The sequence below is a fragment of the Quercus lobata genome, chromosome 1, assembly GCF_001633185.2.
Source record: "Quercus lobata isolate SW786 chromosome 1, ValleyOak3.0 Primary Assembly, whole genome shotgun sequence".
NCBI classification, from domain to species: Eukaryota; Viridiplantae; Streptophyta; class Magnoliopsida; order Fagales; family Fagaceae; genus Quercus; species Quercus lobata.
Genome location: NC_044904.1, coordinates 48,593,622 through 48,665,710, shown reverse-complemented (window position 1 = coordinate 48,665,710; position 72,089 = coordinate 48,593,622). Strand labels below are relative to the sequence as shown.

Sequence of the window (72,089 nt, the reverse complement as noted above, 5' to 3'; positions counted from 1 at the left end):
ATGTGCCTTTAAATCCTATTGTAAGATGCTATGTATGACATTATATATGATATTATTTTGTGATTAACAAAATTGTTTTATTATTATCTAAAATAATAGTAACATGAATATTTGGACATTATCATATAGTCCAATGAGATGCATATTATGTGATTTAGTCACAGAAGATATAAATCACAAGTTCTTTGTAAACTCTGAATTTTAGTTCATAATCAATAATGAAATTGGGCATTTCATCTGTGAAGACTATAGCATATCAACTAAGATGACTTGTCTTGATCATGGAAGTAGAGATTTCTAGTTAATATGTTTTAAGTGTTAAGACATATTGAACTGGACCACTGTGATATTTATTATTTTACTAATGACTGTCAAATGAATAATAAATCTAACAATTTCTATTTACATGAACTCTTAATCCTAATAGAACAATGAACCTGGTCATGAAGTGTAGGTTGCTTTGATATATTAGGAGTGAGATTTAAAGTCATGGTTAAAACCTCAATATGTTGGGTAACCACATTTAATGTTGAAGGAACATATATTCTCAAAATGGAATTCATAATCTCTTAATGGAGATATAAAACATTCCCTTAAGAAAAGTTTAATGAGTTTGGTTATTTAGAGTGTTAAGCCTAATCACTTTAGTAAGAAGTTACTTAAGTATATATTTATGAAATTGGATTTCATAAATATATGATGAATAACTTAAAGGATTAAACCAGATACTCAAGGATTAAGATGTAGTAATCTTCAAAGTGGCAATCAACATTCATGACTTTGTATTACTACGAATATTTTAATGAAGGGGTTGAATGTAAAATAAAGTCTAGGGAAATAATTTATTAATAAGGCCTAGAGTGCAATTATACATATATTGTGGTATTAAATATAATTGATGGTAATTTTGGGCTTGTCAACAGATGATAGAAAGGTCGAAAACCCATTAGAGCCAGTGTCTTATTTGTCACTTTTGGTCCCACTCCAAGCCACATACTAAGGTCCAATTGGAATGGCCCAAAAAGCTAACCTAATTAGATAATCAGTTATATATAAGGAGAGAAACATACAAAATTTAGTAATGGTATGAGAATGGTGTGTATGTGAATGTAAGCCACTTTCTTATTCTCCCTTGAATACATACGTATAAACTAATTGAGAGACCACACTTCTTGGGCATAAATGGAATTGGAGTGAAGATTAAAAGTGTTCCCAAATATTTCTAATCTTTAGTTTTGAATTTTACAACACCAAGGTATGTTCTCTTTTTCTTAAATTCTGAAATTTACATAGTACATGTTATTAATTACAAATGAAGTAGATCCGTTAATTTTTCGTTACGTATGTTTTGTATGCAATACAAACTATGTTTTTCCCATAAATTGAAGTTATTTTGATAGTTTAGACATAATCAAAACTCAAAAGTGCTCAAATTACTTTGAAAACGATAATGAAAAATGACCTTTGCTCACTGTTTTGATCATAAATTTTGAACTGCAAAGAATATTTGAGTGAAGTTAGTTCATTGGAAATTACACTTCCTGTGGTTCAATTTGAACATAAATTTTGCCAAATTTGGATTTCTATTAAGTGAGTTATGGCCATTTGAAGTTAGGGCATCTGATTAGTCAAAACTCGAGTATGCATGCACATACTTCGAGTATGCGCACACATGCTTCGTGTATGCATGTGCACAATACATTCCAAAACCTCAAAAATTCATTTTTTTAGGGCCCAAAGCTTTCCTCTTTGATAGGACCCGGCCCCTAGACCCTTAGGAATGCCCGAAACCCTTTAAATGAGTCTGAAGACCCTAGTTTAAACATATAAATACAACCTTATACCTCCCAACTCAAATCCTAGCTAGAGAGAGTGGATTTTTGACCTAAACTCTTCCAAAGACTCTTTCTTTTTTCTGCATCTTCTGCACTCATAGATTATGAACATTTATGGTTCTTAAAAACCTCTCTCTATTACTCATTAGGGCAGAAACTATTGATCCTATTCCAAGAAATGTTTTTCAAACATTCTTTCTAAAGCTTTTTCTAGAAAATCTTTTTATTTTGAGTTGTGATTACCAATAAACTATTGAATCCTTTGAATCTTGTTGTGTAGGCACTGAGGGGCTGGTTAAATATCAACCAAGTTGTGTTCCATACATAAGGGAGTCTCTCTTCATGGCTCTTCCTTAATTTGGATTTTTTAGAACTTGTGTTCTTATTTGATTTATTTGTAATTTATGTTTAGAAATATGATTTGATTTTTTTTTTTTTTTGGTTTGTTGTGCCTCACCATGTTTTGAATGAAGAGTTGGATTAATTTATTAGAAGCATGGCAAGTTTTGTTTGATTGTTGTTTGTTGCTTGTTGCTTGCTTTAAAACTGTGTTTCTGGGTGTGTATGTGTGCACATGCTTTATGCATGCTTATGCATACTTCACGTATGCACATGCATACTCATGCCTAGAAACGCAAATTTAGGTTTCTTGCTATTTTGTCTGTTTAGATTAGTTTTAATCATATGTTTAGGTCTTGTTGAGTCTAGGTTTCACATGTTTAGTATTAAGGTGAGTAGAATAACTTATTTTACATGCTTGGATTAATGATTAGAGTTTAGGCTTTAATGAACCACATGAACATTCATGAGAACTTGACCGTGCATTGATGTATAGGTGCTGAGGTGTTATGGTACAGTGAGGTAAGTAAAGGTAAGTCATGCATATGAATATGAACATGCATCTTTGAATATGATGATTGGTCTCCTTTTTTGATAAATACGATGATGCTATGTTTAAATGATTGAATATGCTTGATTAAATGCCTTGTTGATGCTACTACCTTGGATATGCTTGCTGCCCTTGGATACATTTATCTAGATGAATGGTAGGGTTTTAATACTATGGATGAGTGTGGAACATTTGTCATTTTTGAATGTTAGATGCATGTTAGTGTGTATGATTTTAGAATAACATATTAGAGGACCATTTGATGGACTAGGATTTGGAACACAATGATTGTAGGCCGACCTATTGGTTGGGTAGGATTGGGTGCCTAACACCTTCCCATCCCCATACCTAAACTCTTGACATATGCTCTGGTAAAGATCAGTTCTTCCACAAGGGTACTACACCATCTGCCATGGTCCACCCTAGACCAACGCGTACTTCCCACGGACTTGGGGAAATCCAAACTCGTCGTGAGCGCTTGCGCCCACACCCATATAGTCCTTTTGTGCATAAAATGATAAGAAATGGAGATAAGGGATTGCCTTATCTGATGCCTCTGTGTAAATTAACCCCTTTGGTTTGCCATTAACTATAATTGATTAGGTAATAGTTTTAACACATATCATGATGAGGTCGATCCACCTCTCATCAAACCCCATCTTTCTTATCAAAACTTTCGGAAAAGACCACTCCACCCTGTCAAATGCCTTGATCATATTCAATTTGAGTGCCATAAATCTTGAGTTCCCTGATTTGTGATATTTCATGCAGTGCAAAGTCTCGAAAGTGACAAAAATATCATCTAAAATCAAACAATCCTTAACAAAAGCTTATTGATGTTTAGTAATAATACCTGGAAGCAATTTTTTTAATCTGTTTGCAAGAACTTTTGAAAAATAGTTTATACAATACATTACATAAACTGATTGGATGATAATCGTGAACATGCTCAAGATTTGATGTTTTGGGAATAAGAGTTAGGAAGGTATGGCTAATCGGTTCAAGGAGAGTACATGTATTTAACCACAAGAGGACAACCTAGGTAACATCAGAATCAACAATATTCCAAAAATGCTGATAGAATAGCAATGGCATCCAACTTGGTCCGGGAGTTTTAAGGGGGGCATGTCCTTAAGTGCAACTTCCACTTCCTACTCGTGAAATTCAACACATAATTCTTGATTCATCTCATCTATAATACTCAGAGGGACATGGGATAAGACCCCAATAGCAAGGTTTGGATTAGAGGTGGAAAACAAACCTTGATAATAGCTAGTCAGAACTGAAGCTATATCATCTGGATCATCACACCATTGGTTGTCTCATCTTGAATTCCCCTAATTGTATTTTTCTGGTGTCTTTTGGTGGCTCGGCTGTGAAAATATTTTGTATTGCTATCACCTTTGCTAGCCCATATAACCAGAGACCTTTGGCTCCATATTCGTGCCTCTCTCTCTAAAAGAATATTTATTTCAGCTTTCAACTCTCTAACATGATGATTACACCCACTCCTTTGTGCCTAGACCTCAGCTTGGGAAAGAAGATTTGTTTTTTCTTTTCCAGTTCTCTTCGTACGTTCCTAAAGCAATTTTGTTTCCACCAATCCAAATATTTTCCACATTTTTCAACTTTTGAAAGGAGTGTGTTACCCAAGATGCCTCCATTGTTTCCCCACATCTATAATCTGACAGCCACATTTACTCAAAGCAAAATATTTTTTTTCCCTTTGTAGGAGTGTCCAACCCTGAGAAATTAATAAGAAGGGGAGAGTGATCTGATGCATCACAGTGGGGATGATGAACTCGGGTATCGGGGAATTTCAAGAAGAACAAATTTGTTGCCAAACCTCTGTCTAATCTTTCCTAAATAAACTGTCCATCCTAAAAGTGTTTACTCCAGGTGAAGAAAGAACCAATGAACCCCAAATCCATAAATCCACATTTGTCAATTACTTCCCTAATTAGTTGCATCTAATTATGATTTCGTAGAGCTCCACCTAACTTTTCTCCTTGTTTTGTAATTTTGTTAAAATCCCCTACATAAATCCAGGGAATATTTGAATGATGGATGAGACCTCGAAGATCATTCCAGGCTTCACAACGCTTCGCTGTTTCTGGTTCACCATAAAACCTCGTAAAAAACCAAGCATTATTAGAATTTTTGTTGATGTAGAAATCAATGAAATACTTCAAAGAGCCCTCCACAGAAAGGTTGACTGATGATTTCTAGAAAAGTACTAGACAACCTCCTCTTCCATTACCCATCTATTCTCAAAATCTATATCTCGTTGTACTCGATCAAGCCTTACTTCATCTGTCCATGTTTCGGCTATAAACACAATAGAGTGATCTTTTGCCTATATGATTTCTACAAGCTCCTTTCCTGTACATAAGTTCCCAAGCCCACGACAATTCCAAACTAAGCAATTCATCACGATTGGCAGGGTTGAACCTTAGCCTTCACCAAATCCAAAGGTATAACTTCATCATTCTTCAAAACTTATTGATGTTTACAGGGTAAATTAGAATGAGTTTCAATCTGTCCTAGACTAATCAAATCAATGTTAATTTGATACATTAAATACATAATTTGATGAATAATACAAACTAAACCAATGTTAATTTCATATAGAGAATTGAATATCATAGTTGAACCATAAATATTAATAAAAAGAAATAAAAATATATTACACTTCAAAAATATACCTTATTATGGATATATGACGATGCACATCTAAGTAAGGTTGTAATCTAATTTTTAATTTTATATCTTGTTTTAAGAGAGAGAGAGAGAGAGAGAGAGAGAGAGAGAGATTATTTGGTTTATGGCTTTGTAGGATATTAGTTTACAAATATTAAAGTCTCAAACTATCAGGGGAGATTAATCTATAATTGATGATTTAACACATTTGTAACATTTTTTGAAACATTTTAGGGTTTTAATTGAGTTAGGATTCTATTGATCTTGTACTTTGAGAGTCTAAATAAAAATGAAAAGAAAAAATACGCTAAAAGCACTATAAAATATTCACAATATGATGTGACATTAACTCATTGATAAACTTCATCAATTTAACTAATGAATGTTTAAATAACATTTTTGTGATTGGAAACATGCTAATTTGTAAGCCACTATTAAAATTTACGATATCCTTAACATCATTAATAAACCAAAAAAAAAAAAAAAGCACAAACTTTAAAAAAAAATAAATATAATTTTATAAAAATTTGGGCCTTTACAATTTGGGAGGGGGGGGGGGTTTTGAGGGATTTTTTTTTTTTTTGGGGTGGTGAGGCCTTAGGCCTAGGCCTTGGGCCAACCTTGAGAAAAAGTAGCTCTTGTTAAAATTTGACCCAATTTTATTTTTTTATTTTTTATTTTTTACAATTGTTGACAAATCTTTACCGAATCTCATCTACATCAATCACTTGTATAAACGGACATTTTCTTTAGAACCCAAATTGGGCTCAAATCCCAAAAGGAAAACAAATCCATAGCCATAGGCACCCCATTTCAACCAAATGAAACCCGACCCAGTTCGTTTCCTAATCACCTGGAAAGGATTGGATAAGGGATAAGGTTTTGTGCCACATCTCATCCAATGAAATGATACGGGCTTTAGCAACCACAGCCTCTTGAACACTTCAGACAATAATACATGGTCCCTCGAAAATCTCACTACTTCAAACTTTCTCATAGAACTAACTCTCTGCTACTCTTCAGTCTTTACACTTGTTTCTCTTCTGAAAGCAAAGCCATGGCCACTGCTTCCCCAATGGCCAGCCAGCTTAAGTCCAGTTTCACCTCACCAATCACAAGAGCTTTGGTCTCGCCCAAAGGCCTCTCTGGCTCTCCCCTCAAAGTCTTGCCTTCTAGGAGACTCCATTCCCTCACCATCAAAGCCGTCCAATCTGAAAAGGTATATAATCTTACTTATCTCTCTAGAATTATAGATCATATGTATATGCATGTACATAAACACATACACATAGAAATAAAGCTCATGTGTCAATTATGATTGTGTGATGGTATTAACTAGTTCAGTTAGTAAAGTCTCGAACCATCTTTTCAAATCTTGCATCCATCCTAAAATAGAGATCATGAGTAAGGAAGGGCTATATCTTATGTAGTCCATGTACTAGAACAAAAACGAAGACAAATATGAAACTATTGTTGTTGTTGTGGTCTTATTATTATTGTTGTTGTTGTTATCGTCGTTGTCGTCGATTGTTTGGATGAGAAATACCATATAATCCCAATCACCTCCTAAATGACTTGAAAGGAGTTAATTTTTGAGTTCGAGAATATATCTTATGTATCGGATATTTATAACAGCATGAGTTCAATTTTAATTGGAAGAAAGCTTTGTGGTGGTTTGGTATTTTTCCACTATGTCAAACGCGTTTTGCTTACGAATCCACTCACTTCCCAAATTATAATCTCAATTGTAGGTGATAATATTATCACCTAGATATAATAAGATTTAAAATTAAGAGATACAAGCTACAACACATTTGGATTTTTTGTTTTTGTTTTTGTTTGTGTTTGAGGTAAGTAGATAGTGGAGGAGTGGAAGTTGGGTTTTTAAGCATAGACATGAGACATTACCACTGGCTATCGCTTATTTAGATGTAAAACCTTTACAGACATAATAATTAGGGCCTAGGACTAGCTACTGATATGCAACTAGGAGAACTGGTCTTCTATTTTTCGTAAGTAGTTTGCTTTTTTTTTTTTTCTTTTCCGGATTCCACTCTTGGACAAGTACTCGAGTCTTTTAGGTCCAACTTAATTATTACTTTCGTACTCTCTTGAAAAAAAGAAAAAAGAAAAAAACCCTAATAGAACTTAGATATAACCTGATTCTGTATAGATATAAGTTATAACCTAATGTTTCCTTTATAAGTCCTACTTAATCCTACTTAGATATAACTTCTTTTTTTTTTTTTTTTTTGGCAGCCAACTTTCCAAGTTATTCAGCCCATCAATGTTTCCTTTATAAGTCCTACTTAATCCTACTTAGATATAACTTCTTCTTTTTTTTTTTTTGGCAGCCAACTTTCCAAGTTATTCAGCCCATCAATGGTGACCCATTCATTGGAAGCCTAGAGACTCCAGTAACATCAAGCCCATTGATTGCATGGTACCTCTCCAACCTTCCGGCCTATCGGACTGCAGTCAGCCCACTTCTAAGGGGAATTGAAGTTGGCCTTGCCCATGGGTTTCTCCTTGTTGGACCCTTTGTCAAAACTGGGCCTCTGAGAAACACCCCCTATGCTGGGGGAGCCGGGTCTCTGGCTGCTGCTGGACTTGTTGTTATACTTAGCCTTTGCTTGACAATGTATGGCATTGCATCCTTTAATGAAGGAGAGCCATCCACTGCCCCCTCATTAACCCTAACTGGCCGGAAGAAGGAGCCCGACCAGTTGCAAACTGCAGACGGATGGGCCAAGTTCACTGGCGGATTCTTCTTCGGTGGCATTTCTGGTGTCACTTGGGCCTACTTCCTCCTCTATGTCCTGAACCTTCCTTACTACTTCAAGTGATTTTTTGTTAATCTATGTTTTCTCTTAATGTATGGTCCTATTGGGAAGCAAATGTAGAATTGTATATTGGATGATCAACTTTTGTCACATTTGTTGTATGTAAAATTTGGACTTCCTAATTGTGGACTTGTACATTTTATTTTTCAAAATTTTGCAATTATGTGTCTGAAGTTTCAACTTAGCCTCACAATTAATATATAGTTTCAAGAAGCTAACCAATTTTCAGCACAATTAATTAATGAACAAAACTTATGTACAGTATCTTAAGTATTGTTTCTTAAGTTCCTTTCTTAAGATTCTGTTATGTTGCTACTTAACAAAAAAATACACTTTTATTCTTTGGGAAAAAAGTCACATGACAAAATTTTAAAAGATAAACCTAAGGAATAACACCTAAGTACTATACTTAAGTCTTTCCCTTAATTAATTTTAATAGAAGTGATTTGTTAGTTGATATTTATATTCAGTTATTCTACTATCACAATTTTTAACTTAAGAATTTGGTTAGATTAAGTTTCGCTCCCTAAATAAAATCATTGGCTTCGCCACTGACTGTTAGGAGATGGTGGTCAAAAAAATATCTCTCTCCTTGCCTCCATGAAGTTTTGGAAAGTAAAGCTAGCAACTCGCTTTTTGTGAGATCTTAACCTATTTGATCTGAATCTCTCAAATTTTGGTAAGGGGTTGTTCTTTCTTCATCCCTTACCTTAATATCCTTTCTTTTCTTTATTCCTACAATTTTCTTTCATACCACCATTCATCCATTCCTAAGTTGCATGAACACTAACACGAGTATGGGTACAATATGGGTATAGGTACGTGGGTATAGGTACATGGGTACTGTAGACACCTTATTTTGTACCTAGTTAATAAACTTTAGTCCTCAGTCCCAATAATGAGTTTGACATGTTTACAAAAGGTAATTGAAGTTATTTTGATAGTTTGGAAGTAATCACAATTTAAAAGTGCTCAAATCGCTTTGAAAATGATGTTGAAAAATGATTTTTGCTCATTGTTTTAACCATAACTTTTGATCCATAAAGAATTTGTGAGTTTTATTTATTTCATTGGAAAGTAGACATCCTAAGCTTTAATTTAAACATAAATATTTCCTATTTGGATTTATATTGAGTGGGTTATGGCCATTTGAAGTCGAGACATTAGAGTTGTTAAAATTAGGGTTTTTGGGGAAGCATGCGTATGCATGCCCTGATAATGCGTATGTAGGGTCATTTCTAGAGCCTTGAACTTCATTTTCTAGGGCCCAAAGCCTCCCTCTTTGATGGGTCTTGGCCCCTAGACCCTTGGGAACATCTAAAACCCTCTATATGAGTCTAAAAACCCTAGTTTTAACATATAAATAAAACCTTATGCCCCAAACAAAAACCCTAGCTAGAGAGTGTTGATTTTTGACCTAAACTCATCCAAGAACACTCTCATCTCTGAATTTTCTGCACTCACAGCCACCAAGCATGTTTTTAATTCTTCGAAACCTCTCTTTATTACTTATTAGGGCAGAACCTATTGATCTCATTCCAAAAAACATTTTTCAATCTTTCTTTCTAAAGATTTTTAAAGGACATCTTTTTTATTTTGAGTTGTAATTGCCTATAAACTATTGAATCATTTGATTTCCTTGATATCTCATTGAATCTTGTTGTGTAGGCATTGAATGGCTAGTTAAATTTCAACCAAGATATGTTCCATAAGAAAGGCGAGTCTCTCTTCATGGCTCTTCCTTAATTTGGATCTTTTATAACTTGTGTTCTTGCTATTCTTGATTAATTCATATGTTGTGTTTCACCATGTTTTGAATGAAGAGTTGGATTAGTATATTAAAAGCACGCTAGGTTTCATTTGATTGTTGTTTGGTTGTGCTTTAAAACTGTGTTTCTTGGTGTGTATGCGTGCGCATGCTTTATGTATGCATACGCATTGTCAGCGCATGCGTTCGCATACTTCATGTATGCGCACACACACTCATGCCCAGAAACCCAAGTTTTGGGTTCTTACTTTTTATTTTATTTTATTTTTTTAAATTTTTTATTAGTGTTAATCACATGTTTAGGTCCTGTTGGGTCTATTTTTTACGTGTCCAGGTCTAGGGTTAGTAGAATAATATTTTTTACTTGTTTAATTGATATATTGATAATTAGGATTTATATCTTGGATGAACAATATGAACATGGACATGAACATGCATTGATGCATAGGTACGGTGATGCAATGAGCTAAGTGAGGTAGGTCACGCATGATTACATGAACATGCATTTGATTTGGATGATGAGCATGATATGGTTGATGAACATGATGAATATGCTTGGTTGATATCATGACGTTTATGTTTGAATGATTGAATATGCTTGATTAAATGCCTTATTGATTCTCCTGCCTTGGATATGTTTACTGTCCTTGGATATATTTTGCTAGATGAATGGTAGGGTTTTTATGCTATGGATGAGTGTGGGACATTTGTCATGTTTGGATGTTAGATGCATGTTGGTGTGTGTGAGTATAGAATAATAGATTAGAAGATCCTTTGATGGGATTAGGATTTGGAACACAATGAGTGGAAGTCGAACTACGAGTCGAGTGGGGTTGGGTGCCTCTCACCTCCCCATCTCCTACCTAAACTCCGGACACATGCTCTAGTATAGATCAATCCTTACATATGGGTGCTACATTTATGGTCCTAGACCTAATCTAGGTGGCAACTCCATTTACACGCTTTGCCATGATCCACCCTAGGCCAAGGCGTACTTCCCACAGATTTGGCGAAACACAAAACCCGTTGCGGGTGCTTGCACCCACAGGTACGACATTTCTTGAAAAACTAGGTCATGATACATTTGGAGTATGACAATTAATTAATTAAATTTTATATTTAGGTATATTTTAAATATTTTTATACATAATTTATGTTTATTTTAAGTTTTAAAATTAAGTAACAACAAAAAATGCTTGAAAACATATATAAAATTAAAGGTAAATTACAAAGTTAGTCCCTATCTGTTGCACTATATTTCAATTTGGTCCATAAACTTTCAATTTTGTCCCTTACCTTTTCATTGTTATGTTGATTTAATTTCTGCTGTTATCTCATGGATGAAAAAAGTTGATATGTCAAATAGAACAATAAAAAATTGTTTTTCATGCCACATCATTTGTCAACTCAAATTATTAAAAAGAAAAACCAAATAAAAATATGCACGATTGATCAGAGTACCTAAGGCCAAGACAAAGAACTCAAAATATATGAAGAAAATCCACAATTTTCGAACATACAGTTTGCTCAAATTTGCAAAATTTTCAAATATCTGAAACCCAAAAAAAAAAAAAAAGGATTTTGGGAAAAACAATAAAATTTTAATGGTGGTTGCTAATCTGCTCGTCTTTTCAATAGATCTGATGTGGTTAAGGTGAAGATAACACAAAAGAGACTAAGCTACAAAGGTTGTCGTGAGATGAACGCTGATATGCTCTTTGGGATAATCATCGTCGATGGTGGTTAACAGTGGCTCGGTTTGGAAAATGGGGTTTTGGGTTGGTTGTAGATTCGTGGGTTTGGTCAATGGTGTGTTGATTTGAGTTTTAGATGTGTAGTTTCATAAGTAGATTGTGGTTGCTAGCAATTTTTAGATGTGTTTGGCAGCCCATAAACTGAAAGGAAAAAAAAAATATTACAACCTGATTTTTTTTTGGGTAAGAAGATGGAGATTAAACATTAATAATTTAATAGACCATAAAAATTCATAGGGTATAGAATGAGAGCCCATCATTTATGGGACTTATGACTGCTAGCTTCAAAAACATCGAACTCAAACAAGGCCAAATCGATGGTCTTGAAGAAGCTATTGGTGAGCTTAACTTTATATTCCTTATTTGAATCCCTTCAAGCTTCGGTGAAACCAATTACCTCTTGCAAAGGCCTCAATATCTTCATTGTAGATACAATCCTAGAACCAAGCTTTACCTCAAATAGGAAGGTGATGGCAGGAAAAGTGAGGAAACCTTTGTATTTGGAAGCTTTTCAAAAATAAAAGAAGAAGAAGAAGAAGAAGAAAAGGTACATGTTCCCACTCATGAATGAGGCATACTCATCTTCCCACTTATCACCAACTGGGGTGAAAGATACAAAAGAACCAAGTGAATTGTATGCAAACAAATATTGAACAAGCCTTTATCAAGATTAAGAAATAAGACACACTAGAATCAAACTCTCTATCCTTAGTGAAGTCGACATTGTGGGCGCAATGGAAGAGAGAGTACGCCTCAGGTGAGTGAACCAGGGTGGAGAAAAGATGGAGTCATCACCTAGATTAGGTCTAGGAACCATAAATATAGCACCCTTTGTGGAAGGACTAATCTTCTACTAGAGCACGTGTTCGGAGTTTAGGTATGGGGATGAGAAGGTGTTAGGCACCCAACCCCACCCGACTTGTAGGTTGGCTTCTACTCATTGTATCTTATGTCTTAGTCTCATTAAAGGCACATTCAATATTGTCATTCTAGACTCGCACACACACACACACACACACAGTAGCATACATCTAGCAATCAACATGGCATTTTCATCCCAAAACCCTAATATAAATCTATCATGGCATATCACATCACAAACTTAGCATACATCTATCACGCATTTCATATCAAACCATGTCCAAGGCAACAGACAAAAGAGCATATATCATCAAGATAGGAACATAAGCATGGTATTAAACAAACATGTGATAGGTATCCAAGCATTCAACCAAGCATGTTCATACTTATTATTAAGGTACACCTGAATGCATGTCCATGTGAATGCATGTCTTACCTCACTTATCTTACTGCACCACGGCGCCTATGTATCAATGTATGGTCATATCATATGCATGTTCATGGCATATCAACCAAAGAGGAGAGAAGAAACCCTAATCTAACATGTGATGGCAAATAATAAGAAAACATGGAAGGTAGAGACTTATAGGCATGAAGAAAAGGCAAAACAAAAGCATATTGTGTAAATAGAATAAAGAAACAAAAGCAAAAAGGGTTGGATTAGGGTTTTTGGGCACGAGCATTCGTACGCATACTCACCCTAACCTTAAACCAGAAAGCAAGAGCAAAACAAAGCAAAAACTAAAAACTAACAACCTAACATGCTTAAAACAATAAAATAAAGAAAACCTAAACTTAAAAAACATGTTATAACATAACTAAACAAGGAAAACAGAAAGATGAAAGAAATAAAAGAAAGGAAAAAGACTTAGAACATATACCTCAAAACACAAACTTCCTTAGCTTGATTTTGACTGTTCCCCTCAGTTAAATCTATTCACAATCATACAAGGAAGTGATTAGTAATCTTAAAACTCCAAGATCAAGGCTAGAAATGGCCTCAGTCAAAAAAATATTAACATGAGGGTGTTTTGTGAAAAACTCCCTCTTTGATTCACTATTTCTAATGAATATTATGTTTTCCCTTAGAATTTTTAGTGTGTTTTGAAAAGCTACTATGTATGGCCTTTTATAGTTCGAAAATGGGGGTTTGGAATGGCTCCCAGATGATGTGAGATTCGTTCCAAAACCCAAACTTTAATGCAGAAAAATTGCATTTCATAGTTTCTGGAGCCCTAACATGCGTACACATGCCTGTGTATGCGTATCCATGCATGAAGCATGCATATGTAGAGCTTGAACATGCATGCATATACACGTGAATGCATATGTATGCCCTAAGGTTTTTATAGTCCTTACTTTCCAAAAATAGCTTATCTAATTTATAAAAAGAGTTATATTTTCCAAAAATACTTTCCTCAATTCAATTTCAATCTGATTAGGTCTTAAACCAACCTTAGACTTTGGGATTTTAATATCATTAGGGAACGGGAGCCCAAGTTGTAAAGGGTACAAAATGTGGTGTCTACACTAGTGACTAACAAGAGAGGGGAATTTTAGTGAGACGATACTAATGCCGACATGTTAGCTTTTTCCATTTAAAATATAATGGCAAGGACTAAATTAACACATCACTAAAAATGTTAGGGACCAAATTGGTACAATTAAAAGGTTAAGGAACAAATTGAAATATAGTGTAAAGGATAGGGACTAATTTAGAAATTTACCCTATATTAATTATTTAAGGAGTTTTGGGGTATTTTTCTAAATATTTATGTGCTCCTAATCTCTTTTTTTTCTTAGTTAAGAAATTTTTATTTTGGGCTTGGGCATTTTTATTTAGTAGATTTCATTTTGGGTTTAAAGTTTAGCTACCAACCCAACCTATTCACACTAAAGCCAAGATTGAAATTTGACCAAACTTAAGCCAAGACCATTACAAAAATATACCCCTACACCATCTTAATGTTTAAACCCAAAAATTAATCTAGATCTCTCTCAACTCTCTCTCTCTCTCTCATGTAGACACCATATTTTATCCGCCTCGATTTGCGTGCTGGACCTTGAAAATTCCAGAAATGTTATTTTCTCTCCATGGGGCCGCGGAAACATCTAAATCAACATGGCACAATCCATTTGGGCATTGGAGCACTCAAAGTGCCTTTTTCGGCCAAAATGCCCCTAGTCAACCCTAGGTTGACCAAAAGTCAAAAGAGGTCAAAATCCTCCCAAAACAATATTTTTTCGCGGTTTCACATCAAACTCGAGCTACTTAGAGACTTTTGTCAACTTTCACCAAGTTTGACCCGAAGTTGATCCTTGGTGGGCCCCAAAAACCCTAATTTTGATTTGACCATCAAAACGAGGTTATACCACCGCCATTGTGGAGATTATCAAAATCCCTTTCCGAAGACTATTCATGAGTCGAAATCGGAGTTAAAACAATTGAGATATATAGAAAACTATGCAAAGCATGTCAATACGCTTCTCGAGGCCATAACTTTTGATTCGATTGTTGGATTTTTAATTTCTTTAGTGATAGGAAAATTAAACATCCAGAGATTTCTAGAGACATAAAGATTAGCTTAATCTGATTTCGAAAAGATCTTCAAATACGCGACCAAAGTCAAGACTGAAAAGCTGGAAAAAGATGAAACTACTGACTTCAACCGAACCCGACCCGGTGCAAATACAATGGCTGCCAACTTGACCCGGCACACATACAGTGGCTGCCAGCCTGACCTAGAACACATACAGTGTCTGCCGAAAACTGAAGGGTTAGTTTTGGCCTATAAATACACCTAGACCCCTAATTTTGCACAAAAATAAAAATAAAAATAAAAATACATCAAACACATCCAAACACCTCCAAGAACACTACCTTGGGTAGCTAGATCATTTTCTAGGGATTTTTCTTTCTCTTTTCTCTATATTTCTCTTCCAAAAACACCTCCAAACACATCAAAACACCTTTGATTCTTCTCTTTTCACTAAAATTACAAGGTAGTGTTCTTTCACCCAATCTTTCTCTCCTTGGTTTCATACCTTGGATTTAAGGTTTAGGAGTGTGGATGTAGCTTTTTAACTACAATCCACACCCCTTTCTTTACAAAGCTTCATCAAGATTTTTTTTTCTAGATTTTCTTGCTTAAATAACATATTTTATTGCTTTCCTAGATTGGCTATTAGCTTTTTACCATGAATTATTTCTTTGATGTTGTCGGCCTGGCTTCTTAGGCTAAAATATGTCTAAATACCATACTTATGTTTAGATCTACTTGTTTCTACGCTTGCTTCCATGCCTATGTTTAGACCTACATGTTTCCATGCTTGTTTCCATGTTTATGGCTAGATCTATGCTTTTATGTGCCTTTGTCATGCCTATGCTTAGATCTATGCTTTTATGTGCTCTGTGTCATGTCTATGCTTGGATTTGTCTTTTTAGGTCTTGTATCTTGCCTATGTTTGGGTCTACATATTTGGTTGTTATGCCATGTGCTATTGTAGCCCTTTTGTCCTTAATATCTCTCTTTCTTGAGTTTTGGCCCATATTGGTGGCTTGTAGATCTAGATCCCATGGTCTAGGCCTACATCTACACACTTAGGCCTACATTAAAGGGTTTGGATCATTCCCCTATATGCATGTGTATGCTTATTTGCTTTTATGCTCTGTGTCCATGTTTGCCTCTCTAGTTCTAGGCTTTGCCATGCTTAGTGCCCTCCGTGGGTTTGATCTTGTATGGTTACATCCAACGCTAGTGTGGTTTTGTTCAGGTGTAACCACTTGTGAGCATCTTTGTGATGCCGGTTTACTCTATGCATATCCTTTCTCCGCTCCATGTGATGATATGCTTGCCTTGCTTGCTTGAGCCCCTATTGGCTTTCTTTATTTCTATGCATCTTTGCACGCTTGCTTACATGTTCATGCATGATTCTTGCTTGCTTGTGTCATTAAGCCTAGTTCCTACTATCTCATGTAGGTTCACTCCCGTCTTTGATACACAAGACCCTAAGTCCCTTCAGGAACTTTGCTTGATGGCATGCTTGTGTCGTCCATACTTCAACACAATGGAATTATGGACACTCGATCCAAAATTACATTTGTCCTCCTAGGACACCACCTTTTGTTTGATAACATGTTTGCTTGCCCCTCCGTGTGCTTAGCATGTTTGTTTGCCCCCGTTTGACCCTTTTGTTAGTATGTTTTTTGCATGCTTTCTATCTTCTTTGCTTCTTTCTTGGCTTGTTTGTTGGCTTGTTTCCGTGTTTCTTGCATGTACACGCATGGAGCAAAGGATGCTTGGAGCGAGGGCACGACCTCCTAAGTGCAAGCAAAAAGGGCAAAGACGCAAGCATGAAGGCACAAGCCCAAAAAGGGCAATCTTCAGTAGATTAGAGGCCTAGCCTCCCCGAGCGGTTATAAATTTCTACCCCCCACTCTTAGCCTCTTCTCTAGAGCATTGTATAGGCTTGTCCTCCATTTACCATTCTTAGGCCGCATTCCTAGGGTATGGTGATATCTGATTTATCTTTCCAGCACCTTGTTGGGCCATACCCTAGGGATGTAGGCATGTATCTCTTATCTTTCCCACACCTTGCTTTGGGCCGTGTTCCTTGGGTGTGGCAATGTATGATTTACTTTTCCTATACCTTACTGGGCCACACCTAGGGGACATCAGCATATGCTTGCTTTACTTTTCTGCTCTACATGATAGCATTGTGCATGATGTATGTATGTGTGTGTATGTGTGTGTGCGCGCTTGCGCATGTGTGGGTGATTGTGCGCTTTGTATGATGGACTCTTATAGTTACACGAGCGACCCTTACTGACCACGAGCACTCCTGACCTTGTAGTGTGGGTATGTGCTTAAGGTATTTGCTGTAGGTGCATATTTATGCTATATTGTGTGCACGGTCATCGTAGTGTGATTGTCCCAATCCATGTCACTTGAGTGACATTGGTTTCCCTGTGTATGTGACATGCATTAACATGCTTGATGCTTTGAAGGGCTTCGGTTCGTTTGGGTATGAGCATGTCAATACACGTGGTATACACAAACATGAAACCTTGCAATGCACCATAGCGCACCAAATGCGAAACTCTACCAGATTTTCGCTGTGAAAATGGGGCACCTCCGTTGCCATATTCTCACAGCAAAAACTTGGTGAGAATAGTGTTTTATGTTCTATGATATGTTAGGATATATGTGATTCATGTTAGGAACATATGTCAACACTTTATGTAATTGGCTAATCCTTTGATAAAACGCACTTTACTTGTATTTGGGTAGATCTAGGATGTGTTTAATACTTCAAGAAACATGTTGTTCAAGTCTAGTATTAAAGCCATGAAGATTGGACCAAGAAACAAGTGAAGAAAAGCTGTTCACTAAAACTGGACAGATAGCTTAACAACTACGGACAGATAGCTCGACAGTTGCTCAATAGATAGCTATCTATCGAGGTTTAATGAGGCTCGACAGATACTATCTATCAAGAATTAAGAAATTCGGATTTCTAGATCTGATTTTCGACCCATGCTTATGTATTTGAGTAGGGTTTCTTTTCTCACAACCCTAGACATATATAAGGCTTATTTTAGAGGCTGTCACATAAGAGAATACAAGGAAAACATATGCAAAAGGTGACCGATGCCTTATTCTCTCTGAAAGAAGCTATTACGTCTTTGCGCCTTAAGGTTTTGTAACTAAGTGTTTCTTGATCTTCATTATTGATGAAGAGAAGAACTTTGCAGCCAACATCTTCTTCAAGTTACTGTGTTAGTCACGTGTTGAGAGCCGTGCATCATTGGTTAGTCACGTACTAGGATCCGTGCAAAAATGGTGGCATTTATATATTGAAGAGTTCAGAGGTTTTGAAGCGGTAGAAGGTTTCTGCAGTAAGTTCAACTACGAGGATTGTAGAGTCTAGGGACAAAGGTTTTGTACTAGATCTGAAACTTCTCTTTACTATAGTGGATTGCTTTTCGAGAAGGTTTCCCCCCAGGTTTTTTACTGTGAAACTAGTTTGTTTCATTGGTTTTCCTAAGTCATCATATCTTGTCTTATTTATTTTTCTGCTGCATGATTTTGACATGATATTGATGTTAGTGTGTTTTAACAAGGTTTATTCATAATAAATCTAATTAACAATTGGGTTTAACACTTGTTAATTCTATTAATCAGGGTCTAAATTTCCCAACATGATGCACCTAAGGCGAAGTGCCGCCAAATTTTCGCCATGAAAACAAGGCAAAATGCTACCGAATTTTCACCATGGAAATTTAGCACCAAATCTTGAATACACTAGGAAAACATTGATTGGGACTATAACTATTCCTAAACCAAACCTCAAAGCCCAACACATTCAAAGCCCTGAAAGCTATTGTCAATGTCCTATTTTCAATTGCCAATCTCCAAAAATTAAGGTTTTACCAAAACAAAGGACTGTCCTTGGACAGGCATTATGGGGTGCCTAACACCTTCCCCACACGTAGCCAGACTTCCAAACTCAAGAGTCAAGATTTTTTGCCCATCCATATTAGATTAGGAAAAACGACCTTTTTCTTAGCCTAGGATCAGTAATAAAATCAAATAGAGTCAAGTGACTAATCACACCTTAGAAAAACCCAATGATTGGTGGCGAATTTACTTACCTTTGGTAATCCCTTAAAATTTACCTAGATTCCAGTCAAGTACCAGGGGTATAACAACCCTCTTTCACACAAAAAAGAAAGCACCCAAGCTCCCCAAGCCTACCGACAGGCTCGTATGAGCGATGCTAAGATGGGTGGTCGAAAGGCGTGCCACGAGGCGAGGCATGGCATCGGCATCTCTCTCTCTTTCTCTACAAAGACCATACCAAAAAGGCAAAGAGTTGTGTGCTTTGCTGCTCATCCATATTCACCACCACCACCACAGGCAGTGGTTCTTTATTGCTTTTCCTTTCTCTCTCTCTCTCTCTCTCTCTCTCTCTTTCTCTTTACCACGACCAAAACTCAAAATCAATTCAAATATTAAAGCTTATTGGCAGCGCTTTGGCGATGGTCAAATGGCTTTGTTGGTCATTGATCTGCAAAAATTTACGGAGGAATGGCTTTGTGAGAGGGAAAACTCATATAAGAACAAGAAGGAGGCTAAATATCTGGTTCCCCCCCCCCCCCACCTTTGTTGTGTCTAGGATGTACCCAGTGTGGCCTAACTATGTCCGGACCCTACCTGAAATAATTTTTTTTCTCTTCTCTTTGATACATGTTTGGTACTATTCTGGGCATGTCTTACTAGTACTTAAGCTTGACACGTATCCGACAAGGGGACTTGGCCAAATTTCATGTGTCCGTGCAACCCTAATCCATTCCTTCCCATTATCATTCCTACCTTTAACCTTTTATTTTTAAATGGATTCATCCATGGAAGAAATTTGGAATTGTTTTTGCCTTTCAAAGGAAGAAAAAGGTGTGATCGAAATCAAATCTCATGAAGTGGCTCTTTCTAAAAAGCATGCCTAGGTCAGCATTCTCTTCAAATTGCAAACCAACAAAGAATTTAACAAAGAAGCTTTCAAATCCACCATTTATCAACTTTGGCACCATTCTCATAGTTTGACTATCAAAGAAGTTATTGCCAATTTATTTTTGGCTATCTTTGTTACCAAAAAAAAAAAAATGAAAGGAAATACTTAATAGAAGCCCCTAGACTTTTGACAAAAGACTAATCCTAATGAAGCATTTTCATAGAGATCTTAGCCCATGTAAAATCACCTTTCAATACTCTCTGTTTTGGATTTAGATTTTCAATGTCCCTATTAAAAGTATGAATAAGGAAGTTGGAGCTCGCATAGCCAATGAGATTAATTCTCTTATTACAATTGATGCTTCAGAAAGTGTTCTTCCTTGGGGTCATTTTCTTTGCCTTAAGATGAATATTGACATCAAAAAGCCTTTTATGAGAGGTAAAATGATACATCTTGAAGATTTTGATGAATTTTGGGTATTTTTTAAATATGAGAAGCTGCCTATCTTTTGTTATCAATGTGGGATACTTAGTCATCATGATTGAGAATTGTGGGCACAAGTGCCCATGACGTGGGTCATCCTTTCCTTGTGGGAAGTACATCTTAGCCTAGGGTGGACGATGGCGAAGGGTGTAAAATGGAGTCCCCACCTAGTTTAGGTCTAGGAACCATAAATATAGCACCCTTTCGTGGAATGACTGATCTTTACCAAAGCACGTGTTTAGAGTTTAGGTATGGGGATGGGAAGGTGTTAGGCACCCAACCCCACCTGACCTGTGGGTCGGCTTCCACACATTGTGTTCCAATTCTTGATCTTATTAAAGGCAAATTTAACATGTTATTCTAACTCACACACACACATTCTAGCATGCATCTAAAGCAATCAACAATGCATAATCATTTCCAAACCTAGCATTCATCTATCACGGCATATAAGCATATATCTCCTAAGGCAAAACATCACAAGGAAAATTAGGATAAGCATGTTATAGCATCTAAACATCAAAACATGGGATTCAACTAAGCATAACATGTTCATCACCCATATCATATTCATCAACCAACTGCATTTTTATGTGACAATGCATGGCTTACCTCAGTTACCTCACTACATCACAACACCTATACATCAATGCATGATCATATTCATATGCATGTTCATGACACTAAAACAACCTAAAACCCGAATGAGCACAAAAGGAATAAAATAAAGCAAACAAAACAAAACAAAGAGACAGAGACTTAAGGATAGAAAAAATAGGTTAAACAAATAGAAAGTGAATTTGAGTTTCTGGGCAAGAGTATGCATGTGCATACATAGGGCATGCGTACAAAACCCATATGTATGCGTATGCATGCAAGCAGCATATGCATGCATCGACACCCAAGAACGCTAATCCAGAAACTGTAGAACAAAAACACAGAAAGAAGGAATCTAGCAACCTAACATGCTTTAAATACAAACATAAAGTAAACCTAGACTAAACAAACATATTATGAACACATAAAATCAAATAAAAACACAAAGAGACAAAGAAAACCAAAGAAAAGTGAAAAGCCAAAGTTAGAAACTTTATCTCAACACTAGAACTCTTCAAAGCTTAATTTTGACCTTTTCCCTCAATCAATCTATTCACAACCAAATCAAAGATGAGTTAGTAAACTTCAAACGCAAAGATCAAGGCCAAAAAAGGTCCCAATAAAATAAAATTGACTTGAGGATGTTTTGTGAAAAACTCCCTCTTTGATTGATTATTTTCTAGTGAATCTTAGGTGTTTTACCACAGGAATCTATCCTCTTTGAAAAAGAACCTTTTATGGCTTTATATAGTTGAAAAATGGGGGTTAAGGGCAACTCTCAGACCATGTAGGCTTCGTTCCAAACCAAGTTTTAAATGCAAAAAAGTTGTCTTACATGTGTATTCATGCATGTGAACATGTACACATGCATGAAGCATACGTACATGGAGCTTGTGCATGTGTACACATATGTGTGTATGTGTGCACACGCCCTAGGGTTTCCATGGCCTTTGTTTTCCAAAAATAGTTTATTTGTTCCAAAAATAAGTTATATTTTCCATAAATACTTCTGTTAAGTCAAATTTCATTTGATTGGGCTCTAAACCAACCTTGAGCTTTAGAATTATAACATCATTGGAGAATGGGGGCTCGAATCGTAAAGGGTAAAAAATGCGGTGTCTACAGATGCCCCTTTTTTTATTCGTGAGCTCCATTGTTAAAATCAAAAGAATAAGAAACAAAACATTTTGTTTCGATGTACAGCTCGAGCCCAACCCATGCACATGGCAAATAACACGCATATATAGGGTGGGGTGCAACTCCGTAGAGTTGCATTGGATTCGTATGCCTGAAGTCCTATAGGTGTTACCTAGAAATGAGTAATGTTAGGTTTACTATCCAAGATCTTGGTTTACCAATTGCAAGCAAAAGGCAAGTGACACACTATCCTAGAGTTACTAAAAAAGAGAAAATCAAACACGGCTAACAGATTAAACCATCAACCAATCAAACAAGGTGCTCTTACATGCTAAAAAGATACATCTCTGAGGTGTCCATCTAGGGCTCTTGCCTTTGAGTAATTTTTGTTTGTATCTTAATCTCTTCTATTCTAGGTGGCCCTTGCCTCTATCTCAATTTCTTCTATTCTGGGTGGCTTGCGCCTCAATTCTGATGTACATGTTCAATTCTAGGAAGGATATGTACTCAAGTTCTGTATTTTCTTTTCTTTTCTTGTTTGGGGGTTTGTGCCCGCATATTCAATTCCCACAGGATATGTGTACAAGTATGGTGGTGATCTTGGTGAATTTGACATGCAAGGGAGTTTTATTAATAGCTTTTGACTTACAAGGAAGTCCTTAATGGTATATAATCCACTGGGGAAAATTCTTCTGGGGGATTTTGTCAATGATCCTAACTTTTTGGGGAGAATTCTTTTTCTCATAACTCACGAGGGAGTTGTCTCGATGCTTTGGACCTACGGGGAAATTCTTGAGGACTCTGACCTACTGGGGAAAAAAACCTTAATGGTAGTCTTTGTATCTTAGACCTATGGGGAATTCCTTGATGGTTTTAACTCAAGATGGAGTTTCCTTGGTGACTTCTAATCTGCTAGAGAAGAATCTTAGGCCTTCCATTCCATTAGGGAGTGCTTTTAGGATTTTTATGTCTTTCAATCTACTAAGGGTGTTTTTGTCATTTCGGTGCGTCCTTGTAGCGTTCTTGATATTTCTTGACCTATTGGGGATGTTTTTGGAATTTTTCTTGCATTTCCCATCTCCTTGGAGTCCATTGGGGATATTCTAATTTTTTTTGCTAAACTACACGTAGTTTAGTGGGAGGCCTAAACTACATGTAATTTAGTCATCAAACATCTTCCTGCCTCTTTATTTTTCTTCAATGGCTACCAACCGTTATTTTTTTTTTCTTATTCTTCTTCATCTTCCTCATCTCTTCACATTCTCTCTAACTCTTCAACTTCCCTTTTCTCTCTACAAAAGCTTTTTGCCTCTCTTCATTTCTTTATCCCTCATAGAATTAGAAAATCTCATTCTCTCCCAAACTCTCTCATCTTCTCCAATGACATCTAAGATTAAGAAAACCTCCTATATGATTTCTTGCGAAGTCTTTAATCTCAGCCATTAGGATGAAGCCATAAGGCTAACGGAGTCCCCTCCATTGACTTTCAGGCCACAAAACCACCTTTCAAAGGGTGCACAAACTAGATTAGTAAGTTTTTCAAACTTTGCTCATTTTCAAGTTTGCTCTAATCATCTGTTTTAATCCATTTTTGGACTTGTAAATGCTTGAGTTTTGTTGTGGGATGGGTCTAGATGAAAACCTGATGTCCTTGGAAGGGTAAGAACATGTTTAGGATGAGTTTTGATTCATGGTAGGTTAAAACTGTCAAAGAACCCGTTCTTTCTATGTTCTTGCATACACATACGTCATGCACGTGTGCGTGGCTAGGCTTCATGTGTACGCATCCACTCTTCATGCATACACATCCATGTTCATTAGTTCATCCAAACGCATGTAGAGACCCTACATACATATACACAAGTTTTGCATACGCATGTTGGTACTCAAAAACTCCAATTTTGTCCAATTTCAAATTCTTTTCACTTTTTTCTCTTATCCAACATGATCCTCATGCTCTTGTTCTCATCTTTTGCAGGTCATACTGCCTTTCACGGGTAGGGATAGTACTAGCCGTATCTTTTCATGGTATAAGGCCTTAACAAAAGATACGAAGGCCTTGGTGCACGTGGCTAGCTTTGAGCCCATCATACCTTTGCTTCTGGAGGGTGCTACCAGTGGCATCTTAATGTAGGCACTAGCTGAGAGGTGGTGGGATACTACCCATACCTTCCATGTTGCTAAGAGGGAGATGACGATGACTTTCCATGACTTCTACCAGATGACCGGCCTAAGATTCGATGGGCCCATAGTTGATTTGGAGGGTGAGTCGGGTATTCAGCTAGACATAGACCTACTGGGGCGTAGGTACTTGAGTGAGTGTGTTCGCTACTTCGACCTGGAGATGGACTACAAACCTCTTTCTCAAGCAACGCCTAATGACTGTGCTTGGATAGCTAAGGCGTTCTTGTTGTTTCTGCTGAGGGCATTCCACTTGGCCAATGGAGGGTAGACGGTGTCTTTGTGATGGCTCACTCTCTTCCACAACTTTGAGTATGCACGGGAGGCAAATTGGGGCTCAGCTGGGGGACTCTACGCTAGCTAATGAGGCCTTTGAAGCTTCTTAAGGTTAAACTCTTTTCCTTTTCTCTTGTAATTTCACAAGTTGTACTTCATACTCTTGTAAACTATATTTATTCATATGCCATCTAAGTTTACCAAACTGCATCTCATGCTTTTTGCAAATTGTATCCATGCTCTATTTTGCAAACTGTATCGTGCTTTCTACTTGCAAACTATCATCTGTATCGTGATTTCTACTTGCAAACTGTCATCTTACAAACTGTTATTTGTATTCTTGCAAACTATCATCCTGCAAACTATTATATGTTATCTTGTAAAATATCATCTTGCAAACTATTATGTATTCTTTTCCTTCCTGCATTGAGCCTTGAACTATGGCCTCATCGCTCGTAGTGTAGATGTGGACCTGAAGGATTTGCCTTCAATTCAAGCTCACCTTAACAACCTCTCTTGTAATGATGTAAGTAAAAGTCTTCTCTCTTAGCAATCATCGCATGTCGCAAAAGTTTTCTTTATAACCATGAATGCTTTTACAGATCACTTAGGGACCATAGGTAGGTATTCCTCTTGTCATTGACCCAGGTCTAGAGGCAGCCACTATCATCTTCTTTCTGATGGATCCTCCTCCGTTCATGCTTGTTACACTCACGATGATTGACGTTGAGTACCAACTATGGAGGAGTGGTATCCTCCATTGTGGACACAACGAGGAGTCACCACCTAGTTTTTGCAATGGTCTAGGAACCATATATATAGCGTCCTCTCAAGGAAGGACCTTTTTTGATCTTACTACTAGAGATATGGGTTTGGAGTTGAGGTACGGTCTTAGGAAGGTGTTAAGCATCCAAAACTGCTCAACCCTAAGGTTGGCTTCCTCTCATTGTGTCTTATGTCTTAACCCAATTAAAGGTACACTCAATATTGTTATTCTAACTCATACACATACTAGCATTCATCTAACAATCAACATGGCATCAAACATCCCTAACCATACATCTATCATTCTTATCATCACACCAAAACCCTAGCATACATCTATCATGGCATCTACGAACATTTATCTAGCATACATGTCAAACCAACCTAGCATACATCTAGCATGGCATAACATAAACCCTAGCATGTTACTATTTTCATGTTCATAAACCATATTATGCTCATCATCCCAATCAAATGCATGTTCCTAAACCATACTATACTAACCCTAGATCTAAACAAGTGAAAACTAGACTCAGAAAGACTTAAATAGATGATTAAAACTAAGCAAAACAATCAAAATTGCAAGAACCCTAAATCTGCATTTCTGGCATGAGTATGCGTATGCATACATATGTATGCGCACACATACACACCCATAAACACAGTTTTAAAGCAAGCAACAAAACAACAATCAAACCAAACCTAACGTGCTTCTGATATAAAACTAAACAACCTAAACTAACAACAAAAATATCAGAGACAAAAAAAATAAAATCTACTCCTAAACATGCATTAGATCTAACAACAAACAAGAAAAACATAAAAAAAAATCATGCTCATCAATATATCAAATCATTCAACTCTCTAATCGAAACATGATGAGACACAACAAAACAAAACATATCTCTAAGAACATATAATATATAAATCAAATATGAACAACAAGAACACAAGTTATACAAAACCAAAATTAAGGAGGAGCCATGAAGAGTGACTCACCTTGCTTATGGAACACAACTTGTTTGATATTTAACCGGCTCCTCAGTGCCTACACAACAAAATTCAATGATAATCAAGGGAATCAAAATATTCAATAGTTCATAGGTAATCACAACTCAAAATAAAAGATGTTCTTGAAAAGATTGTTTGAAAAAGGTTTTTTTGATTTAGATTAGAAAATACTTTCTGCAATAATGAGTAATAGAGAGAGGTTTTGAAAAGCCAAAAACGTGCTTAGTGCTTGATGTGAAGAAAAATAAAAGTTAGAAAAGAGTTTTGGAGAAGTTTAGGTGAAAAATCACCTCTCTCTTGCAAGCATTTTAGTTTGGAGGCATAAGAATGTATTTATAGGTTTAAAGTAGGGTTTTCAGGACTTTTTTTTAGGGTTTTGGATGTTCCAAAGGGTCTAGGGACTAGGCCTCATTAAAGAGTGAGGCCTTGGGGCCAAAAAACTGAGGTTTGGAGGTTTTGTAATGGACCCTACATACCTAGGTTTGTGTATGCGTACGCATGCATCCCAAAAAACCCTAATTCTAATAGCTCTGACGGAATGAATACAACAGTCACAATTCTCTCAATTTAAGTCCAAATTAGGCAAAATATGTGTTCCAATTGAATTGAAGTATTAATACTTAGAAAAATGAACAGAAGTATAAATTTACCCAAACTATGTGGTTCGAGAGACCAGGAATGACTAAGGTTCTGTTTAATACTTAGTGAAATGTGCTGAAATATTAATTTACCCAAAGTATGTGGTCCTAGAGGCCAGACAAGACCAAGGTTTTATTTAATACTTAGTGAAATGTGCTGAAGTATTAATTTACCCAAATTAAGTGGTTCGAGAGATCAGGCATGACTAAGGTTCTGATTAATACATAGAAAAATGAATAGAAGTATTAATTTACCCTAAGTATGTGGTCTGAGTGGCCAGGCATGACTAAGGTTCTGTTTAACACTTAGTGAAATGTGCTGAAGTATTAATATACCCAAAGTATGTGGTCAAAGAGGCCAGGCATGACTAAGGTTCTGTTTAATACTAGGTGAAATGTGCTGAAGTATTAATTTACCCAAAGTAAGTGGTCCTAGAGACCAGGTATGACTAAGGTTTTGTTTAATACTTAGTGAAATGTGCTAAAGTATCAATTTGCCTAATGTAAGTGGTGCGAGAGACTAGGCATGTTTAAGGTTCTGTTTAATATTTAAAAAAACGAATTGAAGCATTAATTTACCCAAAGTATGTGGTCCAAGAGACCAGGTATGACTAAGGTTCTGTTTAATACCTAGAAAGATCTCATTTAGTATTAATTTACACAAAGCATGTGGTCCGGGGAGCTAGGGATGATTATGGTTCTATTTAATAATTAGAAAAGTAACTTAATATATCAATTTACCTAAGGTATGTGGCCTGGGGAGCTAGGCATGACCAAGGTTTTATTTGATACTTAGGAAAATGAGCTGAAGTATTAGTTTACCCGAAGTATATGGTCCAAGAGACCAGGTACAACTAAGGTTCTGTTTAATACTAAGTGAATTGTGCCAAAGTATTAATTTACCCAAAGTATGTGGTCTGAGAGGCTAGGCATGACTAATGTTCTGTTTAATACTTAGTGAAATAAGTTGAAGTACCAATTTACTCAAAGTATGTGGTCCGAGAGGCCAGGCATGACTAAGGTTCCCTTTAATACTTAGTGAAATGTGCTGAAGTATTAATTTACCCAAAATAAGTGGTTCGAGAGACCAGGCATGACTAAGGTTCTGTTTAATATTTAGAAATATGAACAAAAGTATTAATTTACCCATACTTAGTGAAAAGTGCCGAAGTATTAATTTACCCAAAGTAGGTGGTCAGAGAGGCTAGGCATGACTAAGGTTTTGTTTAATACTTAGTGAAATTTGCTAAAGTATTAATTTACCCAATGTAAGTGGTCCGAGAGACTAGGCATGACTAAGGTTCTGTTTAATATTTAGAAAAATGAACTGAAGCATTAATTTATCCAAAGAATATGATCCAAGAGACCAGGCATGACTAAGGTTCTGTTTAATACCAAGAAAGATCACATTTAGAATTAATTTACACAAAGCATGTGGTTCGCGGAGCTAGGCATGACTATGGTTCTGTTTAATAATTAGAAAAGTAACTTAATATATCAATTTACCAGAGGTACATGGTCCGGGGAGCCGGGCATGACAAAGGTTCTGTTTGATACTTAGGAAAATGAGTTGAAGTATTAGTTTACCCGAAGTATGTGGTCCAAGAGAACAGGCATAACTAAGGTTCTGTTTAATACTTATAAAAATGAAAAAAAAAAAAAAGTATTAATTTAAACAAAGTATGTGGTTCAAGTGACTAGGCATGACTAGGGTTCTATTTAATACTAAGGGAAATGTGCTAAAGTATTAATTTACCCAAAGTGTGTGTTCCGAGAGAGCAGACATTACTAATGTTCTGTTTAATACTTAGTGAAATGTATTGAAGTATAAATTTACCCAAAGTATGTGTTCCTAAAGGCCGAGCACGACTAAAGTTTTGTTTAATACTTAGTGAATTGTACTGAAGTATTAATTTAACCAAAGTAAGTGGTTCGAGAGACTAGCCATGACTTAGGTTCTGTTTAATACTCAGAAAAATGAACAGAAGTATTAATTTACATAAAGTATGTGGTCCGAGAGGCCAGGCATGACTAAGGTTCTGTTTAACACTTAGTGAAATGTGCTGAAGTGTTAATTGACCCAAAGTAAGTGGTCCTAGAGACCAGGCATGACTAATGTTCTATTTAATACTTAGAAAAATTAACAGAAGTATTAATTTACACAAAGTGTGTTGTCCAAGAGACCTGGCTTGACTAAGGTTCTGTTTAATACTTAGTGAAATGTGCTAAAATATTAATTTACCCAAAGTAGGTGGTCCGAGAGGCCAAGCATGACTATGGTTCTATTTAAAACTTAGTGAAATGTGCTAAAATAATAATTTACCCGAAGTATGCGGTCCGAGAGGCCAGGCATTATTAAAGTTCTGTTTACTACTTAGTGAAATTTGCTGAAGTATTAATTTACCCAATGTATGTGGTCCAATAGACCAAGCATGACTAAGATTCTGTTTAATACTTAGTGAAATGAGCTAAAGTATTAATTTACCCAAAGAAAGTGGTCCGAGAGACCAGGAATGACTATGGTTCTATTTATTACTTAGTGAAATTTGCTGAAGTGTTATGTTACCCAAACCAAGTGGTCCGGGAGGCGAGGCATGACAAAGGTTCTGTTTACTACTTCGTGAAATGTGCTAAAGTATTAATTTACCCAAAGTTAGTGGTCCACGAGACCAGGCATGACAAAGGTTTTGTTTAATACTTAGAAAAATGAACAGAAATATTAATTTACCCCGAGTGTGTGGTCCGAGTGACCAGGCATGACTAGTGTTCTGTTTAACGCCTAGTGAAATGTACTAAAGTATTAATTTACACAAAGTAAGTGGTCCGAGAGACCAGGAATGACTAAGGTTCAGTTTAATACTTAGAAAAATGAATTGAATTATTAATTTACCCAACGTATGTGGCCGAGAAACGAGGCTTGACTATCCTGTCTAATACCTAGAAAGATGTCATTAAGTATTAATTTACTCAAAACATGTAGTCCGAGGTGCCAAGTATGAATATGGTTTTGTTTAATACTTAGAAAAGTAACTTAATAAATCAATTTACCGAAGGTATGTGGTTCGGGGAGGAAGGCATGACCAAATTTCTATTTGATACATAGGAAAATGAGCTGAAGTATTAGTTTACCCGAAGTATGTGGTCCAAGGGACCAGGCATAACGAAGGTTCTGTTTCATACTTAGAAAAATGAACAAAAGTATTAATTTACTCAAAGTATGTGGTCGAAGAGAATAGGCATGACAAAGGTTCTGTTTACTATTTAGTGAAATGTGCTGAAGTATTAATTTACCCGAAGTATGTGGCCCAATAGACCAGGCATAACTAAGGTTCTGTTTCATACTTAGAAAAATGAATAAAAGTATTAATTTACGCAAAGTATGTGGTCGAAGAGAATAGGCATGACAAAGGTTCTGTTTACTATTTAGTGAAAGTGCTGAAGTATTAATTTACCCAAAGTTAGTGGTCTGCGAGACCAGACATGACTAAGGTTCTATTTAATATTTAGAAAAATGAACAGAAGTATTAATTTTCCCCTAGTGTGCGGTCCAAGTGACTAGGCGTGACTAGGGTTCTGTTTAACACTTAGTGAAATGTACTGAAGTATTAATTTACCCAAAGTAAATGGTTTGAGAAACCAGAAATGACTAAGGTTCTGTTTAATACTTAGAAAAATGAACTGAAGTATTAATTTATCCAAAGTATGTGGCTAAGAAACCAGGCATGACTATGGTTCTATCTAATACCTAGAAAGATGTCATTAAGTATTAATTTACACAAAAGGTATGGCCCGAGGAGCCAGGCACGAATATGGTTCTGTTTAATACTTAGAAAAGTAACTTAATAAATCAATTTACCAAAGGTATGTGGTTCGGGGAGCAAGGCATGACCAAGGTTCTGTTTGATACTTAGCTAAATGACCTAAAGTATTAGTTTACCCGAAGTATGTGATCCAAGGGACAAGGCATAACTAAGGTTCTCTTTAATACTTAGAAAAATGAACTAAAGTATTAATTTACCCAAAGTGTGTGGTCGAAGAGACTACACATGACTAAAGTTCTGTTTAATACTAAGTGAAATGTGTTGAAGTATTAATTTACCCAAAGTATGTGGTCCGAGAGGTCAGGCATGACTAAGGTTCTATTTACTACTTAGTGAAATGTGTTGAAGTATTAATTTACCCAGAATAAGTTGTCCGAGAGACCAGGCACGACTAAGGTATTGTTTAATACTTAGAAAAATGAATAGAAGTAGTAATTTACCTCGAGTATATGGTTAGAGTGACCAGGCGAACCTAAGGTTTTGTTTAACACTTAGTGAAATGTACTGAAGTATTAATTTACCCAAAGAGGTTCAAGAGACCAAGAATGAAAAAGGTTCTGTTTAATACTTAGAAAAATGAATTGAAGTGTTAATTTACTCAAAGTATGTGGCCGAGAAACCAGGCATGACTAAGGTTCAGTTCAATACTTTGTAAAATCTGTTGAAATTTTAATTTACCCAAAGTATATGGTCCGATAGGCCAGGCATGACTAAGGTTTTGTTTAATACATAGTGAAATGTGTTGAAGTATTAATTCATGCAAAGTAGGTGGTTCGAGAGGCCAGGCATGACTAAGGTTTTGTTTAATACTTAGAAAAATGAACATAAGTATTAATTTACCCAATGTATGTGGACCGAGTGGCCAGACATGGCTAAGGTTCTGTTTAACACTTAGTGTAATATGCTGAAGTATTAATTTACCCAAAGTAAGTGGTCCAAGAGACCAAGAATGACTAAGGTTTTGTTTAATACTTAGAAAAATAAACTGAAGTATTAATTTACCCAAAATATGTGGCCGAGAAACTAGGAATGACTATGGTTTTGTCTAATAGCTAGAAAGATGTCATTAAGTATAAATTTACACAAAGCATGTGGTCCAAGGAGCCACGCATGAATATGGTTCTTTTTAATACTTAGAAAAGTAACTTAATAAATTAATTTACCTAAGGTATATGGTCCGGTGAGCAAGGCATTACCAATGTTCTATTTGATACTTAGGAAAATGAGCTGAAGTATTAATTTACCCGAAGTATGTGGTCCAATGGACTAGGCAAAACTAAGGTTCTGTTTCATACTTCAAAAAATGAACTAAAGTATTAATTTACCCAAAGTATGTGGTCAAAGAGACTAGGCATGGCTAAAGCTCTGTCTAATACTAAGTAAAATGTGTTGAAGTATTAATTTACTCAAAGTATGTGGTCCGAGAGACTAGGCATAACTAAGGTTCTATTTACCACATAATGAAATGTGCTGAAGTATTAATTTACCCAAAGTAAGTTGTCCGAGAGACCAGGCATGACTAAGGTTCTGTATAATACTTAGAAAAATGAACAGAAGTATTAACTTGCCCAAAGTATATGGTCCAAGTGGCTAGGCATGACTACAGTTTTGTTTAACACTTAACGAAATGTACTGAAGTATTAATTTACCCAAAATAAGTGGTCTGAAAGACCAGGTATGACTATGGTTTTGTTTATTACTTAGGAAAATTTACTAAATTATTAATTTACCCAAAGTATGTGGTCAGAGAGACCAGGCATGCCTAAGGTTCAGTTTAATACTTAGTGAAATGTGCTGAAATTTTAATTTACTCAAAGTATGTGGTCCGATAGGTCAGACATGACTAAGGTTTCATTTAATACATAGTGAAATGTGCTAAAGTATTATTTTACCCAAAGTAGGTGGACTGAGAGGCCAGACATGACTACGGTTTTGTTTAATACTTAGTGAAATGTGCTGAAATATTAATTTACCCAAAGTAAGTGGTCCGAGAGACCAGGCATGACAAGGTTCTGTTTTATACTTAGAAAAATGAAAATAAGTATTAATTTACCCAAAGTATGTGGTCTGAGTGGCCAGGCATGGCTAAGGTTCTTTTTAACACTAAGTGTATTGTGCTAAAGTATTAATTTACCCAAAGTAAGTGGTCCGGGAGGCCAGGCATGTCTAAGATTTTGTTTACTACTTAGTGAAATGTGCTGAAATATTAATTTACCCAAAGTATATGGTCCGAGAGATCAAGCATGACTAAGGTTCCGTTTAATACTTAGAAAAATGAAAATAAGTATTACTTTACCCAATGTATGTGGTCTAAGTGGCCAGGCATGACTAAGGTTCTGTTTAACATTTAGCGTAATGTGCTGAAGTATTAATTTATGCAAAATATGTGGTCTGAGAGATTAGGAATAACTAAGGTTCTGTTTAATACTGAGAAAAATGAACTGAAGTATTAATTTACCCAAAGTATGTGGCCGAGAAACCAGGCTTGACTATGGTTCTTTCTAATACCTAGGAAGATGTCATTATGTATTAATTTACACAAAGCTTGTGGTCCGAGGAGCTAGGCACGAATATGGCTCTGTTTAATACTGAGAAAAGTAATTTAATAAATCAATTTACCGAAGATATGTGCTCTAGGAGCAAGGCATGACCAAGGTTCAGTTTGATACTTATGAAATTGAGCTGAATTATTAGTTTACCCGTAGTATGTGGTCTAAGGAACTAGGCATAACAAAGGTTCCGTTTAATACTTAGAAAATTGAACTAAAGTATTAATTTACCTAAAGTATGTGGTCGAAGAGACTTGGCAAGACTAAGGTTTCATTTAATACTATGTGAAATGTGGTGAAGAATTAATTTACCCAAAGTAAGTTGTCCAAGAGACCAGACTTGACTAAGGTTCTATTTAATACTTTGAAAAATAAAATAAATTGTTAATTAACCCAAAGTATGTGGCTTGGGAGACCAGGCATGACCAAGGTTCAGTTTAATACTTAGTGAAATGTGCAGAAGTTTTAATTTACCCAAAGTATGTGATCTGATAAGCCAGTCATGGCTAAGGTTTTGTTTAATACATTGTGAAATGTGCTGAAGTATTAAATTCCCCAAAGTAGGTGGTCCGAGAGGCCAGTCATGACTGAGGTTTAGTTTAATACTTAGTGAAATGTGCTAAATTTTTAATTTACTCAAAGTAAGTGGTCTGAGAGACTAGGCATGACTAAGGTTCTGTTTAATACTTAGAAAAGTAACTTAATATTTCTATTTACCTAAGGTATATGGTCCGGAGAGCCAAGCAAAACCAAGGTTTTGTTTGATACTTAAGAAAATGAGCTGAACTATTAGTTTACCCGAATTATGTGGTCCAAGAGATCAGGCACAACTAAGGTTCTGTTTAATACTTATAAAAATGAACTAAATTATTAATTTACCTAAAGTATGTGGTCCGAGAGACCAGGCATGACTAACGTTATATTTAATACTTAGTGTAATGTGCTGAAGTATTAATTTACCCAAAATATGTGATCCGAGAAACCAAGCAGGACTAAGGATCTGTCTAATACTTAGAAAAATTAACTAATTTATTAATTTACCCAAAGTATGTGGTCTGAGAGACCAGACATGACTGAGGTTCAGTTTAATATTTATGAAATGTACTGAAGTTATAATTTACACAAAGTATGTGGTCCGAGAGGCCAGGCATGACTAAGGTTTCGTTTAATACTTAGTGAACTGCGCTGAAGTATTAATTTACCTAAAGTAGGTGGTCTAAGAGGCCAGGCATGACTAAGATTCTGTTTAATACTTAGTGAAATGTGCTGAGGTATTAATTTACCCAAAGTAGGTGGTTCAAGAGGCCTGGCATGACTCAAGTTTTGTTTAATACTGAGTGAAATGTGCTGAAGTATTAATTTACCCAAAGTAAGTTGTAATACCCCACATATTTTTATTTGAGGTTATTACTAAATTTCTTTTAAATTTAATTGATGGGCCGTAGGTATTCTTTTTATTAGTAACTGCAGCCCGCTACCCCACTAAGCCCACATCTCTAATTAAAACTACAGGGTAGAGGAAGAGACCGTTAGGGTTTTCATAGAAAGGGTTTTATCAAAGAGGCTAAGAGGTTTTCCTTGGAGTTAGAGCACATACAATTGAAGAGGCGATCAGATTTTTCAAGGTATGATTTCTCACCATTAGAAACAAAGAATTAAAAGTTTATAAGGTTATCTTGGAATCAGTTGTGATGTTAGATTGTTCATAAGTTTGATTTTGGTCCTAAAATTCTCCTTATATTGTACGGTTAGATTGCCGCTGTGTACCCATGAACAAAGGCATGACTTCTACGTTTTCATTAGGATATATATATATATATATATAATTAATTAATTAATTAATTAATTAATATGTCAACAATTGCTGCCACCGTTTTCCTTGCCGTTGGGATTATGCTATTAAACCATGAATAAGGTTGCATAGTGTTTGCACTAGCTTGCTCACATTTTGTCAAAGTTCAAGTTTCTCTGATGGATAAAGTGATGGCCTTGGTAGCCTTTGCCTAGACTTTGACTACAATGAATCATTAGAGATGGATAAAGTTAGTCTTTGCCTAGACTTTGACTACAATGAACCATTAGAGATCAACACGTTTTCAATTCTTTCAAAGGTTAATGGCAGACTTATTCTTTTACCCAAATTCTATTTTTTTTATCTCAAATAATGCTTAGATATTTAATACATTAGGGCCAATGATATTAAGTCCATGAACAAGTCATATTAGTTTTGGCCCACGGTCTTCATTGGGGTTATATATTAAATCCTAGGTTTGCCCATAATGTGCATTTTAGAACAAGTTTCAGTTATAGAGCCTAAATTCATGTTTCAGGTTTTACTTTTGTTTAGGACATATATTAAATCCTAAAGTATTGGCTGCTGGCTCTGAGTTTTGATAATTCAAGGAAACATATTCTTGGGTAGAGATGTTTTGCAACAGTGTTATCATTTAGTTCAGCACGTTTAATTTTAGTGAGTCAATTTGTTTAGGTCAATAAAATTTATATTTTGTGGAGGATATTAAGTAATTTTCATGATTGATTCTAGGTCCTATCTAAGAGTATTTTGAGACTATTTGGAGGGTGTTTTAGCTAGACTTTCAGAGTGATTCAAGTGTTGTAAGTAATTATACATAATATGCACAAGTTTTGTCCATTAGGTTCTTAGAAGTTAAAAGTTTTCAAAAGTGTGGTATTTCAAACTTATATTTTCTAAAGTTTGTCAAAAGTATTTTGGTATCATTGAAAGAGAAATTTCGACTATTAAATAATGTTTTAAAGAGATACTCTGAATTTTAAATAAGTTTTGAATGTCCAAATCTCATTTAAAAGATGATTTCTAAACTAAACTATTTTCCGTAAATAATTGAGTTTCAATGTAAGTTTTCTAAAAAGGTTCTTGTTCTTTAAATTTGTTAAACCAAGTGATTTCAAAGTCATATTCCTATTCTCCAAATGGTATTTAAAATATTTCTTTTAGTAAATTGAATTTTCAGGTTTACTCAAGAATTGTAATATATTTATATAAACTCCTCAATTTCTATTCGTTCTCCTTGAGAGTCAAGCATCCTTTGATTTATGTTCTATTTGATATTGTGATCTTTGATATGCCTCTGTGTTTGGAATAATTGTTAACATCAAGTAAATTATTATATTTTGTAAAAACTTTGCTTTTGTGATATGTGACTCAAAATAAGTGTTTTTAGAATTGATCAGATAAATCAGATATATGTGTAAATCCACTCACAGGATTGTATGTGAGAATATGTGTTGATCTCTCACCAGCAGGGGTTAGATGTTGGTATCCGCTCACAGGATTGTATGTGAGAATATGTGATGTGTATATGTAAAACTGTGCTCTGATCAATTTTATGCATGTGATTTCAAATGATTTTAAGATGTGATTACATATGTATTAAGTGATTCATTATATGCTTTGTGGAATAATTATTTTTGATATCATTGAATGAGTTTGTGAAAAAGTAAAATACTCGTGCTTTGCTTGACTCTATTCCATTGTGTATTCTATATAATTACTTACTAGATGTGTGGCTCATCGCATCAATTACTATTTCTCAGATTAAAGTATAGTTGGGAATGTAGAACCGTTGGGTCGCTTTGTAAGGTGCAAGGTAGAGCATGGAAGTTGTAGGCGACTTCAGTATGAATTGAAGACTTATAGAATTTAGTTACCTTTATTTTGTGATTCATGTTTTTGTTATGGTGGAGATTAATCTCCCATTTGTGGAGTTTAGATTTTTGTAAGAGGTTTTTAAGAGTACTGTTTCTTTGGAGTATTCATTTATTTTAGATTAATTATGTTTATGGATTTCTATAAGTTTAGCAGGTTAGTCATGCATCTAAATTCATGTTCCATGGATTTGGGTCGTGACATAAGTGGTCCGAGAGACCAGGCATGACTAAGGTTCTATTTCACACGTAGTGTGATGTGCTGAAGTATTAATTTACCCAAAGTAAGTGGTCTGAGAGACCAGGAATGACTAAGGTTCTGATTAATACTTAGAAAAATGAACTAAAGTATTAATTTACCCAAAGTATGTGGTCAAAGTGACTTGGCATGACTAAGGTTTTGTTTAATATTATGTGAAATGTATTGAAGTATTAATTTACCCAAAATATGTGGCCCGAGAGGCCAGGCATTACTAAGGTTCTGTTTACTACTTAGTGAAACATGCTGAAGTGTTAGTTTACCCAAAGTAAGTTGTCCAAGAGACCAGGCATGACTTACGTTCTGTTTAATACATAGAAAAATGAACAGAGGTATTAATTTAGCCCGTGTATGTGGTCCGAGTGTCCAAGCATGACTAAGGTTCTATTTAACACTATGTGAAATGCACGGAAGTACTAATTTACCCAAAGTAAGTGGTCTGAGAGACCAGGAATGACTAAGGTTCTGTTTAATACTTAGAAAAATGAACTGAATTAATAATTTTCCCAAAGTATGTGGCCATAAAACTAGGCATGACTATGGTTCTGTCTAACACCTAGAAAGATGTCATTCAGTATTAATTTACACAAAGCATGTGGTCAGGGCATCCAGGCATGAATTTTGTTCTGTTTAATACTTAGAAAAGTTACTTAATAAATAAATTTACCTAAGGTATGTGGTCCGAGGAGCAAGGCATGACCAAGGTTCTGTTTGATACTTAGGAAAATGAGCTGAAATATTAGTTTACCCGAAGTATGTGGTTCAAGGGACCAGGCATAACTAAGGATCTGTTTAATACTTAGAAAAATGAACTAAAGTATTAATTTACCCAAAGTATGTGGTCGAAGAGACAAGGCATGACTAAAGTTCTGTTTAACACTAAGTGAAATGTGCTGAAGTATTAATCTACCCAATGTATGTGGTCCGAAAGGCCAGGCATGACTAAGGTTCTGTTTCCAACTTAGTGAAATGTGCTGAAGTATTAATTTACCCAAAGTAAGTTGTCTGAGAGACCAGACATGACTAAGGTTCTATTTAATACTTAGAAAAATGAACAGAAGTATTAATTTGCCCAAAGTATGTCGTCTGAGTGGCTAGGCAAGACTAAGGTTCTGTTTAACACTTAGTAAAATATGTTGAAGTATTAATTTACCTAAAGTAAGTGGTCTGAGAGTCTAGACATGACTAAGGTTCTGTTTAATACTTATAAAAATTAACTAAATTATTAATTTACCCAAAGTAGGTGGTCCGAGAGACCGGGCATGACTAAGGTTCAGTTTAATACTTAGTGAAATGTACTGAAGTTTTAATTTACCCAAAGTATGTCGTCCGAGTGGCTAGGCAAGACTAAGGTTCTGTTTAACACTAAATAAAATATGTTGAAGTATTAATTTACCCAAAGTTAGTGGTCTAAGAGACCGGGCATGACTAAGGTTCTATTTAATACTTAGAAAAATTAATTAATTATTAATTTACCCAAAGTATGTGGTCCGAGAGACCAGGCATGACTAAGGTTCAGTTTAATATTTAGTGAAATGTGCTGAAGTTTTAATTTGCCCAAAGTATTTGGTTCGAGAGGCTAGGCGCAACTAAGGTTTAGTTTAGTACTTAGTGAAATGTGCTAAAGTTTTAATTTACTCAAAGTAAGTGGTCTGAGAGACTAGGCATGATTAAGGTTCTGTTTAATACTTTGAAAAATGTCAATAATTATTAATTTACCCAAACCATGTGGTCCGGGTAACCAGGCATGACAATGTTTCTATTTAATACTTAGAAAAGTAACTTAATTGATCAATTTACCTAAGGTATGTGGTCCAGGGAGCCAAGCATGACCAATGTTCTGTTTGATACTTAGGAAAATGTGCTGAAGTATTAGTTTACCCGAAGTACGTGGTCCAAGAGACCAGGCACGATTGAGTTCTATTTATTACTTAGTGAAATGTGCTGAAGTATTAATTTACCCAAAATATGTGGTCTGAAAAACCAGGCAGGACTAAGGGTCTATTAAATACCTAGAAAGATAACATTAAGTATTAATTTACACAAAGCATAAGGTCCGGGGAGCCAGGCATGACTATGGTTCTATTTAATACTTAGAAAAGTAGCTTAATATATCAATTTACCTAAGGTGTGAGGTCCGAGGAACCAAGCAAGACAAAGGCTCTATTTGATACTTAGGAAAATGAGCTAAAGTAATAGTTTACCTGAAGTATGTGTTCCAAGGGACCAGGCATGGCTAAGGTTCGGTTTAATACTTAGTGAAATGTGCTGAAGTTTTAATTTACCCAAAGTATATGGTCAGAGCGACCAGGCATGACTAAGATTTTGTTTAATACTTAGTGAAATGGGCTGAAGTTTTAATTTACCTAAAATAGGTGTTCCGAGAGGCCAGGCATGACTAAGGTTTTGTTTAATACTTAGTGAAATGTGCTAATGTATTAATTTACCCAAAGTAAGTGGTCGGAGAGACTAGGCATGACTACGGTTCTGTATAATACTTAGAAAAATGTCATTAAGTATTAATTTACCCAAAGCATGTGGTCTAGGGAGCCAGGCTTGACTATGGTTTTGTTTAATACTTAGAAAAATAATTTGATATATCAATTTACCTAAGGTATGTGGTCCGGGGAGCATGGCATGACCAAGGTTCTGTTTGATACTTAGGAAAATGAGCTGAAGTATTAGTTTACACGAAATATGTGGTCCGAGGGACCAAGCATAACTAGGGTTCTGTTTAATACTTAGAAAAATAAACTAAAGTATTAATTTATCCAAAGTATGTGGTCGAAGAGAATACGATTGAATAAGGTTCTGTTTAATACTAAATGAAATGTGTTGAAGTATTAATTTACCCAAATTATCTGGTCTGAGAGGCCAAGCATGACTATGGTTTTGTTTTCTATTTAGTGAAATGTGCTGAAGTATTAATTTACCCAAAGTAAGTGGTCTGAGAGACAAGGCATGACTAAGGTTCTGTTCAATATTTTTAAAAATGAACAGAAGCATTAATTTGCCCAAAGTATGTGGTCCAAGTGGCTAGGCATGACTAAGGTACTATTTAACACTTAGTGAAATATGCTGAAGTACTAATTTACCCAAAGTTTGTGGTCTGTGAGACCAGGCATGACTCTGGATCTGTTTAATACTTAGAAAAAATAACTAAATTATTAATTTTCCCAAAGTATGTGGTCCAAGAGACCAAGCATTACTAAGGTTCAGTTTAATACTTAGTGAAATGTGCTGTTGTTTTAATTTACCCAAAGTATGTGGTCCGAGAGGCCAGGCATGACTAAGGATTTGTTTAATACTTAGTGAAATGTGCTAAAGTATTAATTTACCCAAAGTAGTTGGTCCGAGAGGCCAGGCATGACTAAGGTTTTGTTTAATACATAGTGAAATGTGCTAAAATTTTAATTTACCCAAAGTAAGTGGTACGAGAGACTAGGCATGACTTAGGTTCTATTTAATACTTAGAAAAATGTCATTAAGTATTAATTTACTCAAAGCATGTTGTCCGGGGTGCTAGGCATGACTATGATTCTGTTTAATACTTAGAAAAGTAACTAAATATATTAATTTACCTAAGGTATATGGTCCGGGGAACCAAGCACGACAAAGGTTCTGTTTGACACTTAGGAAAATGAGCTGAAGTATTAGTTTACTCGAAGTATGTGGTCCAAAGGACCAAGCATGACTAAGGTTCAGTTTAATACTTAGTGAAATGTGCTGAATTTTAATTTGCCCAAAATATGTGGTCCGAGAGGCCAGGCATGACTAAGGTTTTGTTTAATACTTAGTGAAATGTGCTGAAATATTAATTTACCTAAAGTAGGTGGTCTGAGAGGCCAGGCTTGACTAAGATTTTGTTTAATACTTAGTGAAATGTTCTAAAGTATTAATTTACCTAATGTAAGTGGTCCGAGAGACTAGGCATGACTAAGGTTCTGTATAATACTTAGAAAAATGTCATTAAGTTTTAATTTACCCAAAGCATGTGGTCCGGGGAGCCAGGCATGACTTTGGTTCTATTCAATACTTAGAAAAGTTACTTAATATATCAATTTACCTAGGGTATGTTGTCCAGGGAGCCAAGCACAACCATGGTTCTGTTTCATACTTAGGGAAATGAGATGAAGTATTAGTTTACCAGAAGTATGTGGTCCAAGAGACCATGCTTAACTAAGGTTCTGTTTAATACTTAGAAAAATGAACTAAAGTATTAATTTATCCAAAGTATTGGTCTGAGAGACCAGGCATGACTATGGTTTTGTTTAATACTTAGTGAAATGTGCTGAAGTATTAATTTACCCAAAATATGTGGTCCGAGAAACCAGGCAGGACGAAGGTTCTATTTAATACCTAGAAATATGACATTAAATATTAATTTACCCAAAACATGTGGTCCGGGGAGCTAGGCTTGACTATGGTTCAGTTTAATTCTTTGAAAAGTAACTTAATCTATCGATTTACCTAAGGTATGTGGTTTGGGGAGCCAGGCTTGACCAAGGTTCTGTTTGATACTCAGGAAAATGAGCTGAAGTATTAGTTTACCCGAAGTATGTGGTCCAAGAGGCAGGCATAACTAAGGTTCTGTTTAATACTTAGAAAAATGACTAATGTATTAATTTACCCAAAGTATATGGTTCGAGAGACAATGCATGATTAAGGTTCTTTTTAATAATTAGTGAAATGTGCTGAAGTATTAGTTTACCCGAAGTATGTGGTCTGAGAGGCCAGGCATGACTAAGGTTCTGTTTAATACTTAATGAAATGTGCTGAAGTATTAATTTACCCAAAGTAGGTAGTCCGAGAGGCCGGGTATGACTAAGGTTTTGTTTAATACTTAGTGAAATGTGCTAATGTATTAATTTATCAAAAGTAAGTGGTCCAAGAGTCCAGGCTTGACTAAGGTTCTGTTTAATAATTTGAAAACTAAACTGAAGTATTAATTTTCCCATTGTATGCAGTCCGTGAGACAAGAAAACTCTATTCTTCTTCTTATGCGGCTACTGCTCACTAGGTTAATTGGAATAATCTCTATGGCTGTACAACACAAACCTAATATATGTATTTATATATATGTCATTTGTCAACTGTACTAGGATTTATATTCCTAGTTGAATTCGGTTTATTTGTGACTGACTTGGGCTTGTGGCAATTCAAGCCACACACACGGCCCACTTCAACGAATCTCCACCTTGGCTTGAATTGATCAAGCTACACGAGCAAACTCCTCCATCACCTCCACCTTAGCCCTTTAGGGCTCACAAGCTATAAACACCAATCAAGTCCAAGCAATGCTTGAACTTATCTGTTGGAACTGGCTTTGTTAACATATCAGAGGCATTCTCACTAGTGAGAATCTTTGACAAAGAAATATCACCAGACAAAACCCATTCTCTGATCTTGTGATACCGCACAGTAATATGCTTTGTTCTTGCACGATATACTTGATTCTTCACCAAATAAATTGCACTCTGACTATCACAATGTAGCACTGTGCTATCCTACTTGAAACCAAGCTTATTAACCAGTCCACTAAGCCAAATGGCTTCTTTTCCTGCCTTTGTCATTGCCATATATTCTGCTTTTGTAGTGGATAAAGCAACTACATCTTGTATGTAGACTTCCAGCAAATTGGGCTACCAGTAAACCTAAACACATAGCCTGTCATGGACTTTTTAGAATCAAGGTCCTCTGCATAGTCAGAATCCACATAACCCATAACTTCTGTACTAGCTCTCTGATCAATTAGGATACCGAAATCACGAGTGCCTGTAAGATATCTAAAGATCCACTTCACTGCATTCCAATGCTCTTTGCCTGGATCTGCCATATACCTACTAACCACACTGACTGCATGAGAAATATCAGGCCTAGTGCACACCATTAAATACATGAGACACCCAACTGCATTTGCATATGGCACTTTAGACATATCCTTTGACTCCTCATCTGAACTTGGACACAACTATGAGGACAATTTAAAATAGGCAGAAAGCATTGTACTAACAGGTTTTGCATCAAGCATACTAAACTTCTCTAACACCTTCTTAAGATATCCCTTCTAAGATAACCATAATTTACCAACCCCTCTATCTCAGTGAATTTCTATCCCAAGGATCTTCTTGGCAGCTCCAAGATCCTTCATGTCAAATTCACTACTTAACAAAGACTTCAACTTCACAATTTTTTGCTTACTCTTTGCAGCTACTGACATGTCATCAACATATAGAGCAAGAAATATATAAGAGCCATCAGCAAGAACTCTAAAATAAACACAACAGTCATACTCATAGCGCATGTACCCATGTGTGACCATGAATGAATCAAACCGTTTGTACCATTGCCTGGGAGACTGCTTCAAGCCATATAATGATCTCTTCAATAGACAAACATAATCTTCCTTGCCAGGTTCTTTGAAGCCTTCGGGTTGTTGCATGTAAATCTCTTCTTCTAAATCTCCATGGAGGAATGCGGTCTTTACATCTAGCTGCTCTAACTCCATGTCATGCATTATCACAAATCCTAGGATTACTCGAATTGAGGTGTGCTTCACAACTGGTGGAAAAATCTCATTATAATCAATTCCTTCTCTCTGTAAGTAACCCTTAGCCACTAACTGTGCCTTGAATTTTTCACCTTCCTTTTCTGGCAATGCTTCTTTCTTGCGAAATATCCACTTGCAACCAATAGCCTTCTTTCCCTTGGGCAATTTCACTAATTCCCAAGCCTTATTCTTCTGTATTGTCTTTCCTATTTATAGCCTCCTTGAAAGTGAATGGATCTCCACCAAAAGTTACGAGAGCAAATGGATCTTCCTATTTGTAGCCTCCTTGAAAGTGAATGGATCTTTCCTATTGTCAATTCCTTCAAGGCCATATCTTTGTGGTGCTTTGTGAACCCGCTCCTCTCTACCTTTAGCAATTGAATAAGGCTTTTCTTATTGCTGCTGTGAATCAATCTCAACATCGCCCTTATCACTAGGTGAGATATTCTCGTCAAACTCCACCTCAACAGTTAATTTCTCCTGTGTACTATCATCACAAGTCTCCGCTTCATTTTGGTTCAACATAAAGGCTTCATCAAATATGACATCTCTACTAGTCACTGTTTTCTTTGAGATTGGATCCCAAAGCCTATAGCCTTTAACACCTTTTTCAAAACCAAGAAATATGCATTTTCTTGACTTCAAATCCAATTTAGAACGCTCTCCACTCTGCACGTGCACATAAGCTGGACAACCAAAGATTTTTAGACTCGAATAATCAACTGGTCTACCTGACCAAACCTCTTCTGGAATCTTGAAATCAATGGCTGATGATGGAGATCTATTAATAATGAAGCTTGTTGTGTTAACTATCTCTACCCAAAACACCTTAGGCAACCTACATTCAATCTCATGCATCTGGCTCTTTCTGCTAAGGTTCTGTTCATTCTCTCTGCAACCCCATTCTGCTATGGAGTTCCTTTAACTGTGAAGTGATGAGTAATGCCTTCTAATTCACAAAATCTTATGAATTCTTTATCTCTATACTCTAGTCCATTATCTGTTCTAAGGTATTTTATTTTCCTGCCAATATGATTCTCAACCTGTGCTTTCCACTTTTTAAATATGCCAAACACTCTTATGCTACATAAAATAAATCCATACCTTTCTAGAGTATTAATCAATGAAACTGATGAAATACTAAGCACCACTATGAGAAGAAACTGATATTGGACCCCAAACATCTGAATGAATGTAGTCAAGAACACCTTTACTTGTATGAGAGCCTGTCTTGAAACTGACTCTATGCTGCTTCCCATACACACAATACTTGTAGAAGTCTAGCTTGCATGTCTTCACCCCTTTCAATAAATTTCTCTTGTGCAACTCTAACATACCACGTTCACCAATATGGCCATGTCGCATATGCCATAATTTTGTGTCATCAGTACTAGACTCCACCGGAGTGGTGACTACAACTCTTCCTACAACTATGTTCCCAATCAATATATAAAGCGTGCTTACTTTCTGTCCCTTCATCACCATCAAAGAACCTTTGGTAATTTTCATGATTCCACCCTTTGTTGAGTATGAATAGCCCAAATCATCTAATACTCCTAAAGAAATTAAATTCTTTCTAAGATCTGGAACATGTCTGACATTACTAAGAACTCTCACAACTCCATTAAACATCTTGATCTTCACGGTACCAATTCCAATAACTAGGCATGTAGCATCATTACCCATTTGGACCATACCACCGTTGTAAGGCTTATACGTGTCAAACCAATCTTTCTTTGGAGTTATATGATATGAGCATGCTGAATCTAAAACCCAAGATTCCAATAAAACATTGTTACTTGATGAAATTGAAAGTAAATTTGCACCAATTTCACTGTCATCTGATGTTTCTTCAGCAACACTAGCTGATTCTTAGGGCTTCTTTCCATTCTTCTTCTCCTCTAGATGCTCATTCAACTCTTTACACTGATTCTTGTAGTGCCCTTTCTTGTGACAATAAAAGCACTCTACATCTTTCTTTGCACGTGATTTGGACTATGATCTATTCCTGTTGGAGTTCCATCCTTTGACCTACTTCTACCCCTATTGCTTGACTCAGACTTTACAATAAGTCCATTAACCTGAGAACCATCACCATCTTGCTTCATCTTTATGTGTGACAAGAGAGCACTAGTCACCTCCTCAAGTACTATAGTCTTTTTCCCGTACATCAACGTAGTCACTAAATGATCAAAAGAAGCAAGAAGCGACGCTAATAAGAGTAACGCTTTATCTTTGTCCTCATAATTTACCCCAAAACTCAACAGTTGGGTGTTCAACATGTTAAACGTGTTGAGATGATCCAACAGATCAAAACCCTCCTTCATATGCAAACTATACAGTTGCTTCTTCAGGTACAACTTCTTCGTCAGATTCTTTCTCATATAAAGACCTTCTAGTTTTTCCCAAACCTCCTTTACGGTCTTTGCTTTTAGGATGTTGTGAATGACCTCATCACCTAGGTTGAGACGAATAGCACTAGCTGCTTTCTCATCCATCTCTACACATTCTACATCCTTCATCGTTTTTGGTTTCTTCTCCTTCCCAAGTAAGGCCTTGTGAACTCCTTGTTGAATTAGGAGATCCTTCATCCGCCTTTGCCAAAGAGAAAAATTTCCCTTACCACAAAACTTCTCTACATCATACTTTGTGTTTGACATCTTTACTGTATTCAGAGGATACAATCCTAACCTGGCTCTGATATCACTTGTTGTGCAGGCAGCACCACAGGACTCAAATCAATAACAGTAAATAAGCGGAAATCAAATAAAAAGCACACACAAAGAACACAAGAATTTACGTGGTTTGGCAAATTGCCTTCCTCCATGGAGACGAAGGAGAAATTTCACTATAAAAAATAGGGAGATACAATAGTCCACACGAACACTCTCAAGAAACCCAAATCCCAATTACACCCTAACTTCCTCTCTCTCTCTTACCCACAAGACAAGAAAAATCTATTCTTCTTCTTATGCGATTGCTGCTCACTAGGTTAATTAGAATAATCTCTATGGTTGTACAACACACACGTTGAATTCGATTTATTTGTGACTGACTGGGGATTGTGGCAATTCAAGCCACACACACGGCCCAATTCAACACTTAGGAAAATGATCTGAAGTATTAGTTTACCCGAAGTATGTGGTCCAAAAAACCAGGAATAACTAAGGTTCTGTTTAATACTTAGAAAAATGAACTAAAGTATTAATTTACCCAAAATTAGTTTACACGAAGTATGTGGTCCAAAAGACCAGGCATAACTAAGGTTCTGTTTAATACATAGAAAAATGAACTAAAGTATTAATTTACCTAAAGTTGAATTCGGTTTATTTATATTCCAAGTTGAATTCGGTTTATTTGTGACTGACTTGGGCTTGTAAGCATGACTAAGATTCTGTTTAACACTTAGTGAAATGTGCTAAAGTATTAATTTACCCAAAGTAAGTGGTTCGAGAGACCAGGCATGACTAAGGTTCTATTTAATACTTAGTGAAATATGCTAAAATTTTAATGTACCAACAGTAGGTGATCTGGGAGGCCAGGCATGACTAAGGTTTTGTTTAATACTTAGTGAAATCTACTAAAGTATTAATTTACCCATAGTAAGTGGTCCGAGAGACCAAGCATGACTAAGGTTCTGTTTAATACTTAGAAAAATGAACTGAAGTATTAATTTACCCAAAGTATGTGGTCCGAGAGGCTAGGCATGACTAAGATTCTGTTTAACACTTAGTGAAATGTATTGAAGTATTAATTTACCCAAAGTAAGTGGTCCGAGAGACCAGGCATGACTAAGGTTCTGTTTAATACTTAGTGAAATGTGCTGAAGTTTTAATTTACCAAAAGTTGGTGGTCCGAGAGGCCAAGCATGACTAAGGTTTTGTTTAATACTTAGTGAAATCTGCTAAAAGTATTAATTTACCCAAAGTAAGTCGTTCGAGAGACCAAGCATGACTAAGGTTTCTGTTTAATACTTAGAAAAATGAACTGAAGTATTAATTTACTCAAAGTATGTGGTCCGAGTGGCCAGGCATGACTATGGTTCTGTTTAATACTTAGAAAAGTAACTTAATATATCAATTTACCTAAGGTATGGTCCAGGGAACCAGGCATGACCAAAGTTCTGTTTGATACTTAGGAAAATGAGCTGAATTATTAGTTTACCCGAAGTATGTGGTGCAAGAGACCAAGCATAACTAAGGTTCTGTTTAATACTTAGAAAAATGAACTAAAGTATTAATTTACTCAAAGTATGTGGTCCGAGAGACCAGGCATGACTAAAGTTCTGTTTAATACTTAGTTAAATGTGCTAAAGTATTAATTTACCCAAAGTATGTGGTCCGAGAGGCCAGGCATGACTAAGGTTCTGTTTAATACTTAGTGAAATGTGTTGAAGTATTAATTTACCCTAAGTAAATGGTCCAAGAGACCAGGCATGACTAAGGTTCTGTTTTATACTTTGAAAAATGAACTGAAGTATTAATTTACCCAAAGTATGTGGTTCGAGAGACCAGGCATGGCTAGGGTTCTGTTTAATACTTAGTGAAATGTGCTAAAGTATTAATTTATCCATAGTATGTGGTCCGAGAGACCAGGCATGACTAAGGTTCTGTTTAATACCTAGAAAGATGTCATTTAGTATTAATATACCCAAAGTATGTGGTCTGGGGAGCCAGGATTGACTATGGTTCTATTTAATACTTAGAAAAGTAACGTAATATATCAATTTACCTATGGTATGTGGTCCATGGAGCTAGGCATGACCAAGGTTCTGTTTAATACTTAGGAAAATGAGCTGAAGTATTAATTTACCCGAAGTATGTGGTCCGAGAGACCAGGCGTAACTAAGATTCTGTTTAATACTTAGAAAGATGTCATAAAATATCAATTTACCCAACATATGTGGTTTGAGGAGCCAGGCATGACCAAAGTTCTGTTTGATATTCGAAAAGTAGTAGAACGTGTGACGCATAACGTGATACACCAAAATGTAGTAAAGAAATCTTTCATTAATAATAATACCTTCTCAGGTTGCTTACATTCCAGGGGCGTGGTACAATGTTTTCCTCTAGATCTTTAAGATAATATGCACTTATTTCAGCCACTGAAGTGATGTGATATGGCCCTTCAAAGTTTGGCCCTAACTTTCCCTAAGTCGGGTTCTTTGTAGTACCTAAAACCTTTCTTAACACCAAATCCCTAGTTGCTAAAGGCCTTAGCTTCATGTTGGCTTCATACCCTTGATTTAGTTTGTGTTGATAGTATGCCAGGTGAACCATAGCATTTTCTCTTCGCTTTTCAATTAGATCTAAACTCTTTTCCAATAGCACGTCATTATTGCTTAAAGTGAAAGAGCTCGTTCTTAGTGATAGGAATCCAGTCTCTAGAGGAATAACAGCCTTGGCTCCATAAGTCATTGAAAAGGGTGTCTCTCCTATTGATTTGCGAGGTGAGGTCCAATATGTCCAAAGGATGTGTGACAGCTCTTCCACCCATTTTCCATTCGCGTCATCCAACCTTTTATTGAGTCCACCCACTATGACCTTATTAATAACCTCGACCTGTCCATTCCCCTGTGGGTAAGCCATTGTGGAATACCTATTCATAATTCCTAAGTCATAACAATAGCTCCTAAAGGTTTTGCCATCAAACTGAAGTCCATTATCCGAGATGAGTATATGAGTGATCCCAAACTGAGTGACAATGTTTTTCCAAACAAATCTCTTGGCATCTATGTCTCTGATATTTGCCAATGGTTCAGCTTCAACCCACTTGGTGAAGTAGTCTGTGCAAACTAGTAAATATCTCTTATTCCCTGCTGCGTTAGGGAAAGGTCTAACAATATCCAATCCCCATTGAGTAAAGGGCCAAAGGCTGGACAGAGGATTAAGGACCTCGCCTAGTTTATGGATATTTGGAGCAAATCTTTGGCATTGGTCACACTTCTTCACATATTCTTATGCATCCTTTTGCATGTTCGGCCACCAATATCCTTGGATAAGGGCTCTGTGAGATAAGGATCTGCCTCCTGTGTGTCTTCCAAAAATCCTTTCATGCAACTCCTCTAGAAGTAGCTTTGATGCTTCAGGGTGTATGCACAGTAAGTATGGCCTAAAGAAAGAGCGTTTGTATAATTTTTGGTCCTCGGACAACCAAAACCGAGGAGCCTTTTTTTGCACCTTGTCAGCCTCTGACTTCTCCTCAAGCAAAATAGCTTCCTCAAGGAATAGCACTATAGGGTCCATCTAGCTAGGTCCCACCCCAATTTGATAGGTGTGGACCATCTCTCTCTTCACCTCAATAAGCTTGCACAAGTCTTCAACAAGGATGACCCGAGGTAAACCCTGTGCTTAGGAGGTTGCAAGAGTGGCCAGAGAGTCAACATGCGTGTTTCCACCCCTAGGGATATGTAGCAAGCTGAAAGACTTGAATCCTGACTGCAGGTACCTGACCTGATTCAAATATTCTTGCATCCTCACGTCCCTGGCTTCTAACTCTCCTCCCACTTAGCCTACGACCAATCTTGAATCCAAGAATATCTTCACTGCCTTTCCACCCATTTTTTGAACCATGGCTATCCCCACCAATAGAGCTTCATATTCAGCCTCGTTGTGGGTGGCCGAGAAACTTAGTCTTAAGGATTTCTCAATAGTGATCTTCTTAGGAGATATTAGAACTAGCCCCACTCCGAATCCCCTTTGATTTGCTGCACCATCAACATATACCCCCAATATAAAGGCTCCTGCAGTGAGACCATGCCAACTAATTTTCCAACCATGCTCTGTCTCTCAATTTTTCAATTTTTTCTTCAAATGGGGTTTCAGTAAACTCAGCCACTAGATCAGCGAGGACTTGACCCTTGACAGAGCTGCAAGGCATGTATTTGATATCAAAAGCCCCTAGGATCGTACCCCACTTGGCAATCCTACCTGTGTAATCAGTACTCCGAAGGAGAGATCTAAGTGGAAGTTGGGTAAGGATAACAACTGTATGTGATTGGAAATAGTGGAAGAGCTTACGCGTAGCATGCACCATTGCAAATGGCCTTCTCTAGTGGTAAGTAATGGACCTCGGCCTTATGTAGTGACTTGCTCACATAATAAACTGGCCCCTACACACTACTATCAACCCGTACAAGCACCAGGCTAGCATGGGAAGCCACAACAATGTAAGCAAACAAGACCTCATTTACCTCGGGCCTAGACATGATGGGTGATTGAGAAAGATATTCCTTTAACTACTGGAAGGCCAGGATGCACTCCTCGGTCCATTTAAACCCATTCCACTTATTTAACAACTGAAAGAAAGGCCTACACCTGTCTGCCGACTGAGAGATGAATCGATTTAAGGCAACAGTCATTCTTGTCAATTTCTGGACCTCTTTAGGATTCTGAATTGGCTGTAAGTTGTTGATTGCCCTAATTTGGTCGGGATTGACTCCAATTCCACGGTGGGTAACCATATATCCCAAGAATTTCCCTGATCCAACACCAAAAGAGCACTTAGAAGTATTAAGTCGCAGCTTATGTCTCCTCAGGATCTTAAAGATATTCCCAAGGTCGTTAATATGCTCGGATTCCAGTTTACTTTTAACCACCATGTTATCCATATAAATCTCAATGTTCTTTCCTAACTGCAGCTCAAACATCCTAGTCATCATCCTCTGATAAGTAAAACCTGTGTTTTTTAGACCAAAGGGCATAACCTTATAGTGGTAATTCCCAACAGGGGTGACAAAAGCTGTCTTCTCCTAATTATCCAATGCTAAAGGTATCTGGTGGTATCCTTGAAAGGCATCCAGGAAGCTCATACAAGGATGGCCCACAGTGGCATCCACCAACTGGTCTATTCGAGGCATGGGAAAAAGGTCTTTGGTGCAGGCTTTATTGAGATCTATGAAGTCCACACATACCCACCACTTCCCATTCTTTTTCTTCACTACCATTGTATTGGCCAACCACTCAAGGTAGAAAACTTCCTTAATAGCCCCAGCCTGTTTAAGCTTGTTCACTTCCTTCTTGACAGCGTCAGAATGCTCTTTAGATGAGCGCCGAGGTGGTTGCTTCCTAGGGAGAATAGTTGGGTTAACATTTAGATGATGGCAAATGAAGTCCGGATCCACCCCAGGAGCTTCATAAGCGTTCCATGCAAATACATCAATGTTCCTCCTGAGAAACTCTATCAGTTCTTCCTTTTCTTGAGGAGGTAGTTGAGCTCTGACCTGAAAAAACTTCTCCGAATCATCACCTACAACAATTTCCTCCAAGTCCTCACATTTCGCCCTCTCGGCTGTCTCCTCCATGGGTAACCCCGGAGTCATTGATTGCTATAAGCTCCTCTTAGCGGAGACCAAAGACTCCACTCCTGGCTAACGTGTTATTGTAGCGATCAAGCACTGCCTTGCCTTGGATTGGCTCCTAACTAGCTCCTTAATCAGGTTTCTAGACAGATATTTTACCTTTAAATGCAGAGTGGAGGAAATGGCCCATAGGGCATGAAGCCAGGGTCTTCCCTCAATAGCTGTGTAGGGGGAATAAGCATCCACTACAATGAAATTCACCTCCACCACCTCTGATCCTACTTGTACGGGCAAACGAATTTGGCCCTTGGAGGTGACAACTTTCCCGTCGAAGCTCACCAAAGGCAAATCATAAGCTGTCAAGTCAAGTTCTTAGGTTTCAAGGCTAGCCCGTTGTATAAATCAGGGTACATAATCTCTACTTCACTGCCTTGATCCACCATCACTCTCTTAATATCATACCCCCCTATCCTAAGTGTGACCACCAAGGCATCATCATACGGCTGTATGGTTCCTACCTTGTCCTCCTCAGAGAAACTCATCGCTGGCTAGTTCTCCAGTCTAGCCTTCTTCGGCTCAGGTTTTGAGTCCTCGGTAGGTATTCGGGCTACAAACATCACTCTAGAGGGGTGAGAGCTAGTCCTCCGTGGAGCCGCGAAGATGACATTGATGGTGCCCAAAGGGGGCCTCGAAGAACCATTCCCTTGAGCCCCTAACCCTGCTTGGTCTCCTTGCCCATTGGGCCGATACAAAAACTGTTTTAACCTTCCATCTTTGACCAGCTGCTCCAGATGATTCCACATAGTTCTACAGTCCTCAGTGGTATGTCCTCGCTCTTGGTGGTATTGGCAATGAAGGATGTTAAGGACATATTTTTATGTAATTGGTATATCCTTTGACAAAACACACTTTACTTGTATTTGGGTAAGTCTAAAAAGGTTAAAGATGATCATTACAAGTGGTTAAATTGAAGACATGAAGATTACTCAAGAAAAGTGCAATCCGTAGGTCTCGATACCTCCTCGAAAGAAGCTCGATCTGTCGAGATTTATTAAAGCTCGACAGATGTCTCGATCTATCGAGCCTACGGGATTCAGACTATAGCTAGCAATGTTTTTATTCTAAAAGGCTATTTATTTATGGGTTTGTATAATCCTCATAGGACTAGGAAAACCCAAGGTTTGTGAGTTTGTATAATCCTTATTAGACTAGGAAAGCCCAAGGTTTGCGTAGACCTATTTGGAATAGGAGAGCCCATTAAGCTCCTATTTAAAGGAGGTGAAAAAAGAAACCCTAACCCTAGAGAGCTTGATAAGGTTTTCTTTTTGAAACCCTAGGCTCCTCCTACAAAATAAAGAGTTCTTGCTGCATTTTTTGTACGCCTTGGGGTTTTGTAACCAAGCAAAATCTCTTGCACCAACATTGAAGATCTTATTGGTGTTTCTATGTGAAGCTACTATAAATCAACTGCAATAATCAAAGGGTTGCTATGGAGTTAGTCACATACTAGGATCCGTGCATCATTGGTTAGTCACGTACTGGGAGTCGTGCATTCAAAATGAGAGATTGTCACTACAGAACAAGTCCAATTGGGTATTGGGTAAGGGTTCAACTGTAGGTTGGTAGAAGGTACTGGGATTCCTTTACTTATAACCACTTGTTTTGATAATAGTGGATTCTCGAGAGTGGTGACCTTAAAATCATCTGATGGGGTTTTTTGCCGTGTTGGTTTTCCCCATTTGTAAACAAATCACCATGTCAATTTAATTTCCGTTGCACTTAGTTTAATTGGTGATTTTTTTGTGCTATCACGCACTTTGTATGTAATTAACTTAATTAATTCACTTGACTAAATTAATTGGTTAATTTATCACAAAGGGTCAATTCGTTTTTGACCTATCAAAGGATTTGGTTGCGCCTCATTGGGTCTCCTCCCATCTTATTTGGCCATTCGAAGTGTGGCTCAGTCTTGATCTTCTCCGAGACTTGATGTACTGGTTCTCGAAACACTGTATTAACCATTTAAGGAGCCATAGGCCTAGATTGCTTGGCAAAATCCCTTCAGGATCTGTTATTGTTGTATCGGTCCAACCTGAAGTCCCTCCTCTCTTGAGGGGCAACCTTAGCCTTTCCCTTCCCTTGGTGTTGGTCTTCCTCGACCCTCTTGTACTTATCAATTCAATCCATGAGTTGGCGTACACTGGTAGCAAGCTTCCTAGTCAAAGACTTCCTAAAACCATGCTCGGCAGGTAAGAGGACCTTGAAAGTCCTAGGCCACATCGTTAAAGTCACTGTCTATCTCGTTGAACATCTCCTAGTATCTGTCTGAGTACGTTTTCAGGGTCTCCCCTTCTCGCATGGCCATAGACAGTAGGGAATATAAGGTCCAAAGAACCTTACTGCACATAATGAAGCGGGATCCAAAGGCCTGAGTGAGCTCCTTAAAGATATCAATGGAACCTACACCTAGGCCATCAAACCACCTCATTGCCAAAGGCCCTAAACTAGAGCAAAACACCTTGCACATTAAGGCTTCATTCTTGGAGGGTACAGCCATTCTCTGGTTAAAGTGGCTTACATGCTCCACAGGGTCTGTTCGACCTTTGTACATGGTGAACGTGGGCTAGGTGAACCGTCGAGGAAGTCTCTTTCCCTCAATTCTGCACATGAAAGGTGATTTGGAAATTTGGTTAAGCGCTCTGCTCATCATTTCATTTCCCAAGCCTTTGGAAGATGAATTCATATTTCTACGCTTATGGTGGTAGTCCTTAACATACGAGAAAGACTCACTAGGAGGAGTTCTTGATCTGCGTCTATAAGTACTATCATTTTCACCGTCAGAAGAGAATTCCGAATTGGAGGGAGTTCGCTTTCGCCGCTCTTGGCGTAGCTTTCTCTTTAAATGGTCAATCTCCAGTCGCAGGGCTTTGGTATCCTCCTCATGAGAAAGGTGGCTCCCATTTCGGGATTGGCTCCCATTTCGGGACTGGCTCCTACTAGTATGGGTGGTATACACACTGACCTCCCGGTCCCTTCTTTGCTCAAGGTTGACAAATGGTCTTCACATTGGGACCCCATAGATTCTGCCTAGTTTGGACTTGAACCTACCATAGTTGAACATTAAACTCACTAAAGCACAAGAATTTCCTATAGACGGCACCAATTGTAAGAACCAGATTTGAGTCCCTAGCCCAAAGGATTAATGAACTCAGGCCAAAAAAGCCCAATACAATGAATTTGTAGAAAGTGGGTTGGAAAACTGGACTTTAATGAATCGAACAACAGGTAAAGTGGATTCAGATGACAAGAAAAATGAAGATTGACTAGTTTAATCTAAAGAAAATTGTTCTTGGCACAGTCCGAGGAGATCAATTCTTATATATTAATTCTCAAATTGGATTACAAGTTCAGTTCTTGATTGCTACAATGTTTCTCTTTCTATTTCTCAATCTCCCTCTTTCATCAGGGATCTCTTACATTATATATCTCTCTTTGTATGATCTTGGCCCTCCACTTGTTGTTCGTCCAAGCCATCACTTGAGTGCTTGTCCCATCAGACACCCTCATAAGCCCTCTTTGAGTTGGGGTGACCAAAGCAGCACTGCTCAGGGGTCTTCTCCACATAAATACAGCCAAAGAGTTAGCTGCAGAGCATTCAATGCGGTGATAGTAGCTTTTTCTTAGATATTTCTCAGCTCTCATTTTGTCCTGTATGTTCACAGTGCATATCTGTATCAATAGAACTTCTTAAAACGTCACTCTGGATAATAGAACTCACCTTTTGACCCCTTCTTCGTTTAGCTGAGGAGATATTCTTCCTCGGCCTACCTCTCTCAGCCTTTACAGTTATAACTCGCTTGTGAAGTTCAAAGTCTCACTCCTTCTATATTGTTGATCTATTCTCAGACCACTGTGGCTCCTCGAACAAGACCCATGACCCAATATATATTTGGGCCTGCGTCCCCACACCTTTATTAATATTTCCTTAAAATGTAATAGTGTTGCTCTAGCTCTTACTAGTGCTGTAAAAGAGAAAAAAGAGATCATTTTTTGGTTATAAGAATGCTTATTTTTACTCTTTCCCATTGTATAGCATGATTTTGAATGAACAAAGTCTATTATCATTTCAACTTTAAAAAAAAAAATTAAAAAATTAAAAAAAAAAAAAAAAACCCTTAAGATAGGTTGTTGGAAGGCCATGCTAGGTAAACCCAAACCCGACCTAAAATTTTTACCCATGGATATCCAAACCCTGAAACCTAGCTACTACATGTACCTAATCTTTTTCCTGGATTTCTAACTAGCGGATACCCAAATTTGACTCAAATTTTTTTTTTTTTTTTTTTTTTTTTTTTTTTTTTCTGGTGTGCGGCTATATGGTATTGGGCAATTTTTAAGTTAAAAACATTGATTAACCATTTATTTTAGGTTGACATTAGTTTTAAATTTTTAAAATTTAAATCAAATCTTATTAATTTCTTGAGATATCCAACTGCTATTGCTTATTAGTCTATTAAGATGATCCACAAATAAGGAGATCAGTTCTTATATATTTCTCACAAGTTTAATTACAAATTTGGTTCCTGATTGCTACAATGTTTCTCTCTTGATTTCAATCCCCTTCTCTCAATGCCTCTCTCTCCTTTTATACACCCTTCCCCTTTCATCTTTACCCTCCACATGCAGGCCAGATGGTTGGTGTTGATACTTGTCCCATCAAAAACCTTCTTGAAGTCTATATGTAGTAGCTGTAAGGCTGAAAACCACTGTTCAGGTATCACCTCCATATTAATGTGGACAGAGGGTTAGCTACAAAGTATTTAATGTGATGATAGAAGCTTTCTCCTTAAATATTTTAGGACTCCCCCCTATCCTACATTTTTGTAATGCTTATCCATACCAACAAAATTTCTTGGACCGTTCCCCTGGATGGCAAACCATCTCTTTGGATCTCAGCTTTGGTCAACTAAGGAGCCCGTCATCCTCAGCCCAGCCTTGTGGGCCCTTATGACCAAAACTAACTTTCTCTTTTACTAACATGGACTCCCTTGAAAATGTTTACTCCTCCTCAGACAACCTTTCATCCTCGAATTGGGCCTCAGGCCCAATATTTACATAGATAACGAGCTCCTTATTAAATTGGCCAGAGGGTCACCTCCATATTAATGTGGCTAGAGGGTTAGCTACAGAGCATTTAATGTGGCGGTAGAAGCTTTCTCCTTAGATATTTTAGGACTCCCCCCTATCCTACGTTTCTGTAATGCTTATCCGTACCAACAAAATTTCTTAAACCGTTCCCCTGGACGGAAAACCATCTCTTTGGATCTCAGCTTTGGTCAACTGAGGAGGCCATCATCCTCAGCCCATCCTTGTGGACCCTTATGACCAAAACTAACTTTCTCTTTTACTAACACGGACTCCCTTAAAAATGTTTACTCCTCCTCAGACGACCTTTCACCCTCGGATTGGGCCTCAGGCCCAATATTTACATAGATAATGAGCTCCTTGGCCTAATACCCCTACAATAACCCCTTGAGATTCTTCTTTCTAGCTCCTAAGGAAGAAAGGAGGATTTTGATGTAATGATAGTTGCTTTGTGCTCATCGCATCCCACCTCTAATTGCGAAGATGCCTTTTTAACTGCCTAAGGCACACTCATGGTGCTTCGGCATTTGAGACTTGTCTTCATTAAATTTTTACGGCTCCCTATCCCCCACATTCTATGGTGTGATGCAAATCAAATGGCTGTGGATTTTGCTAGGAATCAAGCATGTTAGGACATATGTGTTTCACATGTTAAGAACATATGTCATGACTTTATGTAATTGGCTTATCCTTTGACAAAACGCACTTTACTTGTATTTGGGTTGATTTAGGATGTGTTTAAACACTTCAAGAAACCATGTTTCAAGATCAAGTGTTTAAACCTTCAAGTTTGTCCAAGAAAACAAGTTAATAGTGCAAATTCATTAAAGCTCGACAGCTGTATCTATCAAGCTTAAGAAAGCTGTTCAAAGTTCGGTGTGCTCAACACCTACTCGACAGCTGCTTGACACCTCCTATCTGTCAAGGTTTAAGATTTTCAGAATTCAAATCTGATTTTCTTGGGATCCGTGAATATGTCTTTGAGCCTTCTTTTCTCCTAACCCTAGACATATAAAAGGATTGTTTTAAGGGCCGTCAAACAGTTCACAAGTTGCACAAGTATTGAGCAAACTCTGCTCAAGCAAATTGTGACCGGAGACAAAGTTCTTGCCCTAGTTCATCTCTTTCTCTTGAAGAAGTTGCTGTGTATGTGCATCGTAGGGTTTTGTGACCAAGCATCTTCTTGATCTTCATCGTGTGGATGAATTGAAGAGCTTTGCAACCAACAACCTTCTTAGTTAGTGATTGAAGTCGCGTACTAGGATCCGCGCAATTGGTTAGTCACGTACTTGGGAGTCGTACATCTGAAAGGGGAACTGTCACTACAGAACAAGTCCAATTGGGTATTGGGATAAGGGTTCAACTGTAGGTTGGTAAGGTACTTGGGATTCCTTTACTTGTAACCGCTTGTTGTGATAATAATGGAGTTTTGAGAGTGGTGACCTGAAAATCACCCGATGGGGTTTGTTTCTATTGCGTTATTAGTTTATTGGTGATTTGTTTGTGCTACCACGCGTTTGCATAATAAATTGATTAATTAATAACTTGGCTTATTAATTAATTAATTTCTATCACAAAGGGTCATTCAATTTGTGGCCTATCAAGTGGTATCAGAGCAGGCACACTCTGATTAAGGTTTAATCTTTACGGTATTGATCCATTGACCCCTGTTGTCATGGTTGTAACCGGATTAAAGAGATCTTTGTTTTCAAATACATCTTATTTTTCTAATCTCTTTTTGATTGAATGTTTCAGAAAATACAAGTCTAAAAGTTATTTGAATTCTCTTATGATGACTATTGAAAAAGATCTAAGTTTGGCTAAGAAGAAACTAGACTGTCTCAGAATGAAAATGTGCAAAGGGGTTTATCTGAGAAGAGTAAAAGTTAAAGGCTTAGCTCAAAAAAGGCAAATGAGAGAAAGCACCATTCCCACTGATCTGTCATCTAAACATGAAGTGTGTTTTATGATGAAATCCGCATTTAAAGTTATGGACACATGTTTGTGGTATCTCGATAGCAGTTGCTCAAGACACATGACTAGAGACAGATCTCTCTTCAATACTTTCGAGTCTAAAAATGGTGGCAATGTCACTTTTGGTGATAGGAGCAAATCTCAAATTAAAGGAAAGGGAACTATTTCTTTACCTGGACTACCAGACATTGCAAATGTCCTCTATGTAGAAGGTCTAAGGGTGAACTTGTTAAGCATAAGTCAAATATATGATCAAGACTTCATGGTACTATTCTCAAAGGGAAAATGTCTTGTCATGGATGAGTCTAGAAAGAACCTCATAAATGGTGTTCGCACTTTAGACAACTGTTATGGATTGGTTCCTGATGCTGATATTGTGTGCAACAGCATTCGTTTGCCAAATGAAGATTTATGGAATCAACAGATGGGACATGCTAGTTACAAACATCTTTCTATTGTATCTAGGCATGAATCAGTCTTGGGAATACCAAAGCTTAGTAAAATGAACAATGTGGTGTGTGGACCATGTCAGCTTGGGAAATAGACAAAAGCTAAGCATCCAAGCACTTAGACATCAGCTACATCTAGGCCATTGGAGCTTCTACATTTGGATTTTATGGGTCCAACTAGAACCGAGTCTCTTGGTGGTAAGAGATACATCATGGTTGTGGTAGATGACTTCACTAGGTACACTTGGGTCATTCTCTTACGATCCAAGTCTAATGCTCCTGAGCACATTAAAGCCTTATGCACAAGATTGCAGAATGAGAAGAACCTGAAGATTGATCGAATTCGAAGTGACCATGGTAAAGAATTCGAGAACTCATATATGGAGTCCTTTTGCCAAAGATAAGGCATATCTCAAGAATTCTCTGCTCCTATTACTCCTCAGCAGAATGGTGTGGTAGAAAGAAAGAACAGAGTTATTCAGGAGATGGCCAAAGCCAATACAAAAATGATTTGGCCAGAAACTTGTGGGGAGAAGCTATTAACACTGCTTGTCATACAGTTAATAGGGTGTATTTCAGACCCGGTACCAAGAAGACTCCATATGAGTTATGGAAAGGAAGGAAGCCAAATGTGAAGTACTTCAAGATCTTTGGAAGCACCTGTTTCATCCTCAAGGATAGAGAGAATGTTGGAAAGTTTGACTCTAGGAGTGATGAAGGTATATTTTTGGGCTACTCCTCTACAAGCAAGGCCTATCGAGTATACAACAAGAGAACTATGAAGGTAATGGAGACAGTGACTGTTGTTATTGATGAGTCTTCAGATTTTGGTTCTCAGAAATAAATTGAGGAGTTACCCAAAGAAATTCTTCCTCCTGAGCCTAATGAAGTTCAAGAACTTATTGAACAAGAACCTGCATCTCCAAGTGCTCCTAGTACTCCCAGTGTTTTGGAAGATTCTACAGACATACCCACTTCACCAGATTCTGAGTCTCATGAAGAGAAAAGACCTTCATCCAGGGTTAAATTAAATCATCCTCCAGAAGTTATTGTGGGAAATATGAATGAACTCACATTAAGGAAACGAACTATTGATAAATGCGTTGCTAACTTTGTGTCTTACTCTTGTTATTTGTCACAGGCTGAACCCACAAAAGTTGAGGAAGCTCTTCAAGATGAAAGTTGGGTCGAAGCAATGCATGATGAACTACTTCAGTTTCAGAGGAATGATGTTTGGACCTTGGTACCTAGACCGGAAGGTGAACACATCATTGGTACAAAGTGGATATTCCACAATAAGACTGATGAGGAGGCCAATGTGATCCGCAACAAGGTTCGACTTGTAGCTCAAGGATACTCGCAAATGGAAGGAGTAGACTATGATGAAACATTTGCTCCGATTGCCTGTATGGAGTCCATCAGAATTCTCCTTGCACCAGCTTGTCAATTAAAGTTTAAGCTTTAATAGATGGATGTGAAGACTGCTTTCTTAAATGGATTTATTGATCCACACTTTCCAGATCATGTACTGTACCTCAAGAAGGCACTCTATGGGTTAAAGCAAGCCCCCAGAGCTTGGTATGATCGGCTTACACAATACTTGGGTTCACAAGAGGAAAGGCTGATCAGACTCTTTTCATCAAAAGAGAAGATAGCGAGCTGATAGTTGCCCAAGTCTATGTTGATGACATTATCTTTGGATCGACTAAGGATGAACTTGCTCATGGTTTCTCAAAACTCAGGCAGGTCGAGTTCGAGATGAGCATGATTGGAGAGCTGACTCACTTCCTTGAGTTGCAGATTCGTTAACAAGATTCAGGTATATTCCTATCTCTATCTAAATATGTTAAGAATCTTGTGAAAAATTTTGGTTTAGAATCTGCTAGTTCTATCAGAACCCCTATGAGCCTAAATGTTAAACTCACTATTGACTTTTTAGGTAAAAGTGTTAATCCTTCTCTATATAGAAGCATGATAGGTAGTCTTCTTTACCTTACTGCTAGTAGACCTGACATTAGTTACAGTGTTGGAGTGTGTACTAGACATCAGGCTAATCCCAAAGAGTCCTATATGACTGCTTTAAAGAGAATTATAAAGTATGTCAAAACCACTGTTGAGTTTGGTGTGTGGTACAGCAAGGACACAAGTGATGTCCTAGCTGGGTACTCTGATGCTGATGGGGCTGGGAATGCTAATGATAGAAAGAGTACTTCAGGGGGTTGTTTCTATGTGGGTAATAATCTTCTCTCTTGGATGAGTAAAAAGCAAAACTCCATCTCATTATCCACTGTAGAAGCTGAGTACGTTGCTGCTGGTAGCTGTTGCACCCAACTCCTATGGATGCAAAAACTCCTCCATGATTATGGTATCTGTCAAGAACATCTCACTATCTATTGTGACAATACTAGTGCCATTAACATCTCTAAGAATCCGGTTCAACATTCTAGAACCAAACATATAGAGATTCGACATCACTTCATTAGGGAGCTTGTCGAAGATGGTACTCTCACTCTTGAGTTTATTCACACCGATGATCAAAAGGCTGACTTGTTTACCAAATCTCTTGACAGTAAACGCTTCAAATTCCTTCGTCAGAACATTGGTGTTATCTCCATGGGACAATCTTCCTTTCTTTTTCTTTCTTCCTCATGCATCTGCATCTAGTTTTTATGCTTTGGTTGTTTAACATGTTTTTGTTTGGTTATTTTTCAATTTTGCTTTGTTTTTTTTTTCATATAAAAATAAATAAATAAATTGAAAAATCAGAAAAATACAAAAACAGTGTGTGTTTTGTGCATATTGGTACTTGTGTACCTTGAATGGCCATTAAAACAAAGTCTTCTAAACTTTGAATCATTTGTAGCTTAGATGAGCATCTCTATGCACAACTAAGCAAGTGAGCTTTGTGGCTCTTGTTTGTGATGAGTAAGATTAAGTTGTCTCTTGTACTTAACACTCATATCACTCTTTTTGACAGGAATGACTAAAAAATCCTAAGAGAAAGGCATTAATAACCATCTCACCACTGTTGCCCGCCAATCATAATATGACACCTGTATGTTTCGGCATAGCAAAAGTGCAGTTTTAATGACATTTGTGTGCTTAGGCATAGCAAAATTGAAATGTCAAATATCATTGGGTATTTATTTTCTCTCTTTAATATGCCCATGCATGATTTGCTTAAAAGAAAAATATGCAAAGAAAAATCAAAAGCAAAAAGATCAAAAATGCTTTAAAAATGATTACAAGCGTGTATTCTAGGAGATGTGGGAGTTATTGGATGTACCTCGAAAGTGATAGTCCCCATCAAGCAGTTATGATTGTGTGTGAGTTAAATCAATTTTCTCATATCTCAAATTGTCATAATATGTATACATTTATGCAATCTTGCGATGTTTTTCACACACAACACGCAATATTCTTTACAATTCTTAATACATGTGCAGGTACAATGTGATTTGGCCATCACAAGATTTTACATGTGATTATTATTGAGAGATGATTTTGAGAGCTTAATATGTTGAGTGGATCATTGGTTGAGTTACTTGTTGGATTGCATTCATGTCTGTTTTTTCACATCTCGAAAAACTGATTTTAAATGTTGGCTTGAGACCTCCTCGATACCTTGCTGTCTGTTGAGCTTCTTTAGCTTTTTCTAATCGCAATCCCGATAGCTTCTCGATACCTAGTGGATCGATCGAGAATGGTTTTGCATCCTCGATAGCTTCTCGACACCTGGTGGATCGATCGAACTTCTGTTCTTCGTTCTATTGGATTGTTCCTCGACACCTCCTCGATACCTCAGTTATCGACGACCATTTTTCTCGACACCTCCTTGACAAATATCTCAATACCTCTTAATACCTGCATCTGTCGAGATTTACTGTTGGTACTATTTAAACATCTTGTGCGATCCGTCTCTCATTTTACTCGATCTCTCTCTCGATACGTCTCAAATTTCTCTCCCAAACTCTCTCATCTCACTCCCTTAACTATTCCCCAAGGTTTCTTCAAGCTTTTTCTTCACTTGGTAAGCTTCTAATCCTTTCACATTCATGCATTTCATTTTTTGAAACCTAGGTTTTGGGGTTTTTGAAAAAATTTTGGGGTTTTTCAAAATTGATGAGTTTTTATTGAAATTTTGGGATGGGTTTTTACTTAAATGAGTTTAAAACCTCATACATTGCATCACATTAGCATTATAATGATATTGTCATGCATTTAGATGTGTGCTATCTGTTTGTGTGCTGATAGGTTTGGATTGGGCTGAGCCCATGATGTAATTTCTTTTGCATGTCACATGTTCATGCATTTCCCATGTATACATACTCTTTTTCAATATACTTTGTTATACTTGAAATTGCTTAGGACTTTTCTGATTGTCTTTCTTTCTCTCCCTTTCTTTCTATTTACGTTAGTCGTGTCTATGGCACCTAAGCGTAAATCCACTCCAGCCCATAACCCTCTTCGTTTCAGAGCTTCTTCATCATCTAATCCTACTCTATCTCATATTCAGTTCCATGATGATGATGCCTTTAAGGCATTTTTAGAGAAGTTTTCTAGATGAGGCATTCATTGGGAACACCAAATCGTTCTGTCAGACTTTGCAGACACTGACCTTCCCTCTGTCATTCACAGTAGAGGATGGTAGTCACTGTGTGATGTCTCGGTCACCTGTCCTCTTGTGCTTATCTAGGAGTTTTACTCCAACATGCACGGGATTGATCGTTCAGTACCTCTTTTCTTCACTCACGTTTGAGGTATGCACATTTCTATCACACCGCAACTTGTTGCGGATGTGCTTCGGGTCCTTAGAATAGAGTTTCCTGACTATCCTAGTTGTGAGCGTCTGAGGCCTGTGTCTAGGGATGAGCTCATGTCTACTTTTTATGAGCGCCCTTCTACTTGGGGTGAGTGTCTGTTTACACCATGTCGACCTTTTGCTAAAGGTCCTAGATTCATGAACATGGTGATGACCTTTGTTTTGCATCCACTCTCTCACTATAACTCCATTATAGAGCCTCGTGCTCGATTTTTGTTACTCTTGTTGAGCATCTTACTATAGATTTCCCTTCTCATTTCATTCTGTCTATTTAAGATGTTCATCTAGATTCGGCGTCCCATGATAAGCTCATCTTTTCTTCCGCTATCACAAAGATCTTACGCCATTTTTCCATTCCTTTTCCCTCTTCCGACCATTTCACTGTCATGTGTGCCATAGATTACACTACCGTTAAACGTAGCGAGGCCCAGCTTTGGTCACGGCAGTTGGATTCAACGGTTCCTCCCTCCCATTCAGCTCCATCCCATTTTGCTCCTCCCTCTTCTTTGGGCAATGTGACTTTTGGAGACATCATGGCGCAGCTGCAGCGCATGGATGCTCGCCTAGATACACTCTCTACGGAGTTGTATCAGGTGAACGTTCGTGTCGGTCATATTGCACGACGACAGGCGTCCATGGGTGGTTTTGCTCCTGAGGCTACTCCTTCACCACCTTCTCCCGTTGCCTCTGATTCTAAAGATGAGGATGATGCTGATGGTGATGACGATGATGCTGATGGAGGTGCTAGCTCTACCAATGAGATATCTACTTAACACTCTTACCCTTTGTCACTTGTGACAAAAAGGCGGAGTAGTTTTGATATGAGAGTAGTCAATTTTAGGGGGAGAGTTAGTATATGACCATTTTTGTTAGGGGGAGTGTTGATACATTTTAAGGGATGTAGTGAGGATAGTATGTATCTTTTCTTTTCTTTCCTTTTAGATACATTACTCTTGTACATGAGGTCTTGTGACCATTTATAGACATACATTGTACTTATCTCTTTCTTTATATTGATGTATGTTTTTCTTTCACCTACCCCTTCATGTGTTATTTCTTTTCTCCCTTAATACACATGTTTCTTATACTTGTATGCAATCTATTATTTCTGTTTCACACAAAGATGTCTTGACGAGTTTTGTTTTAAAGTGTTTCAGAAATACAGGTTGTCAAAGTCTACTTGCCATAAACTCTCTTCTTGCAAAGTTTTTCAGGAGTTTGTGTTAGGATAGATTTTATTGTATTTAACAAATGAATATGAGTTGAGTGATTTATGACTTCTCTCATATGTTCATTTGTTTGTTGTGGTTTTGTCACGGATTGCCAAAGGGGGAGATTGTTAGGACATATGTGTTTCACATGTTAAGAACATATGTCATGACTTTATGTAATTGGCTTATCCTTTGACAAAACGAACTTTACTTGTATTTGGGTAGATTTAGGATGTGTTTAAATACTTAAAGAAACCATGTTTCAAGATCAAGTGTTGAAGCCTTCAAGTCTGTCCAAGAAAACAAGTTAATAGTGCAAATTCATTAAAACTCGACAGCTGCCTCGACAGTTATATCTATCTAGCTTAAGAAAGTTATTCAAAGTTCAGTGTGCTCCACACCTACTCGACAGCTGCTCGACACCTCCTATCTGTCGAGATTTAAGATTTTCCGAATTCAAATATGATTTTCTTGGGATCCGTGAATATGTCTTGGGCCTTCTTTTCTCCTAACCCTAGACATATAAAAGGATTGTTTTAAGGGCCGTCAAATAGTTCACAAGTTGCACAAGCTTTGAGCAAGCTCTGTTCAAGCAAATTGTGACCGGAGACGAAGTTCTTGCCCTAGTTCATCTCTTTCTTTTGAAGAAGTTGCTGTGTATGTGCACCGTAGGGTTTTATGACCAAGCATCTTCTTGATCTTCATCTTGTGGATGAATTGAAGAACTTTACAACCAACAACCTTCTTAGTTGGTGATTGAAGTCGCGTACTGGGATTCACGCAATTGGTTAGTCACGAACTTGGGAGTTGTGCATCTGAAAGGGGAACTATCACTACAGAACAATTGGGTATTGGGGTAAGGGTTCAACTGTAAGTTGGTAAGGTACTTGGGATTCCTTTACTTGTAACCACTTGTTGTGATAATAATGGAGTTTCGGGAGTGGTGACCTAAAAATCACCCTTTGGGGTTTTTGCCATTAAGTTTTCCCCATTCGTAAACAAATCACTATGTTATTTATTTTCCGTTGCGTTATTAGTTTATTGGTGATTTGTTTATGCTACCACGCGTTTGCATGATAAATTGATTAATTAATAATTTGGCTAATTAATTAATTAATTTCTATCACAAGAGGTCATTCAGTTTGTAGCCTATCAAAGCGAGAATTTTCCCGCTTCTAACTCCCTCCTTGATATAAATACCACTCAAATCAATCACTCATCTCACTTTAGTATTGATTTCATTTTAGCGCACATACTCTAAACCTGCAAACTTTCCCAACTCACTGTGCCCTTACAAATACCAAAAGCCTGTCCGAGGACACTTTTATTCTTTTTGTAAGTCTTCCTAAACCTTTACTCTTTATTTTTCTAGTACACTCTTCTTTTCTTGGTGTCTTTTCCTCCTCAGCTCTTTTTCCATCTCTTTATCTTCTTAATTCCCCCAAACTTTCCTTAGGGATGGGTAGATTCACCCCTTTAGTAGATTCTGAGGAGGGTTTAGAGAAATTTAGGGCTCAGTATAAAATCCCTCCAGGAGTAGCCATTAGATACTGTAAAGAGGGGCAATGGCACGAAGATAGGCAAGAGGGAGAAGTAGTAATCCTGATGATTTCCTTTATAGAGGGACGAATGAGAATCCCCATGGGTACAGTTACTAAGGACTACTTTAGAGCCCATAGGTTAGCTCTCACCCTGTGTGCACCCAACATGTTTAGAATCTTAGGTAGTATAGATGCCCTTAACGAGAGAATGGGCTTAAACCTCACACACCACGACGTCAATTGGGTTTACAACCTTCATCACTTAAAGCGGCAGGGGTATTACCTAAAATCTAGGTACCCTGAGGTCAAGCTTATCCAATGCCTCCCCGACTCCAATAAAGGCCTAAATAAGGATTTCTTGATCATATCAGGGGAGTGGCACGATGGCCTCCCCTACCCGACAAGAGAAGGGAAACCAAGTGGGGCTCTAGGTCTAGGTTTACAATTTCTAAGTTGCTCCCTTTTCTTTTTCCTTTGTTTGTTTTTGTACTTGAAAATTCCTTTGACTTGAGTTGTTCTTTGCTAATGATGTTTTTTGTTTCTCTTAATGGTTTTGTAGATAAGAGAGTTGCCGTTCCCAGCTTCAGTCTAGTGAACTAGCAAAGCTTGGACAAAATCTTGAAGGCCAAGGTGTTTGTCCACACAAACGGACAACTAAGGGCTGCCCACTTGATCTTGGATTACATTCTGATTTCCAAGACCTTCCAGGCGCTGAAGTGTGTAATCAAGGCAAGGGACCCGTGTTTGCAACGGATCAGCGTTGCTACTCCAGGGTTCCTCATCACTGGTCCAATCCCAGAGGGCACACTTACCACTAATCCGATACCAGAAGGCATCCTAAAGGTTGCCATGCCATAACAACATACAACCAAGGAGGGAACTTCTTCTCATCCTGCCATCATAAAGGAAGAAGAAGAAAAATAAGAAGAAGAAGTAGAAGTGTTCGATTCCGGCGACGAGTTCAACGTCTTCAACCAAATTTTGTCCCCAGAAGCTTCACCTAGTGACCTCAGCTCTCCTTCCTTAGCCCAATCCAGCCCTCACCAAGAAGATGCTAACACCTCAGACGAAATGGGGATACAACGTAAGCAAAGGTCTACCCTTCAATAATTGTTAGAATCCCAACCTAAGGGACACGCACCTAGGAAGGCATCCTAGACCAGGCTTCCCACTCGTCCACCCACCCAATCCCTCAGAGCTAATCCAATTGATCCTAAGAGGAAGAGGGAGGACAAGGGCAAGGAAATGGTAGAAACTGGGAGGACCCAGCCTTCCTAAGAGATTGAGCCTCAAAGGGGGGCCAAGCAACCCAGAAGGATGCAGACGAGGCCAGCCAACAAGGGAGAAAGGAAGGGTGACCACCGAGCTACAGCCCTAGCCTGGGCCCCATGCATGGAGCTAGATGGAGCTCCTCTTCTCAACAATGCCTCCATCCGAGACTACCGACAAGGCACAACTAGGTATGCTGCTAATGCGGTAAAGCACTCCTTGCTGTTGCCCAAGGACATGGCTGACCTCAGATCCATGAGGCAGCATAAGGTCTTCCTCGACTTAAAGAGGGACCTGGCTATGGTAAGTCTTTTTTTTTTTTTTTTTTTTTAACTGTACTTCTCTTCCCTTCCATGCCATCCAAGCCACATTTAGGGCCGAGGAGATGGTGAACTATTCCCATTGAAAGATGAAGGAAGAGGAGGGGAGAAGGATAGCGGCCATGGACGCCTTCCACGTGGCTGAGAAGAGTAACCAAGAGCTTAAGAACAAGCTGCTGGATGAAGAGAAGGAAAGGAAAAGTGTTGTAATTGCCTTGGACAGTGCTAAGAGGCAAGCTGAAGGCTAACGGGTGCTTCTTCACAATACCGAGGACCAGCTGGCCACCTCCAAAGAGCAAATCATTGCCCTAAAGAAAATGTTGGAGGAGGTCAAAAAGGCCAAGGATCAAGCAAAGAAGGCCCGGAAGGAGGCAGAGAAAGCCAAGGAGGAGGCCGAGCAGTAAGGGTATGGCATCGGAGTGGCTAAGATCGAGGATGCCCTTAGGGCCGAGGTCTCAAGGGTGTGTAGGAACTACTGCCTCCAAGTATGGAATGAAGCTCTCAACCAAACTAGGGTTGAGGCCTCATCTGTACTTAGGAAGGCAAAGAGTGTCTACTACCCTCCAGCCATTCGTGCCTCCTCCTCCAGCAGCTCCAAGGCAAACACCCCTCCCGAGGTTGCAAATCCTAAGAAGAGTAGCCCCAATGTGGTCCCTCCCTCCTCTGGCAGCCCTCCAAAAGTGATCGAGCAGCCTAGGGTGAATGGAAAGGATGTTGAGGTGATTAAGGGAGTGGCCCCTAATGCCACCTAGTCTCGGCTGCTCCCCAGGATTCTACCAAAGACAAGGAGGCACCCAGGATGGAGATTGTCCTTGCTAGTCTTCCAATATCTACCAAAGGTGACCCTAAAGGCACAAATCAGGGATCCTCAAAGGTTGCAATTTCCCAGTCCAAGGCCCCGCCCCAAGGAAAAATTGTAATAAAAAGGAAGTAGACTTTAGTATACCTCTTTCTTCTTGTTTTTCTTCAACTTCTGCTTTGGTTTTCAAAGTTTATAACTAAGTTGCCCCTTTTGTACTCAATCTGCCTTGCTTTAAGGCTTTAATTAATGAAAGTTTATGCATATTTTCTTTCTTCCTATGATTCTCATATTGGTGTTGACATAATTTCTATCTTATCTAACACTTAATAAACGTAGTAATAAGGTAAAACTCTTCTCATTAATCTACATAAGTAACAGAAAAGTTATCCCATCTCATATGGTCAGCAACAAAACAAGTTCAATCTACTAAGTCCATCATCTCAACAAAGCATAATTTTAACTTTAAAGACATATATAGTAATGTAGCCTACATACAGGTTTTAACTTACTTTGTTCCCTACTCATTAGCAAGTTTAAAGGACCATAGGGATAATCAATTCTCAAAAAAATACAGGTATGCCTGTAAATGCTTTAAGTAATGCTCATGAGCATCCACTTGATCCTGCTATCACAGTGAAAATCTTTGCTGTTTAGAGTGGTTGATCATTTTTGACATTCAAGTAATCAATAAGAAGCACTAATTTACCTTAAGTATGTAGTCCAAGGAGTCTGAAATAACTAAAGCTTTGCCCTAACACTTGATAAAATGATAGGAAGTATTAATTTACCCAAAGTATGTGGTTCGAGGAGCCAAGCATAGCTGAGATTCTATTTAATACTTAGATGGATGTTAAGGAGTATTAATTTACCCAAAGCATGTGGTCCGAGGAGCCAGGCATAACTAAGGTTCTATTTAATACTCACAAAAGTAACTTAACATATCAATTTACCCAAGGTATGTGGTCCGAGGAGCCAGGCGTGACCAATGTTCTATTTGATACTTAGAAAGATGTCATTAAGTATTAATTTATCCAAAGTATGTGGTCCAAGGAACCAGGCATAGTTAAGATTCTGTTTAATACTAAAAAAAGTGACTTAACATATCAATTTACCCAAGGTATGTGGTCCAAAGAGCCAAGCATGACCAAGGTCCTGTTTGATACTTAGAAAGATGTTATTAAGTATTAATTTACCCAAAGTATGTGGTCCAAGAAATTAAACATAACTAAGGTTCTGTTTAATACTTAGGAAAGTGACTTAACATATCAATTTACCCAAGGTATGTGGTCCGAGGAGCCAAGCATGACCAAGGTTCTGTTTGATACTTAGAAAGATGTCATTAAGTATTAATTTACCCAAAGTATGTGGTTCGAGGAACCAGGCATAGTTAAGGTTCTATTTAATACTCAGGAAAATGACTTAACATATCAATTTACCCAAGGTATGTGGTCCCGAGAAGTGAGGCATGACCAAGGTTCTGTTTGATGCTTAGAATAACAATAATATAAAGCTTAACAGATAATGTAATAAACGAGAATGTGACAAGGAGGACTTTCATTAATAATAATACATCTTCAAGTTATTTACATTCTAGGGGCGTAGTACAACATTCTCATCTAGGTCTTCAAGATGATATGCACCTATTCCAACCACCGAGGTGATACGATATGACCCTTCCCAATTGAGCCCTAACTTTCCTTATGCTGGGTTCTTTGCAGTACCCAGAGCCTTTCATAACACCAAATCTCCAGGCGACAATGGCCTTAACTTCACATTAGCATCATACCCTTGCTTGAGCTTGTGTTGATAATAGGCTAATTGGACCATGGCATTTTCTCTTCACTCTTCAATTAAGTCTAGGCTCTTTCCTAACAGCTCGTCATTGTTGCTTGGAGTGAAAGAACTCGTTCTCAGTGTTGGGAATCCAGTCTCTAGAGGGATAACAGCCTCGGCTCCATAAGTCATTGAAACGGAGGTTTCCCCAGTGGACCTTTAAAGTGTAGTTCGGTATGTCCAAAGGACGTGTGGCAACTCTTCTACCCATTTTCCCTTTGTGTCGTCCAGCCTCTTTTTAAACCCACTCACTATGACCTTATTGACAACTTCAGCCTGTCCATTCCCCTGTGGATATGCCAAGGTAG

General features: G+C 37.5%; 2 protein-coding genes across 2 annotated transcripts; both read left to right on the top strand.

Annotated features, from left to right (window-relative positions):
- Nucleotides 1-6,349: 6,349 nt before the first annotated feature.
- Nucleotides 6,350-8,447, top strand: LOC115991476 (photosystem I reaction center subunit XI, chloroplastic). The gene is made up of 2 exons (XM_031115207.1): nt 6,350-6,643; nt 7,779-8,447. The coding sequence occupies exons 1-2, from the start codon at nt 6,383-6,385 to the stop codon at nt 8,268-8,270; spliced, it is 753 nt and encodes a 250-aa protein (XP_030971067.1). The 5' UTR covers nt 6,350-6,382; the 3' UTR covers nt 8,271-8,447.
- Nucleotides 8,448-62,053: 53,606 nt separating this feature from the next.
- Nucleotides 62,054-68,415, top strand: LOC115955087 (secreted RxLR effector protein 161-like). Its single transcript, XM_031073141.1, has 2 exons — nt 62,054-62,416; nt 68,266-68,415. The coding sequence occupies exons 1-2, from the start codon at nt 62,054-62,056 to the stop codon at nt 68,413-68,415; spliced, it is 513 nt and encodes a 170-aa protein (XP_030929001.1).
- Nucleotides 68,416-72,089: the final 3,674 nt, after the last annotated feature.

What these genes read in the sequence shown, in the direction of transcription:
- LOC115991476 (XM_031115207.1), top strand. Translation starts at nt 6,383, where the DNA reads ATGGTCCCTCGAAAATCTCACTACTTCAAACTTTCTCATAGAACTAAC. An exon ending in AAGCCGTCCAATCTGAAAAG is followed by an intron (nt 6,644 to 7,778) that starts GTATATAATCTT and finishes TTTTTTTGGCAG; the next exon opens with CCAACTTTCCAAGTTATTCA.
- LOC115955087 (XM_031073141.1), top strand. Translation starts at nt 62,054, where the DNA reads ATGACTGCTTTAAAGAGAATTATAAAGTATGTCAAAACCACTGTTGAG. An exon ending in TTAACATCTCTAAGAATCCG is followed by an intron (nt 62,417 to 68,265) that starts GTTCAACATTCT and finishes AAGACCTTCCAG; the next exon opens with GCGCTGAAGTGTGTAATCAA.